At 35.0% G+C, this 72,089-nt stretch overlaps 4 protein-coding genes across 6 annotated transcripts in view; 2 read left to right on the top strand and 2 right to left on the bottom strand.

The window, feature by feature from the left end:
• Nucleotides 1-797, top strand: part of LOC120081428 (protein transport protein SEC23) — a 5,697-nt gene extending 4,900 nt beyond the window's left edge. Inside the window, exon 6 of the mRNA XM_039036279.1 lies at nucleotides 446-797. Within this exon, the coding sequence (XP_038892207.1) occupies nucleotides 446-583 (138 nt within the window). The 3' untranslated portion in view covers nucleotides 584-797. The remainder of the gene's footprint in view (nucleotides 1-445) is intronic.
• A 29,811-nt stretch (nucleotides 798-30,608) lies between these two features.
• Nucleotides 30,609-46,497, top strand: LOC120081307 (protein translocase subunit SecA, chloroplastic). 2 transcript variants are annotated; one of them, XM_039036064.1, is made up of 20 exons: nucleotides 30,610-31,217; nucleotides 31,486-31,558; nucleotides 32,881-33,087; nucleotides 34,063-34,166; nucleotides 34,260-34,439; nucleotides 34,665-34,883; nucleotides 40,810-40,923; nucleotides 41,009-41,122; nucleotides 41,358-41,525; nucleotides 41,880-42,055; nucleotides 42,421-42,487; nucleotides 42,599-42,745; nucleotides 42,911-43,006; nucleotides 43,091-43,159; nucleotides 43,339-43,440; nucleotides 43,525-43,776; nucleotides 43,863-43,930; nucleotides 44,561-44,678; nucleotides 45,336-45,575; nucleotides 46,083-46,497. In XM_039036064.1, the coding sequence occupies exons 1-20, from the start codon at nucleotides 30,810-30,812 to the stop codon at nucleotides 46,236-46,238; spliced, it is 3,078 nt and encodes a 1,025-aa protein (XP_038891992.1). In that variant the 5' UTR covers nucleotides 30,610-30,809; the 3' UTR covers nucleotides 46,239-46,497. The 2 variants fall into 2 exon arrangements, 1 of the variants encoding a protein (XP_038891992.1); XR_005482781.1 differs by lacking the exons at nucleotides 45,336-45,575; nucleotides 46,083-46,497 and having other exon boundaries at nucleotides 30,609-31,217; nucleotides 43,863-44,217; nucleotides 44,561-44,664.
• Nucleotides 46,498-48,546: 2,049 nt separating this feature from the next.
• Nucleotides 48,547-52,354, bottom strand: LOC120081831 (protein S-acyltransferase 18). The gene is made up of 9 exons (XM_039037005.1): nucleotides 52,180-52,354; nucleotides 51,965-52,078; nucleotides 51,314-51,634; nucleotides 50,575-50,643; nucleotides 50,413-50,484; nucleotides 50,204-50,332; nucleotides 49,756-49,836; nucleotides 49,481-49,657; nucleotides 48,547-49,146 (listed from the first exon to the last, which is right to left on the bottom strand). Exons 1-9 carry the CDS (start codon nucleotides 52,219-52,221, stop codon nucleotides 48,628-48,630), a joined length of 1,524 nt encoding a protein of 507 aa, XP_038892933.1. The 5' UTR covers nucleotides 52,222-52,354; the 3' UTR covers nucleotides 48,547-48,627.
• Nucleotides 52,355-56,204: 3,850 nt separating this feature from the next.
• Nucleotides 56,205-66,265, bottom strand: LOC120081282. 2 transcript variants are annotated; one of them, XM_039036019.1, is made up of 12 exons: nucleotides 66,096-66,265; nucleotides 65,045-65,137; nucleotides 64,285-64,419; nucleotides 62,512-63,420; nucleotides 62,193-62,283; nucleotides 62,040-62,113; nucleotides 60,355-61,333; nucleotides 59,969-60,267; nucleotides 58,919-59,025; nucleotides 58,411-58,555; nucleotides 57,552-57,704; nucleotides 56,205-57,441 (listed from the first exon to the last, which is right to left on the bottom strand). In XM_039036019.1, the coding sequence occupies exons 1-12, from the start codon at nucleotides 66,132-66,134 to the stop codon at nucleotides 57,307-57,309; spliced, it is 3,159 nt and encodes a 1,052-aa protein (XP_038891947.1). In that variant the 5' UTR covers nucleotides 66,135-66,265; the 3' UTR covers nucleotides 56,205-57,306. The 2 variants fall into 2 exon arrangements, with proteins under 2 accessions (XP_038891947.1, XP_038891948.1); XM_039036020.1 differs by having other exon boundaries at nucleotides 62,512-63,417.
• Between the last annotated feature and the right edge of the window lie 5,824 nt (nucleotides 66,266-72,089).

The raw sequence follows: 72,089 nt of genomic DNA, 5'->3' as shown, positions 1-72,089 counted from the left end.
GAATTCTGATGATCTGAACTGACTTCTAAAGGTCTCGGTAGAATAACATACTTTCCTCATTGTGAAGGATGGGCCTTCATTGCAATTAAGGCCGGTTTGAAACCATTTTGATTTTTTTTTTTAATTTTAATTTTTGAAAATTAAACCCATCTCCTCACAATTTTTCGTTGTTGAATTCTTAAGCAAATTCCAAAAACAAAAACAAAAACTTGGCTTGATTTTCGAAAACATTGGTAAAAAGTAGATAACAAGCATGAAATTTAGAGGTAAAAATGGTGATAGTATGGTTAATTTAAAAACTAAATGGTTACCAAAGGGTACCTAATGGTAATGGAAGTTTTTTTTTTTTTTTTTTTCCTTTGTTTTCTTTTCACTAGCATGAGAAACTGATGGGTCGTTTGATGATATGCTGATGCTAACAGATTACTAATTTGATTTGTTGTAGGAGGCGAGATTTCCACAACTTAGAACATTGTCCACAGAACAGAGGACAAAGCTGAAAAGTAGTTTTCTTCATTTCGATGATCCCAGTTTTTGTGAATGGATGAGAAGCTTGAAGTTGATCCCACCAGAACCAAGTTAAAGTAGGATTTATTCTCCCTCTCTCTCTCTCTCCTTCCAATCTTTCCTCTCTCTTTTCATACGGGAAAATTTTATACTGACTGAAGAAGTTCTTTCGCATTTGTAATTCTTACGGATGGTTGCAATAAGCTTTGGAGGAACGAAAGATTATTCTATGCGGTTTTGTGCGAGGCAGGTTCTTTAATTTTAGAAATGAAAATACCTTTCTAGCATCAGGGACGTATCGTTTAAGTTCATGATCTCTTTTTCCACTTTAAACAAGTAGTGGAGGTTGGGATCTTACATTCAAACGTTTAGGGGAGGTTGCTAATATGTTTAATGTTTAGTTTGTGTTAAAAGAGTGCTGATATAACATTAATTTTACCTTATCTAATACGCAATCGGTGATTTCACATGGTATTATAACAGGTCATATGGTTTAGCTCTTGCAATTTTATTTCCTATCTAATTAAAATCGATTTTACTTATTAGGTCTTTTACATATTTCAAATTACAAGATAAGGAGTGTTATAGTATTGATATAATATTAAATTTAGTTTTACTCGTCGATTTAAGTTTTTGGTTCAATTGATGATTTAACAACTTGTTAGAAGGTTATATATACAACTTCAAATTCGATTGGTAGAATTGTATCACTATGCAATGCAACATATAATTGCATTTTATGCTCCATATGGCAACGATATTATTTTTAATTTCTTGTAGCAGCTATCTTTGGCTTGGAACGATAGTTTTATTATGACGAAGCAAATTTATAAATGTATTACAATCCTACCTTTTTTAATAGTAAACTTAAAAGACTCGTAAATATCTACAAAAAGAAGTGTATGATTTCTTGGTTGTTATATCTATGGATTTTAGTAATCAAATATTTGATTTATATAAATGATAACTGGTAGAAATGTCAGTTATTATAAATGTGGTGATAATACTTAGAATTTGTGAAAATTTGAGTTTTGCGTCGATTAGCACCTAAATCCTCATTGACCCCAATATTATGATGTGTTGGAAATAAGCAATCGTAATCAAATGTATACGTTGAAGCCAGGCGACTGCAAAGACAAACACATGTGCTGAAAGTTGAGCTATCGCATGGAAGTTGCGGTGATCAAGCGAATGCGGTAATCACTTGGAGATTGCGATCACGGAGTGATAACCTTAAATAGAAGGGTGATCGCAAGATGGGTAGAATGCGTTGATACTTCAGTTGAATCAAGTTTGGACGCATACTTTGGAAGTATCAACAAGATAAGATGATGTGGCACTGCCCATACCGCGAAAAAGGAAGCAGTGTCGGCATTTAAACTCTATAAATAGCCCATTGGACCTTCATTTCAAGACATCCGAACTTCTGCCTCAAGGCAGAGGTTTGCGATCACAGATGAGAGCATGAGCGAGATTTTCAATGAGAATTCTTCATCTCCACAAACTAGACCGAGTGACGACCGGAGCTTTCGCTGGAGATAGAACTCGAGAGAGACATCTCCACCATTCATCCATGGCACCACCAGCAGCCTTGACACAGAGTCTTTCATTTCTCCTCTAACCTCTGTATTGTATTACATTTTAGCTTAAGATATTAAGACATTTTGTAATCAATGCATATCTTGATTCCTTCAATGTCGTCGTCTTCATCATCTTTATCTTTATCATCGTTTACCTTCATCGTTTATTTATCAAAAGCGATCGCATACTTAATCGTGTAGCCTAGAGATAGGACGCATGTAGCAACCCACCGAGAGATGTGCGTTATGTGAGTATAGTGAGTTAATCCTCTTTGCTTGGTGAAAGACTGTAGCAATGCTTGTCAATGGGTTGTTGCAATGCTTATCTATAAGTTAATTGGCCGCGTCTAACTGCCTGAGAAGGTAAGAGATGGAACACACTAAAGCAAAGTATGCATTGTTCCTAGAGATAGACACAAACGACGCAACCATGCGCTATAGAGATATAGTCATGCGGCTGATCATCGAGAGGTGTGCGATGCGTTAGTGTGACGAGCTAGGATTACTCGAGCGATTTAAGATAATAAACATTACTTTGCATTAACAGTTGTTGTGTATCTATCAATTCTTATCGCAAGTCTTCTAATACTCAATCTGTTTAGTTAGGAGTAGGAGTAGCATGTAGCCCATTAAACTTCTTCTTTTTACTTTTATTCATCACCTCAAACACATTGCTTCACAAGCATTATTGAGTGACAAGTCCCTGTTTCGACCTCGGATTACCTGAGAAACTTGTGTTCTCGTTATACTTGGCGCGAACGTAAGAAAACTTGTGATAGGAACGCGTGGTCATTGCATACTAGATTAACGCATACTTTTCATTCCAACGTATGACCTCCAACATATGGACATAAATGCATAGCTTAAGCCATGTATTACACATGATTGCGTGCACCCATAGTTTTCCTCCAACAATAAACTAAGCCTTTTTTATTTATTTAATTTAATACTACCTTTTAACTTACCAAGTTGGCTAGTATTATAAATGCCTTAATTGAAGTTAATAAAATTGTGATTTAATGTAATATTGTTGATTGATTACATAAGTTTTATTTTGATTTCAATCCTACTCTATCAATATAAATGTTCTATCAATCTATTAATGATAAGTTTACATCATTCATATAGACATTTTTCAGTGATAGGCATCTAACGATTTCTTAATAATTACCAATAAATGTTTGCCAATGATATGCATAAAATTTTAATTAAATTATAGTATTTATAAATTATACAATTATTTATTAGAAAATCAATTTACATCCTTAAATTTTTGGAATCGTATAATTTTAACCTCGAAATAATAATTGAATCGATTTAAACTCTGAAATTTCGTAAATGTAATAATTAACATCCTCCTTAAAGCTTAGTTGAAAAAAATATTGTGAAAACATTTACTTATTTCAAATTAAAATTCTAAATTGTTCTAAAGAAAGGAATCCATATTGATCTCTTGTATGTGTTGTGTAATAACCATTTGGAGACACCTCATCTCATGCAAAAATGACAGGTAATGGAAGGGATTTGTCCCCATTTCCTCTCCTATAATGTTGATATTATATGTGATGAAAGGATATGGTGGAGTAACCATGATCCTTAGTTATGGATCATTGGTACTTTGGAGGAGTTGATTTAAAGTGGTGATAATCATGTGACAGATTTGGAAAGCTCGAAATAATGTCATTTTTGAATGATCACGTCGATGTTGATCATATCATCAATTCAATTAAAAAGCATTTTCAAGATGATAGATCGCTATGCATGGGTACTAAAGGAAAATAAGTTATGGGGACCTATGTAGTTCCCTACCCAATTTTCTTCTGTTGGGTAGTATCCTCCTTCAATGAATTTGTGGAAGTTGAACACTGTTGCTACAAAGAGTCCTTATAGCCATGTCAGAGGTATGGGGTTACTTCAAAATCATTTGAATCATGTTTGTTTAACTCACCATACGTTTATTCTTAGATATAATGAGATCAAGGTCTTGGAAACTTCGGGCATTTTGTGACGGCCTTCCTCAATGTTCATTATGTTGTGGTTGAGTCCGACTATCTGGAAGTAGTTAACTTGCTTAATGAGGTTTTGATGGGTCTTACATAACTCTCTTTCTTCATTAATGAGGCGGTGTTCGTTGGGTATGAGATGGTCGATATTTCATTCTCACATATGAGGCGTTATCATAATATATTGGCACATTCTCTTACATCTAAGACGTAGGAAAAACAAATTTCTTCTCTTCTTCAAACTCCTCACTTTGAGTCGTTTATCTTGCTTGTGGCTCAAATGTTGTTTTATAATACTTTGCTTTGATGTTTGTTTCCTAAGAAAGCAGTTATTATAGGTGAATCAATATATATCATTTATTCAGATTATATTCGAAAATTATTTATGCACACTTCTTACACAAGTGTGTAGACTTCTTAAAACATTGAATTAATAAAGTGGACTATGAGGATTTTGATAACTCTCGAAAAAAGCCATTTTTATGTTCTTAATTTCCTTTGATTGTTATGTTTAAATGATTAAATATCTATTCTTGTAGGAATTCGAGTATTTCCTGCATTTTGGAGCTTTGTAGGCGTTCCGAGTTGATTTGGAGCTATTGAAAGTGAAATCGGACACCCGAAGCTTTAAGGATGTGAAATGACCAAAATACCCCTGACGAGAACATTGCAATGCCACCTGTAACACTTAGTTTTATGCTCAAAGGCAAAGATCACTTAAGGCTATAGCGTTGTAGCGCTAACTTAGAGTACCGCGATACCCAAACTTTGATGTAGATTCAATCGAGCGGGCGCGTTGAGCGTAAAGCTTAGTGTCACGACGCTACCTCGATTAATAAGTACTTTTCTTTGATTTATAGGGCTTTTTTATGCAGAAACTGATGGAGGTTGAGGAGAGACCTCAATTTCTTCTTTTTCCTTTATCTTTTTAACATCATTAGGTTAGATTTTATTTTTCTTTTGGGTTGTAAACAATGGATTGGATCTCCTCCTTGCTTTGTCTATGAATCAATGCGATAAATTTTTTATCTCGTTTTCGAGCAAGAATTCTTTGTTAATTTATTGAGTTTTCTGTTTTTGGATTGTATGCATTCTAGATTTATGTTTTCTTTGAATTCGTTTCATTTTGATATGTATGTTCATGTTGTTGACTTTTCACTCGTAAACATGCATTACCTTGCTAATCTATTCGTAACTACGTCACGTTCTCGTCTCGAATGTCTAGCTTAATCACCTAAGTAGTAAATAGCTAATTGTGCATTTGATGGCTATTCCTAGAATGTATGAATTGCTAGGTTCAAATATAAAATTGGTTAATTAATTAGGTTATCCAATTGTTTAATCGACTCAATGGAATCCTAAAACGTAATGTGCATGTTTTTATTTCTATATGGACGCTTACAAACCCAATGGATACTACAAGAAAATACCCCTTTCCCGACGCTTAAAGTCAGGGAAAAATGGTAAAAAAAAACTCCCGATGACAAACTAATCGTCAAGAGTTTGATCGGGATATATCTGTAGGGAGAACATCTCTCGACGTGGTAACATATACCGTTAGGAGTTTGTATAAACTCCCAACGCATGTTCTATGGCATCGGGAGTTTGATGCGTTGGGAGTTCTTCGATCACCCAATGACTAGTAAGTCGTCGGGAGATGTAAGAACTCTTCACGTTTTTTGTCGATAAATTGTCTTTTTATTTTTATTTTGTATTTTTTTTATTTAATCTAAATAACCTAAAATTAAAAAAATATTCACATAAAGAACAAAACAAACAAACAACGTCGATAGTCTTTATTATACAAGAGAAAAGTTGGCAAAATGGTCTACAAAAAAAACATGTCTTGACAAATACATAGAAGAAAGAACTCTCAACATCATCTTTAACACAACATCTCCAACAATATTTCCAACATCATCTCTAAACAGCATCCTACAAAACAAATAAAAACCATAAAGTGAATTCTAAAATCCTACAAAACAAAGAAAATAAACACACTTCCAAGACTATATGTTCTCAATCTTAAACTTCCACAAAGACACAAAAACCACAAGTTGAACTCCAAAAGAATAACTAATCTCAACCCATTCCACACAACATTCAAAATTCATGCTTTCACAATCAAACAAAAGCAATAAGATGAATCCTATAATCCTACAAAACAAATAAAATCAACACACTTTCAAGACTATATATTCTCAACCTAAAACCTCCACAAACACACAAAGATCACAAGTTGAACTCCAAAACAGAGATAACTAATCTCAACCCATCCCACGCAACATTCAAAATTCATAAACTTTCACAAACAAACAAAAAATTCCAAGTTGAAATCCAAAACAAGTATAATTAATCTCAACCCACCCCACACAACATTCAAATTTTAAACATCCACAAACACACAAAAACTCCAGAAAACACATCAAAATCCAGTTGCCTGACTACTATAACTACAGGATAGCAAATAATTCACTCCATACTATTTGCTTCAACATTGTGTATTGAATGAGTTGTATGACTTTCAAAACCTCTAAATACATTAACTGGCTCTCCATGATATATACCCATTCAAAGTATGAGGGAAATATTTCATACGTTAATAGATGTCGTTCCATAACATCTAACTTTTTCCACATTGAATTCATACAATTCTTGTATGGACATCTTATTCGTCCGGAACCATTAACATAAAACTTCGCCACATCTAAAAACTGGGATACTCCTTTTTTATATTCCACCGATAATTTATTTTTAAGTTTGATCCATTCTTTATTCATTCTTAAAAATAAACTTTTTTTTGACTAACTTGTAATCCAAAACAAATGATTAACCTATATTATTTAGATAATGAATAGTACAAAGATCAAATTGACACACTTTAGTAGATGGTGATTCATGGATAAAGAGAATAAGGAATGAAATATCATCACATCATCTTTCCATTCAAGGTAAAATGTAGTCAAACCTTACTTTCTTTGAGCAAAGCTATGTCTTATAAAAAAAATAATAATAAATAAATAAAAAGTTACATTCCTTAGGTTCTAACAATTCTTCCTACCTACATATATCCATCTAAACCGAAAATGTCATTTTCATTAATGGCTAATAAACTTCAATTAATATTTAATTAAATTGACAAAGACCCTTCTGAATTGGAATCATTCCACTCTCAATCTCTCATTTGTATGCGCAAATAAACTATTGAATAATTACTCTATGCCAAAAATTAAAATTACTAAAATTATGGGGTTATGAAAGTCATACTCAACAAGCAAACTAAACAAAACTCATTAATTAACATTGAAACAAATCTCAATAGAAGTCACAAACACCTTATCAACAAAGCTATATGACAATAACTTAGCAAAAGAAATTGGGGGAAGGGTCAAAAGCATGACCATCTTCTAAGAACATCATAATACTTCCAAATTCCTAATTTCAAGAGATAGAGATAGAGATAGAGAGAATACGTTAAAGATAAAGATCATTCAAAAGCCTTTGTATATATACCTCTTTGGTAAATCAAAATCTTTCAATGAATGATAAACTACTACTACATTACCCTCAAAATACCTTTTTTCTTTTTTCTTTTTTTTTTCTTTCTTTTTTCTTTCTTTTTTTTTTCTATGGATCATGGGTCCAAAGTCACTCCCAACTATAAGGTTGAGGTAATATTACAACTTTGAAAGAAAAAACCCCAACCCAACAAGTATGACCCATCCCATTTATTCTTTCCTTTCATTACCCTTTCATCCTACAAACCTATTCACCAAATTCAATTCCAAAAGGAGATTAATGCTAAATTAATTACAAAACTTTGAATGTGAAAATAAATTCATTCATTTATTTACTTATTTTTTATTCTTGCAAAGGAATCAATTCATTTATTACCAAGTTTCTAATACTTATGTCCATAAAATCATAATGAATTATCAAAAGTTAATTGAAAACAATTTCCTAATTATGTAGAATTTATGGTACTAAATATCCATTATGATATGGAACGTAACACCAAGGATATAAAATATAATATATGTTAAAAATTAAAAGGAAAAGGAGGGGAATGATTTAATTCCTAACCTCATATTTTAGGACACTTGAGACCCAAACCGAGCAAGGAATAACTCCGAGACATTGAAAATGAGAAGAATTGTGAAATTTGAGCTTGGAGCGAGATTACTCAAGTGAAAAAATGAAAATTTTGATGAAACAAACACATGCATAACGGAAGAAAAACGGATCTAAAGTACTCTTATTAGGTTAATCACAAAGGATAAACATGCAATTTGAAACAAGAATAAAGGGGAAAAAGAATACAACCTTTGTAGACTTTAAATCTTCTCCAAATCAGCTCCAATCTCCTCACGAACAGTTCGTAAACCACCACAAGAATCTTCCCGACTATTCTCCAGCCTTAGAAAGGATGGTGGGATCTGGTGAGTTACTAATTTAGAGAGGAAAAATGTTAAGTCTTATAGAGAAAATTATTAAGAGATTATCACATAATCTCATCCAATTCCATCATAGCCAAGAGTTCTTAAATTCATTAAACACTCCCTTTTAAAGACCATTACATGCAAAACATGCAACTTAGAGTTTGATAAGAATTTGACACTAAAAAATCCATTAACTCAAAGTGGGATTTAGTGGGACAAGTGTCTTCAAATGAAGACAACACTTGTCATGCAAAAGATGACATTTTCCACTCATAAATGTTGGATCTTTCCACTAACTTGGTCAAAGTTTGACTCTCAAAGTCCAAAGTCAACAAATTTGACTTTTTGACTTCCATTACATTTTTTACCTAGTCAACAATTTGACTTTCAATGCAATTTTGATCAATTCCATTAAATTTCAAAAGTAATTCTAATAATCAATTTTAAAAATTAAATAATATTAAATAATTAATTAATTAATTTAGTTAATTTAATTTAATATTAAATCCAACACTAATCCAAATCAATAGGAATCACTATTTATAATTTTGATATTTAAATCTTATTTAAATATCTCCTATTTTCTCTCTCTTTATGTTTAATTCACAATTAAACATTAGATTAAATATATCGTATATATTTAATGCTTTCTCCAAAAATCGAATTTGAACACTTCAAATTCGTTCGTCACATTGTTCTAAGGTTTAGTCTGATATAAGCTAGTAGAGGGGCCTCAAGGACCTATAGATCATGAGCTCCAACGATCCGAGATTAACTGGTTAAACTCTTTAACCTAATTGACCATCATTTGTTATCTATCGGGTCACTCCACTAAAGCCCAGTAGTTGCACTTCCCTCACTATAGATTTATTTGCGTTCATTTGATTTAACCATAATCAGTAAGTCAACCCTTCATAGGTTGTTCGTAATAACGGCTGGGTCAGATGTTTTTCTACCCCCGAAATTACGTCTTGCTTCTTAAGTTCCACTGATCCTCTAATGAACAGTTGGTTTGTGATTCAATCACTAAACTGGATCCTTTTCAGGCCAATGAGAGGGTGGGGCCCCTTGTTCAAAACTTAGATTCAACACTTAAGAGAACAACCTCTCTACTATCCCTAAAAGCAGGTAGGAGTGAATTTCGTCTTGCACCCTATGTCCCCAGCAATCTACCCGGTCTTACCCCTGAAATGGAAGGCTTATTGAGCCGGCACTGTTGAGCCAACCTCCACCTATGCAAATCTAAGGATAATACCGAATAAATAGGAGTTCATAGTTAGCTTAGGATTAAGGTAAAGTTACCTAGGTCATCGCTTTGAAATAGTCAGTCTTAAATAGTAAACAACGTTATAAAGTAAGAGTGACTTAATTCTTGGTCTGATCTTATGCAAACTCGTTGCATAGGACGCCCCCACTCCTCATTTAAATACATGAACGAATCAGAATCACATTGTTTGTAGCACTTTACAACAAATTGTAACATCTACAGAGTGGGTTGCATCCAATAGTGTTACCAGAATAAGGTACCCACCCTTATTCATATACTATAGACCGTTTTGGCTATTTACTGACTTGATCCACTCTTATGTCTCTACATAAAGTACATGTATTCAAATAATAGCCATGGATCTTTAGTTTATTGGATCTAGACTTTACAAGTGCAATGCACATATTCAACAACATTTTATTGAATAAACATCAATAACATCTTTATTGATAATAGAATATGTTTAACATTACAAACTGCGAGTCATTAGAGTTGCCATTAGGTTGTAATTGAAGAAAGAAGTGAAGAAGATCGAGTAGTAGAAACTATTTTTTCAGCCATTACCCCATACTCGATGGTACTCGATGGCATTTAATCAATGGTATTTTGGTAAATAAGCAATGTACGATGCCATACTCAATGGTACTCGATGACATTTAACCGATGGTATTTTGGTAATTACTTGATGCACGATGTCATACTCAATGGTATTTTGATAAATACTCAATGCACAATGTCATACTCAATGGTACTCGATGGTATTTTGGTAAATACTCGATGCACAATGCATACTTGATGCTCATACTCGATGCACGATGCCATACTCAATGCTTAATGGCATAATCGATGCTCGATGACATACTCGATGCACGACGTCATACTCGATGCTCGATGGCATACTTGAAGCTCATGCTCGATGGCATACTCGATGCTTGATGGTACTCGATGTTTTTTTTTTCCGATTCAGTCTAATTTTGAGCATTGGAGGTTCGGTTTGAGAGGTTTGGGTCTGGTTCAGGGCGATTCGAACGATTCATAAGTGTTTTGGAGCCAGTTTTGGTTATTATTGTAATAATTAAACATTTATTTGCTTGAGAATACCAAAACTAAACCATATCAGTTTGTGTTTAATTATTTATGCATGTGATGTATGTTATAATTATACAAATCTTGTATGTGCATATAGTATGCCATGTTGATTTAAAATCTCACCATAGGAAGCGTGTTACATGCATTGAAAATATGTTATAAGGTGTTATAATATATAGTATGCATGTTTAGGGTTTCAAATGTTTTAATATAAGTGTTATATTAAATCATGAGATATCAGATGTATGTTATGGATGTATACCATGTCTAAAATTTTATAAGTTGTTATAAAATTGGATTAGACTTTAAAATCTATAACAAAGATAAGTTGTATACTCACGTAGGTTAACCACTTGTTTTAATAGTTAAAATTGGTCATTATCTTATAAAACTTGGGTTACAAACTCAACCGGTATATAATCCTGTTAAGGCTAGAAGTATTTAAGTTGATGGTCTACGGAACACCTCCTACCTGGGGATTATAGCCGAATAATTGAGCGTTGTTAACCAGTTTTATGAGCAATATGTGGGAGATGTGAGGTTTTAAAACTGGTTTATCACCTAGACATCATGGGTTAAATCCAAATATAAACGTTATACTTGGATAAACCTCTAGACTTAGGTTGTTTAATTAGCCAGAACATTCCTAAGTAAAGATATACCCAAACAAATGTTAGGACACTTTAATGGGAGTTTAATAGCATATGTGATATGTTATTAGAACACTTTAGTGGGAGATTAATAACATATGTGATATATTATTTTTAGCTCTCACATCCCTAAGTGTTCGCAATCGAGATTCATGTTTCGCTTTGTGTCACCTTGGGAATGACTTCCATTCAGAAAGTGTTTACATAAATCGAGATTATGGTGAATAAGGGAAGTTGTTTACAGTAAAATCAAAAGTGATGTTTTGGTTTTGATTATCACGTCCTAAGAGGTTCACACCATGAGATTCATGCGACACTTCGTGTCACTCTGGGAGTTACCTCCATTCGAAAAGTGTTTACATAAGTCAATATCAAGGTGAATAAGGGGAAGTTGTTCAATGTAAAATCAAATATACGATATATTGATTTTAACTCTCACGTCCCTAGAAAGTTCACACCTTGAGATTCATACGATGCTTCGTGTCACCCTGGGAGTGACCTCTATTTGGAAAGTGTTTGTATAGGTCAAGATCAAGGTGAGTGGGGAAAGTAGTTTATTGTAAGTGGGTGAAGGATATGTGTCATCCTGCGGTCTCTTCCGTTGATTTGAACCATGAGATTCCTATGTTGCACCTGTTAGTTAGCTTTAGGCAGCCCTTGCTAGTCGTTTAACGACAGCTATCTCCTCGAAGAGTTGCAACATAGAATTCAGAACAACTCAAACTTCAGAAATTGATAGAATTTCTTAGGTTATTTTCCAACCTTGACTTTCAAATTCAGTAGCATCGTTGGAGCCGACTTCTGAGGTCTGAAAATGGAAGGTTACACTTATGGAATTACTAAATGTTAGTAAGTTCTTGATTGAAAACGGTAGTTAAATGACTATCGAAATATGTGTTATTCTGGAGATAGTATTTAGTCAAGAATGTCTTGCTTTAGTGAAGGAGTATTTGACTGCCCCTCGGTAGCATTTATTCTGACTCACTATAGTATCGTTGCAAATAAATAATGATTATATGTACATTATTACTTTTTTCTAAAACTTGATTTGGATTTAGTTGCAATTTACTAATAAGAATATGTTTAAAATTTCAGCATGTCGAATTCTTCTAAAATACTTGCTTTCGCTTTGATTAACGATAATAACAATTCAATATGCAAATTACTAGTAAATGATGATTCAAAACAATTTTTAACAGAGGATTTTCCTCTATCTCCCAACTCATCTAAAGTTTTGAACAATATAGATGAGAATGCAAAATTCAAACGACAAAGTAAATGCGATTTACTAGTCATCAAAACATGCATAGTGGAAAACGATAAAAAGACTTGGACAATAGATTCAAGTGCCACTAATTATATCGTATTTTCTCTCAGGAAACAAGCTCCTAGAGACAACTTACAGAAGGCGAAGAGACCTTTAAGGTACTTACAGAAGGCGAAGAGACCTTTAAGGTAGGGATCAGGGAGGTTGTTTCAGCTAAAACAGTGGGAGATATGAAGTTATTTATAGGAGATAAGTACATTTTACTTGAAAATATTCATTACATTCCTTCTATGAAAAGAAATTTAATATCCATTTCATGTTTGCTGGAACAAAATTACAACGTTTCTTTTGAAAATAATGAAGTGTTAATTACTTAATATCTCCACAAAATTAGAAAATAACTTGTACAGTTAAAATCGACCGAGGTAAAAGTTATTTTGAACATAGAGATGTTTAAAACAGCTACGACTCAAAATAAGAAAAAGAAAGTTTCTCCAATGCCTATCTTTGGCACTTGAGACTTGGTCACATAAATCTCAACAGGATTGAGAGATTGGTAGAGAACGATCATCTAAATCAATTAGAAGACAATTTATTACCGCCATGTGAATCTTGTCATAAGGGTAAAATGACTAAAAGATCTTTTTCCAGAAAAGGTCTTAGAGCCAAAGAACCCTTGGAGCCAGTAAATTTAGACCTTTTAGTCCGATGAATGTTAAAGCTAGAAGAGGGTATGAATATTTTATCAGCTTCGTCAATGATTATTCAAGGTATGGCTACATTTACCTAATATATCATAAGTCCGATACACTTGGAAAGTTCAAGGAATATAAGGCAGAGGTTGAGAACCAATTAGGCGAAAAGCTTAAAACATTTCGATCAGATCAAGGTGGTGAGTATATGGACTTGAAATTCTAGGACTTTGATAGAACACAAAATCCAGTCACAATTCACAGCACCTGGCACACCTCAACAAAATGATATGACAGAAAGGAGAAATAGAACCTTGCTAGACATGGTTCGTTCTGTAATGAGTTATGCCCAGTTGCAAAATTCTTTTTGGGGACACGCAGTTGAGACTGCGATGTATATATTGAACATGGTTCCCTAAAAAGAGTTTTTGAAACACCTTACGAGCTATGGAGAGAACGTAAAGGTAGTTTATATCACTTCAGAATCTAGGGATGCCCGGCACATGTGTTAGTAACAAATCCTAAGAAGTTGGAACGTCGTTCAAAGGTATGCCTATTTATAGGTTACCCTAAAGAGACAAAAGGTGGTTTCTTTTATGATCCTCAAGAAGATAAGGTATTGGTATCAACAGATGCAACTTTCCTAGAGGAATACCACATCAAGAATCACCAACCTCGTAGTAGGCTAGTAATAGATGAAATGACCAGAGAAACCATAAATGCATTGACAAGAGTTATTGATGAAACTGGTACTCTACATCCTTCTCAGCCTGACCGGTACATGGGTTTAACTGAAACTCAAGTCATCATACCCGATGATGGCTTAGAGGATCTATTAACTTTCAAACAAGCAATGGAAGATGTGAATAAAGAATAATGGGTTAAAGCCATGGATCTTGAAATGGAGTCATGTACTTCAATTCAGTCTGGGATCTTGTAGATCAACCAGAAGGAGTAAAATCCATCGATTGTAAGTGGATCTATAAGAGGAAATGATACCAAGCTGGAAAGGTACAGATCTTAAAAGCTAGACTTGTGGCAAAAGGATATACCCAAAGAGAGGGGGGTAAACTATGAAGAAATCTTCTCTCTAGTTTCCATGATAAAGTATATCATAATACTCTTATCCATGGCTGTATTTTATGATTATGAAATCTTGCAAATGGATGTCAAGACAACCTTCCTAAATGGCTATCTTGAGGAGAGTATCTATATATCTCAACTAGAAGGGTTTATTGAACGGGGTCAATAGCAAAAGGTTTGCAAGCTCAATCAATCCATTTATGGATTGAAACAAACATCTCGATCATAGAATATAAGATTTAACAATGTGATCAAATTTTATGGCTTTGACCAAAATATTGACAAACCTTGTGTTTACAAGAAAATCGTTAACAAAACTGTCACTTTTCTGGTTTTGTATGCTGATGATATTCTACTCATAGGAAATGAAGTAGAACTTCTAGCTGACGTCAAGAAATGACTTGCTATGCAATTCCAAATTAAAGATTTGGGTGAAGCATAGTATGTTCTTGGGATCCAAATAGTTTGGAACTGAAAGAACAGAACTTTAGCGTTATCTCAGACATCTTATATAGATAAGATGTTGTCTAGATATAAAATGAAAAAATCCAAGAAAGGAATGTTGCCTTTCATACATGAAATTCATTTGTCTAAGGAACAAAGTCCTAAGACACCTCAAGAGGTTGAGGTTATGAAACGAATTCCATATACATCAGCAGTAGGGAGCTTAATGTATGCAATGTTGTGTGCTCGTCTCGACATATGCTATACAGTTAGAATTGTCAACAGATTTTAGTCCAATCCTAGATATGATCATTGGACTGTCGTTAAAAACATCCTCAAGTAACTTCAGGGTCAGTATTCACTATCAATGGAGAAGCAGTAGTGTGGAGAAGTATCAAGCAAAATTGTATTGTTGAATCCACAATGGAAGTTGAGTATGTAGCTACAAGTGAAACAGCAAAAGAAGCAGTATGGCTTAGAAAGTTCCTAAATGATTTGGAAGTAGTTCCAAATATGCACCTGTCGGTCACCCTATATTGTGATAACAGTGGAGTAGTTGTAAACTCAAAGAAACCTAGAAGTCATAAATGTGGAAAACACATTGAACGAAAGTACCATATCATCAGGAAGATTGTACATAGAGAAGACATGATTGTCACGCAGATAATCTCACAAAACAACTTAGCTGATCCATTTACAAAAGCCCTCTCGGCTAAAGTGTTCGAGGGTCACCTAATGGGACTAGGACTACGAGATACTTAGTACTAGGTAAGTGGGAGAAATAATGGGTATCTGATGCCCTAGTTTATTGTATTTATTCTTTTTGTTTTCTCTCATTTAACTCAACATTGTATATATTTATCCACTGGAATTTTAGTCCAAGTGGGAGTTTGTCGGGTTATATTTCCTAAAACTCGCAGTTTGTAGGGTTAAACATTTTTCTATTATCAATAACGATGTTATTCAACAGTTCCTCAATAAAGTTGTTATTGAATTTGTAAATCACACTTGTAAAGACTAAATCCAATAAACTAAGATCCATGGTTATTATATGAATACTTGAATTTTATGTGGAGACATAAACGTGGATCAAGTTCGAGTAAATAGTCAAAATAATCTATAGTATACAAATAAGGTTGGGTGTCTTATTCTGGTAACACTATCGAATGCGGCACACTCTGTAGTTGTTACAATTTGTTGTAAGGTTCTACAAACGAAGTGATCCCGATGTTGGGGTTGATGCTCTAAAGTCTCATGTCCTGTAGTTTGTAAACAGTTTATACGAACGCTTGTGATGTATAATATATGATATTTTACTTCATTTCTTTATTTTGCTCAATTGTTTGTTTTATTTGCTTTACCACAAGCCAATAAACTTAAAATTCTTGGTTATCTGTATGTAACTTAAGCATGTATATGTTGACATACAAGTGGATCATGTCTTAAGTGATAACCAAAATGGTATGTAGTATATGGATATAGGAGGAAAACCTTATCCTGGTAACGCTACGGATGTGGCCCGCTTTGTGGAATGGTCATAAGTGTTGTGACTTGTCACACATGGTCTGATCCTAATCATTCGTGTAGGGGACATACGAGCGAGGGCGTCCTATACAAAGAGTTTGTATAAGACCTGACCACCAAGTGTTCACGTCTCGTTATATAACACCGTTTATGATAGAGACTTCACTTCACTAGGATGGTCGTAGGTAACGTGACCTCAATCCTGAGTGAGTTGAGAACTCCTGCTATTGAGGGCGGTCCTTTGATTAGCATGGGTGCGAGTGGCCAGGTCACCGACTCAAACCTACCACTTTGGGGATTCGTCTGATTTGGGAGCTGGGAACTCGTCTACACAAGATGGAATTCAGTTCTTCCCCGAAACAGGGGCAAGTAGATAAATAGCTTCCTTAAGGGCTAATTCTAAGGCTTGAATGATGTGGTGCCACATACCTTCTCTTGGCCCGAGAGGCTTCACGCATAGTTGGACTATGTTGTATTGTTCATTAGAGGAATCAGTGGTACTTAAGGAGTGAGATGTAACTACAGGGGCAAAACAGTAAATTGGCCCAACTGTTCTTATGAGCATCTGTGAAGGTTCATCATACTCATAATTGGTTATATCTGATGGACACAGAAATATATTTATGGTAAGAAGAATTTAGATGTTGGTCTTTAGTAGAATGCCTGGCAGTTAACAGATGGTGGATCTCGTGGCTAAAGAGTTTAGTCAGCTATTCACGTACCGATAGAGCTTTGAGCTACAGGTCCATAAGGTCCCCTTGGTAGCTTGTATAAAGTCGATAATCAGTTTTTGGGTCAGTTTGAAATGTTCAAATTGATAAGAGGGAGTTCGATTATATATGATATAATTGAACTGGTTAATTATATATGATATAATTGACTAAATGTATGAAAAACATTATTTTGGAGGAAATTCGATATAAATATGATTTATATTCAAGTAGAGGAGAAATTATTATAGTAGATAATATGATATCAAACTATAGGTCAAGAATATAATATTATTATATTTATTTATTAATTAATTAGGCGGTTATGAGATAATTGGCCGAGAATTTCTCCCTAAATCGTGTAAAAGTGGGGAAATTGAATTCGGTTCTTGTAACTGAAGAATAAAATGAAAATTGGTTTCATTTTGTAAAAGACACAGAAATTTGCCTCACGGTGTGGAAACTTCACGATCACTTAACGTTGAGAGCCTATACGATAGCGCCCATCGCCTAAATGATCGCACACCCGCGCACCAAACGATCGCATGCAATTTCTAAACGATCGCTCACCTTCTCTAAACGATCGCTTAGCAGGCCAAGTTGATCTAAACGATCGCTTACTATTTACTAGACGATCACTTAGTAAAACTTACACAATTGTGTACATTTCCCTAAACAACAAGCACCTGACTATACGATAGTCATCTACTATCTCCCATTTGTTTTTCGTTCTACACGATCATCTTTTCCTCCTCCCTCAACCAATTCCATCAAAGTCCACTCTTTGGATTCTCACTTCGAGAATACCAAGGGCTTCGAGTGGTGGTGTCGTCCCCAATTACTATTTGTTCTTGCGCTGTCGTTCGTATAGATGATCGTGGTGTAATTAGGTGACTGATTGCTGGACGATAAGAACCGTAGAGGAGTCACTTCCGCTGGATTGAGTTCGAGTGAAGATTATCTTCAACTGGTACGCTTACTCAATATGTTTTATTTTAATTGTTAAACCATGCCTATAATTAGTGTTACAATGCATATCTGTTTGTTAGAATGTGTGTGTGGTAATTCAGTCACAATGAAATCGAAAAAATCCAAACCCTCTCCTAGATACTCTTGTTTAAGAGTTTTTTCACCTGATTCGTTCATGTATTGACATGAGGAGTAGGGGTGTCCTATGCAATGAGTTTGCATAAGATCGGACCATGAAATAAGTTACTCCTACTTTATAACGTTGTTTACTATTTAAGGCTGACTATTTCGCTTAAATGACCTAGGTAACTCGATCTTAATCCTGAGCTAACTATGAACTTCTGTTTATTCGGGATTATCCTTAGATTTGCATAGGTGAAGGTTGGCTCAACAGTGCCGACTCAATAAGTCCCATTTCAAGGGTAAGACCGGGTAGATATCTGGGGACATAGAGTGCAAGATGGAATTCATGCCTACCCGATTTAGGGATAGGAGGAATGTTATTCTCTTAAGTGTTGAATCTAGGTCTTGAACAAGGGACCCCACCCTCTCATTGACCTGAGAGGGATCCAGTTTAGTAATTGAATCACAAACCAAATGTTCATTAGAGGATCAGTGGAACTTAAGAAGCAAGACGTAATTTCGGGAGTAAAACAGCATTTGACCCAGTTGTTATTACGAACAACCTGTGAAGGGTCGACTTATTGATTATGATTAAATCAAGTGGACACAAATAAATCTACAGTGAGGAGAGTGAAACTATCGAGCTATAGTGGTGTGACTCGATAGCTAACGAATATTGATTAATTCGATCGTTAAAGAGTTTTAGCCAATTAATCTCAAATCGTTGGAGCTCATGATCTGTAGGTCCATAAGGTTCCTCTACTAGCTCGTAAAACATGAACATCTTGAATTAGTAAATTGAGTGATTTTTGGAATGACATCAATTTGAAGTGTTCAAGTTGAATTTCAATTTGAAATGTTCAAATCTAATTTAGGGTTTAAATTTGAATAGTTCAAATTCAAATTAGGGTTCGTATAATTATATTTGATATAAGTAATTAACATTTAATTTATTGAAATTAGACGAAATTGGAGAGTATATAATATTTAAATATTGATTCAAATATTAATTACATGAATAGGATTCATATTTAAAATTAGGTGTATGATTAATTAATATTTGATATTAAATTACTATTTAATTAATTAAAAATAAAAATTAATTTTCTTTTTTATTTCAATTTCAGAAATTGAAATATTAGTTTTGATTTTAATTAATTGTAAATTAATTAAAATCAAAGATTGAAAATGGAAATTGGAATTTTGAACTTGGTAGTGGATTTTTCCATTTTTTTAGTGAAGTAAGGAGGTATTTCTCCTAAATTAACACACCTTGCCCATTAATTCCATGCATTTTGAAGTGACATCAGCCGGTCTCTTGAGTGCTTGTATGAAAGGGAATGATAAAACTCTTCAATTTTGAGATTGAAGAGAGTATACTACTGAAAACTAGTTTCTGCATAAATGTTTTTTTTCCTCTCTTCAAACCCACACCAAAACCTTCACAAATTCATCCTAATTGTGAGTTCCACCACTCAAATTCAAGGCTAAGAATAGTAGAGAAGATCTCTTGGTGGTCCACAACTTCAATTGGAGAAGATTGTAGCCCAAATTTGTGTTGAAGAGGATCTTCAAAAGTATGTGTTGAAACTCTCTTAATACCCTATGAACATACTTATTTTGATGTCAAAATTAAGGAATTAGAATGCTTAATGATTTTGTTTTCTTCCGCTGCATGTTTCTGTATTTCAACACTTCAGACTTACCAATCCTTAATGAAAAATAAAGAGAGGGAAGCAAATGTTGTTTTCCAAAGGAAATTTCAAAAGGGTTCAGCATCTGGTTTAAAACCCTCTGAAAAGAAGTCTGAACTTTCAAAGGATAAGAGTATCCAGATGAAAAAGAAGATAAAAGGGAAGAAAAAACTCCTGCTACTAAGAGCAAGACGAATGTTGCAAAAGATAAATGTTTCCATTATAACGTCGACGGCCATTGGAAACACAATTACCCTAAATATCTTGCAGAAAAGAAAGCCGAGAAAGCAAATTAAGGTAAATCTGATTTACTTGTAATATAAACATGTTTAGTGAAAAGTTTTCTCTTAGCCTAGATACTAGATTCAGGTGTCACTAATTATATTTGCACTTTCATTTAGGAAACTAGTTCCTGGAAGTAGCTATCAGAAAATGAAATGACTTTCAAGGTGGGAACGAGTGAAGTCATTTCAGCAGAAGCAGTGGGAGAGATCAAGTTACGTTTTAGAGATTTCTACATTTTACTAGAAAATGTATATTTTGTACCTAAAATAAAAATGAACTTATTCTCTATATCCTGTTTGCTGGAACATATGTATAACGTAACTTTTGATATAAATGAAGTGTTCATTAGTTCAAAAGGTGTTCAAATATGTTCTGCTAAACTTGAAAATAACTTGTATGTGTTAAAACCAACTAAGACAAAAATTATTTTAAATATAGAGATGTTTAAAATAACAGAAACTCAAAATAAGAAACAAAAGTTTTCTCCCAACACCTATCTTTGACACTTAAGACTTGGTCACATAAATCTCAACAGGATTGAGAGATTAGTAAAGAGTGGACATCTAAACCAGTTAGAAGACAAATCTTTGCCTCCATGTGAATTATGTCTTGAGGGAAAAATAACTAAAAGATCTTTTTCAGGAAAAGGTCTTAGAGCCAAAGAACATCTAGAACTTTATACATTCAGATCTTTGTGGTCTGATGAATGTTAAAGCCCAAGGAGGATCTGAATATTTCATCAATTTTATTGATGATTATTCCAGATATGACTATGTTTACCTAATGCATTATAAGTCTAAGACTCTTGAAAAATTCAAAGAGTATAAGATTGAGGTTGAGAACCTATTAGGTAAAATGATTAAAACACTTCGATCAGATCGTGCTGCTGAGTATATGGATTTCAATTCCATAACTATTTAGTTGAACATGGAATTCAATCTCAACTCACAGTGCCTAGTACACCACCCCAGAATGGTGTAGCAGAAAGGAGAAATCAAACCTTATTAAATATGATTCGTTAAATGATGAGTTATGCCCAGTTACCTCAATCCTTTTAGGGGTATGTAATGTAAGTTGTTGTGTATATTTTGAGCATGGTTTCCTCAAAAAGTGTTTCAGAAACACTGTATGAGTTATAAAGAGGACGTAAAAGTAGTTTACATCACTTCATAATTTAGGGATACCAAACATACGTGTTGGTGCAAAACCCTAAGAAATTGGAACAACGATAAAACATATGCCTATTTATAGGATACTCTAAAGAAACAAAAGGTGGTCTATTTTATGATCCTTAAGAAGATAAAGTATTTGTATCGAAAAATGCTACATTCTTAAAGGATGATCACATAAGAAATCATCAACCTCGCAGTAAACTAGTATTAGATGAGATGTCCAAATAATGTATAGATAAATCAACAAAAGTTGTTGATTAAGTTGGTCCTTCAACAAAAGTTGTTGATCCATCACATCCTTCTCATGAATTGAGAATGCCTCAACGTAGTGGGAGGATTGTTCAACAGCCTGACCGCTCTATGGGTTTAACGGAAACTCAAGTCATCATACCTGATAATGGTTTAGATGATCCATTGACCTTTAAACGGGCAATGGAAGATGTAGATAGGGATCAATGGATAAAATCCATGAACCCAAAAATGGAGTCGATGTACTTCAATTCTATCTGAGAACTTGTAGATCAACCAGATGGGGAAAAATCTATTGGTTGCAAGTGGATCTACAAGATAAAACAAGATCAAACTGGTAAGGTGCAAATTTATAAAGCCAGACTCGTTGCAAAAGGTTTTACTTAAAGAGAGGAGGTAGACTATGAAGAAACATTCTCTTCTATTGCCATGATTAAATCTATTATAATAATTTTAACCATTGTTGCTTTATATAATTATGAAATATGGCAAATAGATGTCAAGAAAGCCTTTTTGAATGGTCATCTTGACTAAAGTATTTATATGTCTCAACCATAAGGGTTTATTGAACAGGGTCGGGAGCAAAAAGTTTGCAAGCTTAATAGATCCATTTATGGATTAAACAAACATCTCGATCCTGGAATATAAAATTTGATACTGTGATAAAATCTTATGGCTTTGAATAGAATGTTGATGAACCTTTTGTTTACAAGAATATAGTCAACAAGATTGTAGCGTTCTTGGTACTTTATGTCGATGATATCCTGCTCATTGGGAATGAGACAAGATTCCTTGTTGACGTAAAAAGATGGCTAGCATCACAATTTCAAATGAAAAAATTGGGAGATGCACAATATGTTTTTGGAATCCAAATTGTTCGAAATCGCAAGAATAGAACGCTAGCACTATCTCAAGCATCTTATATTGACAAAATGTTGTCAAGGTATAATATGTAAAATTTCAAAAAGGGTATGCTACCTTTTAGACATGGAATTCATTTGTCTAAGGAAGCTAAGACACCTCAAGAAGTTGAGGAAATGAAAAGAATTCCTTATGCATCAGCAGTCGGGAGCTTGATGTACGCTATATTATGTACACGTCCCGACATATCTTTGCAGTTAGAATAGTTAGCAGGTTTCAGTGTAACCCTAGACATAGTCATTGGATTGCTGTTAAGAACATCCTCAAGTATCTTCGGAGAACGAGGGATTATATGATCATGTATGGACCTAAGAATTTGATCCTTACAAGATACACTAATTCTAATTTTTAGACTAATATAGATTCTAGGAAATCTACTTCAGGATCAGTATTCACTCTAAACGGAGGAATTATAGTGTGAAGAAGCATCAAACAGAGTTGTATTGCTGACTCTACTATGAAAGTTGAATATGTAGCTACATGTGAAGTAGCTAAGGAAGCAGTATGGCTCAGAAAATTCTTGATGGATTTGGAAGTGGTTCTAAACATACATCTTCCGATCACCCTGTATTGCAATAGCAGTAGAGCAATTGCCAATTCAAAGGAACCTATGAGCCATAAACACGGAAAACACATCGAACGAAAGTACCATCTCATTAGGGAGATAGTACATAGAAGAGACAAAATAATCACGAAAATAGCCTCTAAGGATAATCTTGCTGATCCATTTACGAAGGCCCTCACAGCTAAAGTATTCGAAGGTCACTTGGTAGTACTGGGACTACGAGCTTCATAAATATAGGGCAAGTGGGAGAATGTCAAGGGTATATAAATGCCTAGTTTATTATATTTTCTCTTTTTTTTTCTCAACATCGTATATTTGTATATATTTATATCCCATTGGAGTTTTAGTTAAAGTGGGAGATTGTTGGGAATGTCCTAAAACTCATAGTTCATAATATATAAAACATATTCTATATTTTGGCTACAGTATGAATATTTTAACTTTATGTAGAGACATAAAAGAGGATCAAATTATAGTATATAACCTAAAAGATCTATAAGTATATGGATGAGATTGGTACCTCATCTTGGGGACACTATAGATACAGTGGAGGCATCCTATGCAAAAGACGTTTACATAAGACCGAACCACAAAAAAGTTACTTTTCTTTATAACGATTGTTTACTGTTAAATCTGACTATTTCAATTCGATGACCTAAGGTAACTCGATCTTAATCCTGAGCTAACTATGAACTCCTATTTATTCAGGATTATCCTTTGATCTTCATAGGTAAGAGTAGTTCAACAACATTACTCAATAACCTCCCATTTTGGGAATAAAACTGGATAGATAATTGAGGACATAGTCTTGCAAGATGGAATTCACTCCTACCCATTTTAGGGTTAGCAGATAGGTTGTTCTCTTACATATTGATCCCTAGTTTTGAAAAAAGGGGCACCGCCCTCTCATGATAGAAAGGAACATGGTTTATTAGTTGGACTATAAATAAATTGTTCAATAAAGGATCAGTGGTGACATAAGGAGTAAGATGTATTTACAGGAGTAAAACGATAATTTTGACCTAACTATAAATACGAATGACCTGTGAAGGATCGACTTACTGATCATGGTTAAATCGAGTAGACAGAAATATATCTAAAGTGGGGAGAGTACGACTATTGAGCTATAATGGTATGTCTCGGTAGTTAACGAATATTGATTCATTTGGATTAAAGAGTTTAACCAATTAATCTCAAATCGTTGGAGTTCATGATCTGTAGGTCCATAAGGTCCCTCTACTAGCTCGTAAAAGATTAAACCTTGGATTAAAAATAATTGAGCGAATTTGACATGTTCAAATTCAAAATTAGGGTTTTGGAATTTAAAATGTTTAAATTCAATTTTAGGGTTTTGATAATTATATTCGATATAATTAACATTTAAATTTATTGAAATTAAACGTATTTGGAGAGTTTAAAATGTTTAAATAATGATTTAAATATTGATTACACGAATAGGTTTCATGTTTGAATTAGGTGTACTATTAATTTAATATTTGATATTAAATTATTATTTAATTAATTAAATTTGTTTAATTAATTTCAATTTTAAAAAGAAAATTCAATTTTATGAAAAATTTAAATTATATTTAATTTAATTTTAAATTAAATGTAATAATTAATTTGAAACTGAAATTTTGAGTTTTAGTGGAATTATCCAAGATTGAGAATTGTTAGCAAATTTTTCCACAATTCAACACCTAGGCCACTTAACTAATGCAATTTGATGTGTCAAGTTGCTAAAAGACTGAGTGCTTGCATGAATGAAGTGATTAAAAGCTTCCCTTTTTCAGAATTCAGTGGAGGTGATAACTGGTAGAAATACAAGTTATTGTAGCCTCTTATATAGAATTATGAGGGCTGACAAGTAGAATATGCAGTGATTATAATAAGAATTCATGTGAAATCTCCGCTGACCCAATATTATGCGTTATTTTACGTCGAAATGTCTATTTTTGTAGCTTTCATAGGAATCGATCGCATTCAATGAATCCAAGACCATTGCAAATGTGATCACGTACGTTCATCGCATGGATGTTGCGGCTAAAGAGTAATAACCATGATAGAAGGATGATCACAAGGTTGGTGGAATGCGACGGTACTTCGACAAAAACAAGCATGAATGCATACCTTGGAGTACCGAAAAGATAATGTTGACATTTCATCTACCCCTCCGTTAGTGGTAGAGGTTCAGAGTTGGACCATCACGCCGTTAGTGGCAGAGATTCAGAGCAGGACCATTAATGCTATATTAGCGATTGAGCTCTATAAATAGAGTCTTAGAGCCCAAATTCAAAGCATCCGAGCTTCTACCATAAGACATATCCTTGTGATCACAGATTAGAGCATAAGAAGACATTATTTGAGAGTTTTTCATTCCTTCACCCATTCCGAGTGATAATCAAAGCTTTGCCGGAGATAGATCTCGAGAAAGACTACTTCACTGCCCTTTTGTGGCACCACTGGTAGCCTTGACACACATCTAATGGAAGCAAGAGATTGCCTACATCTAGCCCTTCATCTCTCTTCTATCTCTATATTGTATTACATTTTGGCTTAAGACATTAATACATCTGTCTCTTATACACATCTAGATGTGTATAAGAGACAGACACAGATCTGATGGAAGCAAGACATTGCCCATCTGACCCTCCATCTCTCTTCTATCTCTATATTGTATTACATTTTGGCTTAAGACATTAATACATTTTGTAATCAATGCATCTCTTTATTTCCTTCGACTCCATCTTCATTAACTTCTTCTTTATCATCCCTTACTTTCATTGCAACAAACTAAGTAAGATTGCGAGAGTATCACATACTCAATCATACAGCATAGACATATGAAATATGTAGCAAACTACCGAGAGGTGTGCGTTGCGCAAGTATAATGAGTAAATCCTCTTTGCTTAGTGTGAGGCTGTAGCAACGCTTGTCTATGAGCTGATCAACGGCGATTAACTGCCTGAGAGGGTAAGTAGTGGAACTTACTAAGCAAAGTAAGCAGTGTTCCTAGAGATAGGAATAATCTTATGTTCAACCATGCTTTATGTGATCATCTTGTCTTATGAGTGCATCATTCACCCTTTGGACATACTTGAGAGAGTAGTCTAAAGATAGAATCTAGACTTGAGAGAGTCAGATTAGAATCGTATAAGCAAGAAGTAGAAACTTAGACTAAGTTCAATTGCTATTTACACATCGCATGCGCCCTAGAAATAGGATGTGGTAGTATGCGGTCACCTTGTCTTATGTGTGTTAGATCGCATAAGCAAGAATAGAGACTTAGACATAAGCTCTATTGACATTTTCGCATATGCATCACATGCGTATATTTGTGTATAGCATGATCGCATAACTTGTGCTGGCTGAGGTTACCCTTGCAATCAAGCTTAATGATGCGGTGAAGTTATCCCCTCCACTATTTTATCTATTTTTCCATGCATCTTATTACGCGTTAACAGTTGTCGCATCTCTATCAACTCTCATAGTCATACTTCCATTGCTTAATCTGTTTAGTTAGGAGTAGGAGTAGTGCATAGTCCTTTAATTTCATTATTCTTTTATTCATCGTCGTAAACACATTACTGAAGGATCTCATATCGAGGGTTCCATGAGCATGTTCAGATCGTTCCAATTTCATAGTGATCGAAATACAAAAGATATACATTCAACACAAACAGTTATGCACATTATTCTAATTATCGGCATGCTCAGAACACAGTAAATAACAGGGAAAGGGTTCATACCAGTTGAAGACTCTCTTCATACTTCTAAACCCAATGCAACGGAAACCCTCCAACAGATCTACCAACACCCGATGGATATGTCAACTGCAACAACACGATTAATACGAACACGAACACTGCAGCGGGGACGACACCACCACTAGTGAAACTCGGGTATCCTCGGAGTGAAAACCCAAAGAGTGGGCTTTGGTGAGTTTGATAAAGGACGGAGGATAACGATTCGTGTAGACGATAAGCAAGTGGGAGAAAGAATTGTGCTATCGTATAGCGGAAGTGCTTATCATATAGAAGAGCTACACGATCGTGTATGAAAAGCTGAACGATCGTTTAGGAAAAACGTATACGATCGTTTTGAGAAATCGTGAGGTAGATAATCGTTTAGATGGAAGAGCTTCTATCGTATAGGCTCTCGCAATCATTTTCATGAATTCTTTTGGGCGCTCGAAAATAATGAATGCACTCTTTGAAAAATGAAAACCCTTTTCATTTTTATCCTGTCGGTTACCATAACCAGCGCTACCCACTACCCACGTCCAAACGTGGATGAATTGGTTAATTATCATATAATTAATTAATATAATCATATTATATTTATATCCTATAGTTTGATATCACATATCTACTATAGTATTTTCTCTTCTACTTGATATAAATCATATTTATATCTAATTTTCTCCAAATTAATGTATCTCATATATTTAGCCAATTATATTATATATAATTAACCAGTCCAATTATATCATATATAATTGAACTTCCTCTTGTCAATTTGAACGTTTCAAATTAACCCAAACACTGGTTTTCGACTTTATCCAAGCTACCCAGGGGACCTAATGGACCTGTGACTCGAAGCTCCAACGGTACATGAATAACTGACTAAACTCTTTAGCCACGAGATCCACCATCCGTTAACTGTCAGTGATTCCACTAAAGACCAACAGCTGAACTCTTCTTACCATAGATATATTTATGTGTCCATTGGATATAACCAATCATGAGTACGGTGACCCTTCACAAATCTCGTAAGTACAGTTGGGCCAATTTACCCTTTTGCCCCTATAGTTACATCTCACTCCTTAAGTACCACTGATTCCTCTAATGAACAATACAACATAGTCCAACTATGTGTGAACACCTCTCAGGCCAAGAGAAGGTGTGTGGTGCCACATCGTTCAAGCCCTGGAATCAACCCTTAAGGGAGCCATCTACCCCTACCTCGGGGAAGGAATGAATTCATCTTGTGTAGCTAAGTTCTCAGCTCCCAAATCAGACGAATCCTCAAAATGGTAGGTTTGAATCGGTGACCTGGCCACTTGCACCCATACAAATCAAAGGACCGCCCTCAATGGCAGAAGTTCCCAACTCACTCAGGATTGAGGTCATGTTACCTATAGTCATCCTAGTGAAGTGAAGTCTCTGTCATGAATGATGTTATATAACGAGACATTAACACTTTGTGGCCAGGTCTTATACAAACTATTTGTATAGGATGCCCCCGCTCGCATGTCCCCAACACGAATGATCAGGATCAGACCATCTATGATAAGTCACAATACGTGTGACCATTCCACAAAGCAGCCCGCGCCCGTAGCGTTACCAAGATAAGGTTTCCCTCCTATGTCCATATACTGTAGACCATTTTGGTTATCACTCAATACATGATCCACTTGTATGTCACCATATACATGCTTGAGTCACATACAGATAACCAGGAATTTTATGTTTATTGGTTTGTGGTAAAGCAAATAAAACAATTAATCGAGCAAAATACAAGATGTGAAGTAAATATCATATATTAACAAAAAAAAGTGTTTGTACATACTATTTACAAACTACAGGACACGAGACTTTAGGGTATCAACCCCAACAATTACTTCGCAGCATTTAGTTACAAGTCCTTGAGTTCGACCTTGGATCACCCCGAGAAACTTGCGATCTCGTTATACTTGGCGAGAGAGCAAGAAAACTTATGGCAGGAACGCATGGTCATCACATATTCTTAAACGCATATTGCATATTTCTTAGTCCAACGTATGACCATCGACGCATGGAGAACGAACGCATATCATAAGATGCATGAAAATTTACTCTTCATTTTACACGTATCAAGAAGCAATTAGAATTTTAGAGAAAATTCTGCATAAAATTATTTTCCTCTCAAACCCTCTTCTTCCAATTCTCTCTCAATTCAGAGTTTCACCACTCAAATCCAAGGCTGAGAATAGTAGAGAATATTCTTTTGGTAGTCTACTAAAGATTTGAAGGTCAAATTCGTGGGGATTTGCAAGGAACAAGAGAAATTCTAAAAAAATTGTAATTTTTAAAACCCTCTTTGTATTTTTTTTTGTTTTTATAGCATGCTTGTCACTTAAATTAAGTGTAATTAGAGTGTTCAACAATTCTATTAGCTTTCATTTTATGCATGTTTACTCTATCACTATCGTAATCTTCGGGAGTTCCTACACAACTATCGACAAATTATTTAATTTGTGGGGAGTTTGACCCGTCCAAATTAGCCTTCTGTTCCCATCTCTCGACGGGCATGATGAGGCGTCGGGAGTTTGGTTGAACTCTCAACGCCTGCTTTTGGCGCGTTGGGAGTTCTTACCAACTGTCGACAAGTCACATACCACATTGAGGGTTATTGAGCAGTCCCAACGGTACCCTTATGTAATCAAGAGAGATTCTCTTTCTCGACGATGTATTTCCCAATAGTTGTTTTAGGCGTCGAGAGGGTCTCTTTTTCTTGTAGTGGGAATTTAAAGGCATGTAATTTAATTAGGGAATGACTTTCCAACCTTAATTAATAATTAGGATGCTTTCTTGGTTCAATCCTAGCTAGTTATCTGCCTTTGTAGAAGCTAGCATGTATGTGTTAAGCGAGTTGTTGTGCACGCATAAAATCGAATGCATGTCTAGTTAACATAATTTAATGATTGAAATTGCATAGAGTCTCTCTTGCTCTCGAAACTAGTTAAATCCTACCCTAGTTTTACATTTACCCTTGCATTTTATTTTTCTTACACTTCACTATCACTATCTATACACAACCCTCCATTTACCGCTATAACTAGCTAATTAGCTTAACAAAACAAAATTAGCGCTTCCTTTTGGATTGACTCGTGCTTGCCACTGTTGCTACATCCTTGTAGTAGTAGCCGTCGAGTTTAGGATAATTTAAATTTTGTTTAATTAGTGATCTTTTGAGAGCGACACCAAATCCCACTCTCAAATGTATTCATGGTTCATTTTCAAGAAAAGTCTAAATTGAGAATCTAAATTAATTCATACATGAAAATTTAGAAGTTTAATTGATAAAATTATAACTCTTTCGATTTTATCCAAACAAAAATATAATAGATAATATAAATTCAAACACTTACAAAAATTCAAAGTGTAATTCGATTTAAAATTATTGTTTGACAAAACGAGCACAACTCAACAAACATACAAATTGTATTGGCGGAAATTTGTGGTTCAAATCTCAATCCTTATTATATGTATATGACCTCCTAAAACTGGAAAAAAAAAACAAAAAAATTTTAAAACAAAATTCTGTGGCAGTGGCGTAGTGGTCTGTGTTAACGCCACCTGTCCTCAATATTTGGTTGCCTTATCCATAGTCAATGCCAGATGGACTGCGCTTCGGTTTAGCGTCTCCGGCGAAATGCTTAGCTTCATTTCTACTCTCGTCGTTGCCTTTTCACCTTCATAACTTCTTTCCCGCTTTTTCTCCTCTGCATTTCTGTTCATCCAATCTCCCATCCATCTTTCTCTGATCATTGTGTGATTCGGAAAATCAAGAACAGAAGAAGAGAACAACCAGTATGGCAACGCCGCTTTGTGATTCACCAATGGTGAAGCACTGCCACCCTTCCCTTTCATCTCAATCTTGCAAGTTTCTCCTCTCTTTTGATGCATTCTCTCTGAAATCCCATCTTCGCTCCGCATTTATCCATAAATCTGCCTTCCAATTCCGATCCAGAACTTCTAATTTGGCGTATTCTACAAAACGGAATGCGCTCCCTGTAGCTTCGCTTGGAGGTTTTTTAGGCGGAATTTTTAGAGGAACTGACACTGGTGAGTCCACTAGACAGCAATATGCTTCAACTGTTGCCGTTATCAATGGATTAGAAGCGCAAATGTCTGCGTTATCGGACTCGCAACTAAGGGACAAGACGTCTACGCTGAAAGAGCGAGCGCAAACGGGCGAGTCACTGGATTCTCTTTTGCCGGTAAGAATCGTAAGCCAATACTCCTTTAATTAACTATTTTTATGTTTATATCTTAACTTCTTCATGTTTGTAATACTACTTCAGAGTCGTTTCAGTAGCGTAGTCATGCGGAATGTTCCGACGATAACCGTCGCTTTAGTAGATTGTATTTGATACTGAAATTTAAATGCCTGTCAAACTCATGCGGAAAGTTCATTTTCGGTCATACTTTGTTCTGAATGCTCTATTGCGAAGTTCTAAGTTTCTAACCGTGTAGTTTTTGCTGCAGGAAGCATTTGCTGTTGTGAGAGAGGCTTCGAAGAGGGTATTGGGGCTCCGGCCGTTTGATGTTCAACTGATAGGTAAATTATCTACGCTACATTTTCTCTGTTGCCTTTTCTCTATATGAATAGTTCTCTGTCATCTGTTATGAATTAGCTTTATTTAGCAGTTTTCTACTGCGTCTGCAAGTTCGTGATGAGAGTTATTTACTGCGAATTCTTCAGTGATTTCTCTTTATAATGTACAACGTTCCTTATCAGGAAAAAAAAACGGAAATACAGAAATAGGAATACAATGCCTAATGTTTTGATGGAAGACAAGATCATACTATTATTGGATGATGGAACATAAAAACGGATGGGAGATGAGGGCATCTAACTCCATGAGGGTTACACAAACCACTGGTTGACATCTATAAATAAATAATCATGTATCCAAGAAGTAAGAAGGAAAAAGAACTCCTTGAAGCCTCAAATTTAATGTACCAGTAATGGTTTTTGGTGTATATGTTATGTAAGGAACTTGGAAGCTTTAGAATTTTACTGATTGTTTGATACTCTTTTTCGATTTTTGAGGAGGACACATTGGGAGGTTAAAATCTCCAAGTAAAACATTGTTGGTTGCTCATATCAGGATTAACACCATTTGCTCTTATCAGGATTGACACCATTTATTCTGTCTTGGACTTCAGTAGTGTGTTCATCATAAACATGCAGGAGAGGATTTAGATGGTATGCTATAGAGATGTTAGTTTATTGAAGTAGTTTAGGGAAGATTCTTATTTCTTGGAGATATTCAGAGTGAGGTTGGCTTTGAGTAGGCCCTGTAACATGATGTTGGAGGAGGTGCTCTTATATTCACCGTTCTAGGATAGAAGAAAGGCTTTTCCCTAGTTGTTTGTTTTGGCTTTTATGTGGAATATAAAGTTATAGAGATTGAGAATCTTTAAGGGTGTAGGGGCGCCTAAGAGGAGATGTAGAAGGGCATTTGTTCACTTCAATTCTCCCTTTGGGTGTTTACGGCTCATTAATTTTGTAATATCTTTTGTTTTTATTCTTGAAAACTGGACCTCTTTTTATAATTTTTTGTTGGCTTCCTTTAGTTTGGGTTTTGTTTTTATCATAGCCCGTTATCGTAATCTCATTCTTATGAAAGTTTGGTTTTTTGTTAAGAAATAGTATTGGAATGTCAGTTTTATTTTTTAATCAATATTTCGGTAAACTAGTTACTACATTTTTACTTTGGAAATACTGTATACAAATAAAGGAAGGTTTGCTTGATCCATTCCTTCTTACATATCTAAATTTCAACTGCATATCGAATTCTTGATACCGAAGCATTATTATGAACAGTGCACTTATTAAGGTACAAACGTTTTAGTTTCTTAGTTCTTTTCTTGCAGGTGGCATGGTTCTTCATAAGGGAGAAATAGCAGAGATGAGAACTGGAGAAGGAAAGACCTTAGTTGCTATTTTACCAGCTTATTTGAATGCTTTAACTGGAAAAGGAGTTCATGTTGTTACTGTTAATGATTATCTGGCCAGGCGAGACTGTGAGTGGGTTGGTCAAGTCCCTCGTTTTCTTGGACTGAAGGTTGGCCTCATTCAACGTATGCCTCATTCCTTTTTGAATCTCCAAAAACCAAATTACATTTTTCACTAAGTAGTTGGACGAACATTCTCACTTCTGATTCCTATGCAGGTTCTATGTTTTTAAATTTGTAAGTACTGGTCTCCTGGCTATTTGTTTAATGATACCTGGAAGTTCAGAATCCAGTTTTTTTCATTACCATTCTTTACTCCACGTTAGATATCCCATCAGCTATGGCAATAACAAATATTTTAAAGTACATCTAGACCTTGAGAACAATTATTTTATTAAGAACTTGTTTGGTAGGCAATAGGAAATTCAGAAGATGTATTATAATTTAAACAATTGTTTTAAATTTGTTTGATGCTATATTTATAAACCGTAAAACTGATTGTAGTTACCCACTAAATATTAAGTTGAATATGAACTTTTATTAACCCAGTTTTTAACATGGCTTTTGTTAATTTTTTTTGTACAACTATTATTTTGTAATATTATATAATTTATAGTACATTACATAATACATATTTTAATTTAAAAAAAATTAATTGTGTTTATAATATGAAATACTATATTTCTAAATGTTTTTATCCTTTTATAATATAATTTTGCATATCAAAATTTTAAATGCAAAATCTGAATACACTAAAAACATAAAAACATAAAAATTAAGTATTTTATATTATTCTTAAAACGATATTGTACAATACAAATTAAGTACTTGCTCAAATGAAATCGTTATTATTCTTAAATCATCATTGTACATTGTTGTGAATATACATTACATGACATAAGTGGTTTATGCTAGTTTCTTAAGAACCAATGTTTTACTGTCTTTTTTCCATATTGAGGCGTGGAGCTATTTTCCCTTTTCTCTCGCACTTTCTGGTTCCATCTGCCACTCCATAAATTTTAAAATTCTATCTATATTTGTTTGGACTCACTTAGTGTTTCATTGCCCTGTCATTTAACCCCTCACCAAAATTTTGTACAGAGAATATGACAAGTGAAGAAAGAAGGGAGAATTACCTAAGTGATATTACCTATGTCACTAATAGCGAGCTTGGTTTTGATTACTTGAGGGACAATCTTGCCACGGAAAGTAATCCTTGACTTATTTGCTTGCTTTGAGTTGCATTTTATTTGGTCTGTTCCGATCAAATCACCTAAATGCATCTGTAACATGTGCAGAGTGTCGAAGAGCTTGTCTTAAGAGATTTCAATTACTGTGTGATTGATGAGGTTGATTCTATCCTCATTGATGAAGCAAGAACCCCGCTCATTATATCTGGCCCCGCAGAAAAACCTAGTGATAGATATTATAAAGCTGCAAAGCTGGCTTCTGCTTTTGAACGTGATATACATTACACTGTAAGATTACCAATTATGTTTCTTAAGAAGATAGCTTATTAAAAATAATTGTTCTTACTTAGTGTGTGGCTTAGCTATGGTAATTGATCAGATTTGTCTACATGTGATTTTAAGAAGATAGCTTATTTCCCTCACAGAGTGAAGATTTGCTTGCTTTGTCAAGTGATAAAAAGTAGGGACAAACAAGAATATAAAATTGTAATAGTTGTGCTGTAATTGTTGCAGGTGGATGAGAAACAGAAGACTGTGCTGCTGACAGAACAAGGTTATGAAGATGCTGAGGAAATTCTGGATGTTAAAGACTTGTATGATCCTCGAGAACAATGGGCATCATACGTTCTTAATGCAATAAAAGCTAAAGAACTATTTCTAAGAGACGTCAATTACATAATTCGTGGTAAAGAGGTCCTAATTGTAGATGAGTTCACTGGTAGAGTGATGCAGGTAATTTTTCTGAATTCATCTGTATCCTCAGGAATACATTATATTTGATTGTACCCATGCATGGTTTGGCTTTTCATTTTCTCTCTTTATCTGAGAATTAAAACATACACGCTAGAAAAGTGATCTCATCTCATGAGTAGGTCATCTGCTTCGGTGTTGTTTTATGGCATATTCTTATATGACCAGTTCTATTTTATAAAAGTTTCAGCTACCTATTTGTATGAAATAACTGGAATGAAATGAGCTACAAATTGTTAATTGTAAGTTAGAGGACCATCCTACAGGGTTACGTACGTTTCAACTAAATATTAGAATAGTGATTCTTTCATCTTTTCGTGCCTTTTCTGTTTGGTTTTAGCTTATATTTTTGTATGTCCTCTTTTGTACTGTACCTCCATTCCTTTTGATATTTGCCCATATTTTTATTTTAACGATATTGAAAGAAGAAGACGACATAATATTTACGTGGAAAACCCTAGAACAGAGAGAAAAACCACGATAGAATAGTACTTTTTATTATTCTTTTCTTATCAAAATACAAGAGAGGGCATAGGTATAAATAGATCTGTAGGAAACCCTAATATAGCCTAGGGCAAAGTAAAAATTCTAAAATACCCTTAGGGTTAATACATAACGGCCCTCTATTTTCAACACTCCTCACTCCCCCTCAAGTTATGCCGTAGATATCAATAAGACCCAACTTGCTAACACAAGAATCAAAGCTTTACCCGAGTAACACTTTGGTGAGAATATTAGCAACCTGTTGACGAGAAGGAATGTAAGGGATACAAATATTGCCACTGTCCAGTCTTTTTTTGACGAAGTGTCTATCGATTTCCACGTGTTTTGTTCTATCATGTTGAATCGGATTGTTGACTATGCTTATCGTTGCTTTATTATCACAATAGAGCTTCAGGAAGATCACTGTCTTAATGGAGATCAGACAAAACTTTCTTTAACCAGATTTCTTTACATATTCCCAGACTCATGGCTCTGTATTCTGCTTCAGCACTGCTTCTAGTTCTAGCAACCAGACCTTGCTTCTTACTTCTCCAAGTAACAAGATTATCCCACACAAAAGTACAATACCCAGATGTCGATCTTCTGTCTATAACAAAACCTGCCCAATCAAAGTTGGTGTACGCCTCAATACATCGTCTGCTGGTTTTCCCCAGACCCTTACCTGGAGTAGTTTTCAAATACCTCGGGATTCGATTTATAGCCTTCATATGTTCTTCGTAAGGTGCCTACATAAACTGACTAACTATACTGACAGCGTAGGATATATCTGGTATAGTATGGGATAAGCAAATCAATTTCTCACTAGACGTTGGTTTCTCTCTTTATTGACAGGAACTTTGTTAATAGAATCACCCAGCTTAGCATTGAATTCTATTGGAGTATCAATAGGTTTACATCCAGTCATACCTGTTTCTTTCAATAAATCAAGTGTATATTTCCGTTGAGAAAGAGAAATCTCCTCTCTTGATTTTGCCACTTCCATTCCTAGAAAATACCTTAATCTCCCAAGGTCTTTAATCTCAAACTCCTCAAGCATTTTCCTTCTTGATAATCTCAGCAGCATCATCCCCTTACAGAACAATATCGTCTATTACACAATAAGAACAACAATCTTCCTTGATATTGACCTTTTTGTGAACAAGGTGTGATCAGAGTGCCCCTGCCCCTGAGTAAAACCTTGGGACTTAACAAAGGTAGTGAACCTGTCAAACCAAGCTCTCAGAGACTGTTTCAAACCATATAGAGACTTCCTGAGTTTACATACCTGATGGTCAAATTGGGCTTCAAAACTAGGAGGATGGCTCATATAAACCTCTTCCTCTAATTCACCATTTAGAAATGCATTCTTCAAATCGAGTTGATGGAGAGACCAGTCTTTGTTAACTTCCACTGAAAGGAGAACTCGAATTGTATTTAGCTTCGCTATAGGAGAAAAAATCTCTGAGTAGTCTATTCCAAAAGTCTGAGTAAACCCTTTCGCAACCAATTTGGCCTCGTACCTGTCAAGAGTTCCATTAGACTTATACTTTATGGTGAACACCCACTTGCATCCAACTGTCTTATGCTCTTTAGGAAGAGCAACATGATCCCATGTATTGTTCTTTTCAAGAGCTCTCATCTCTTCCATGACGACAGCCTTCCATTCAGGAACCTCCATTACTACATGTATATTGTTTGGTATCATTACAGTAAAATAGAGAGTACCCAGACTCGTAGTGAGAGCTCTGAACTCGGGAGATAAATTATAGTAAGATAGAAAGCTATGCATGGGATATTTGGTGCAAGACCTATTACCCTTTCTCAACGCAATGGGTAGATCCAAAGAGGCATCATAACTCTCTATTTTGTCAGATCCCTCATCAGTAAGAGGATAATGGTCACACTCAGTTCCCTGCGGTAGAGTCTCATCCTCTGGTGCTTCTTCCAAAGACTCATCCCTACTTGCAACTTTGTCATTTCCTAGAGTTATCACATCAATTTTGTCACTCCCAACCACATCCACATCACACATATCACCCTCGATACAAGCATCAGTGTTACCAGAAGTTGTCATTCTCACCCACATCACATATATCTCCCTCAACATAGACATCAATATTACCAGAAATAGGAGTACCTTGAGTTGGTGCTGGTTTCAATTCATGGACTGTAGTCGGAGAAGCAACCAGTGGCACTATTTCCTTTTTGATATTTTTCCTGTAGTACGTTATCCAAGGAACCTGTTTAGTAGGTAGGACAGTATCGTTTGTACCAAATATGGGTTCAGGAAGCAAGTCCGTAGGAATTGAAGATGTGGACCAATTAGTTATCTGGGCTTGATGGTGACAAGCAGAATAGTAGACCTCCTCCAGTATGTGAACATTGCAAGAAGCCCTGGCATTAAGGATTAGTGCTGGAAGCTACATGGTCGTCCTCCGGATAGTAGACGTCGTCATTTTAACGATAAGTCAAGTTCTGGCCGAGCACTTGTGAGTGATTCGACAAATGATGCTTCTCAGTCTCAATCTCAGGTGAATAACTAGAATGACTCTGGTATTGTCAGAGTCAGTGCTATTGCCCAGTCAGGTACATTTCAATCCTTCAGCCTTCTTAGTGTTAATGGTAAAAAACCGTGGATTCTTGATTCAGGAGGTACAAATCATTTGACTAGCTCGCATGATCAATTCCTTTCATATTATCCGAGTGCTGACAATGAGAGAATCCGGATTGTCGATGGGTCCTTTGCTCCTGTTGCGGGAAAGGGTCATCTCTCTCCTTTTGAGGGTTTGACCTTACAAGATGTGTTACATGTCTCGAAAATTTCATGCAACTTACCATCTATCAGTAAGATTACTAGAGATTTGGATTATCAAGTTGTATTCTCACCCGATACTGTTTCCTTTCAGAACTTGAGTTCGGGGACGACGATTGGCACTGCCCGACACGATAGGGGGTTCTATTTCCTTAATGTTGATGCTTCCTTTAGGAATTGTTATAGGACTAGTTTAGTATCTTCTTGTTTTCCAACTTCTTAAAAGGATTAAATGTTATGGCATTTTCATCTTGGTCACCCAAGTTTTCAATATATGAAATATTTATTTCCTCATTTATTCCATAATGTTGATGTCTCTTCCTTGCCTTGTGATGTCTGTATTCGTGTTAAACAACATCGGGTCTCTTTTTTATCCCAACCTTACAAACCATCTCAACCTTTTACTCTTATCCATAGTGATGTTTGGGGTCCGTCAAACATCACTACTTCTTCTGGGGAACGTTGGTTCATGACCTTTATCGATGATCACACTCGTCTTACTTGAGTGTTCCTCTTTGCTGATAAAGTGGAAGTATCATCGATATTCCAACAATTTTATACGACTATAGAGACTCAGTTTAACACTAAAATTGTCATCCTTCGCAGTGCACGGTCATAAGTTCTTTAACACCACCTTCCATGATTTTTTGGCTTCTAAAGGAATTGTACATCTTATCAATCGATGCCTTGCCGTGTTCTCCAATTTCAAACTCCTCTTGAGTGCTTCAAAAAGTCATACCCTACCACACGTCTTATTCCCGATGTCCCTCTTCGAGTGTTTGAGTGCATTGCCTTTGTCCATACTCATGGTCCTAACTGCACTAAATTTACCCCTCGTGCTAAAAAATGTGTCTTTGTCGGGTATCTTCTTCACCAACGAGGGTATAAGTGTTACCATCCATCCTCACGAAAATATCTTGTTTCCATGGATGCAACATTTCTTGAGGATAAACCTTTCTTTTCCGTTAGATCCTCCTCCAAACGAACCTCAGAGCAAACTACCATGAGGGAAGGTATTGGTCTTTGTCCCAGTATTTGACTGTGCACAGTATCAAACTTGAAATTCAAACCAGCAAGAAAGTCATAAACACGTAACGTGTACAATCGTTCCATCGTTCCTTGTTTGCACTCATGGACCTGTTTACGCAACGTGTACAATCGTTATGCATTCTGCCTCTTAAAATAACTTTTGTACTGCATCCCAAATATCTCGAGTAGTTGCAGCATAAAGTAAGGGTTTTCCTATCTATGGTTTCATACTGTTAACTAATAACGAATGAAATAAAGAGTCTTCTCCTTTCCAAATGCGCTCATGTGGATCTCCTGGTCTAGGTCTTGGTATCTCACCAGTTAAATATCCAAACTTGTGACGCCCCTCGAGGGCCATCTTGATGGATTGAAACCAGGAAAAATAGTTATGGCCATTCAGTTTCTCTCCTGTAATGAAACTTGCAGAAGTTCCCATAGATCCAGACATAACATTTGTTATAAGCAAAGTAGGAAAGACGGTTACTGAATTTTCTGAATACATCAGTAGATCTAAGGATAAATCGGAATTTGCGGAATTTGGTTGGAGATTTTTAGTTGGCCCAAGAGCTGCCCCAAGAGCGACAATTTGTTGTGGAGACTAGCCAATTGTTGTTGGACCACCATTGGAGATAAGCCCATCGAACCTGAAGCACCATTGCTGCCCGAGAAGGCTGGTTGCTGTCCACTGTGAGAAAATGAGGACTCCCGTTTCAAATGTACACTTACGATCGGGTAAAGATGGCTGCTGTCCATCGTGGGGATCGTCGGTGCTGCTAATGACACCAGCTCTCGGGTAAAGAGCCATCAACGGAAGTGTGACGCTCGACATGGGCTGGCGCTGTTGGGTGATGCTGACGCTCGGGTAGTGCAACGCCGGCATAAATCCAGCAGTCGGGTGGCTTCCGGCATGGGCTGGGTTTGGTAGACTGGCGATTGGCAGAAGCCCACTTGGGCTTGGGATCTGGTAAGTTTCTGGCAGCTGCAGGTGGCCGGGATGTCGGCTGGCCGAGAAGGAGAGGCAGTGTCATTTAGAGGTAATGATCGATGGCTGCTTGCACGGCGGCGGTATGGGCTGCATCGACAGTGGTGGCAGCTGCTTCTGTTGGTGAAGATTGAGAGACCACAGGCTGATTTTCGTCAACAATGGCTAGGGTTTCATCACCATGCTCTAATACCATATCGGAAGAAGAAGAAGACACAATATTTACGTAGAAAACCCTAGAACAGGGAGAAAAAACCACAATAGAAGAGTACTTTTTATTATTCTTTTCTTATCAAAATACAAGAGAGGGCATAGGTATAAATAGATCTATAGGAAACCCTAATACAGTCTAGGGTAAAGTAAAAATGCTAAAGTATAGATACCCTAATACAGTCTAGGGTAAAGTAAAAATGCTAAAATACCATTAGGATTAATACATAACAGCCCTCTATTTTCGACAGATACCATAAAGTGTAAATATTGTAATGTTAACATATATGTCAACTGCTGCATTCAATCATTCATATTACAATATATGTACGTGTACGTCATACTTATTTGTACAGTACAATTTGATGATGGAATTATATTTAACTGTCCAGGGCAGAAGATGGAGTGATGGACTTCATCAAGCAGTCGAAGCAAAAGAAGGTTTACCAATTCAAAATGAAACTGTTACCCTAGCTTCAATAAGTTATCAAAACTTCTTCCTCCAGGTAGATTCCAGGACAATTTTTCTTCTGTAAACTCGATAAGATTTTTCTCGCTTTCCTTGATGCTTCTTCTTTGCACTGTTTGCAGTTCCCAAAGCTGTGTGGAATGACTGGCACTGCAGCAACGGAAAGCACTGAATTTGAGAGTATATATAAGCTCAAAGTCACAATTGTACCTACAAACAAGCCTATGATAAGAAAGGTATTGATAAGCCTGCTCTTCATAAATAGATAATTGTGAGACCTTTGATTGTCATGTGCTTTACATGTGTGCACATGCTAATATGCAGAAAGGCTACGGTTTAACCTTAGTTTCTTTAGAAGTGTTAAGCTAAGTTTCACCCAACTCTGTGGTCCTCACCATACATATGCTCATTTCTTTTTCTTTTTCTTTCTTTCTTTCTTTTCTTTTTTCTTTTTCTTTTTTATTTTATCAGGATGAGTCGGACGTAGTTTTCAGGGCAACAACAGGAAAGTGGCGAGCTGTTGTGGTAGAGATTTCTAGAATGTATAAGACTGGTCGCCCTGTGCTTGTTGGCACAACTAGTGTTGAGCAGAGTGATGCTCTCTCTGAACAGTTGCAAGAAGCTGGAATTCCACATGAGGTCAAGTCTTTCAACAAATAGGCTATTATATGAAATGGGAAGAACTTTATGTTAAGAGGGTTTGAACATAGAACCTCCTACTCTATTACCATTTTAAATTCCACTAAATTCAGAAACTTACTGCAGATTTAATCTCTTAATTAGTATTCTCAACATTGTGTTAAGAACTTGTAAATTTGGTAGAATATGAACGTTGAGCAAGTTTTTACACAATCAATAAACTGGGTGCTAGGCCTCAACTGCAATGCCAAGAGTTCGTTGTTTTTCCTTCCGAAGCTACCATTTGGCTTTGGAAACACCTCAATTACTTTTCAAGGTCTTTATGACTGATTTAGTGCACTTTAATTTCTGAAGGTTCTCAATGCAAAGCCAGAGAATGTTGAGAGAGAAGCAGAAATTGTTGCTCAGAGTGGTCGCCTAGGTGCAGTGACCATTGCTACAAACATGGCTGGACGGGGCACTGATATAATTTTGGGTGGAAATGCCGAATTTATGGCAAGACTGAAGTTACGTGAGCTGCTTATGCCAAGGTATCACCTTCATCTTGTTATGGATTGATATTCCCCTTGTTGAACCTCTTTTGTCCTCAAAGTAATTGCATGGTAAGAAATCAGGAAGATATACACAAACAAGAGAGGACATGTGTATGTGTGCATGTAAGAGAGAGAGAGAGAGAGAGAGAGAGAGATGTATGTTGCACTAGAAGGTCAGACTCTTTGTTTTTGAATGTCAAATAAGCTGCACATGCTCAGACTACACGTCCTTGGTTTTTGGCTTATATTCTATAAGTGCAGTGGGGCCAGGGACGGATGGACGTGTAGAAAACAACAACAATGGGTGGAAGTTAAAGCATAATAGGTCAAGCCTTACAATTTGTGGGAATATTTTATTGCAGACTTGTCAAACTAACTAATGGAGCTTTTGTATCTGTGAAGAAGCCTCCTCCTAAGAAAACATGGAAGGTGCTGTAACGATTTTTATTCTTTGATTTGTACTTTTTTTGTCAATATTTTTACTTGGTTTGTATCTTCTGTTGTATGGTATCCCAGTTGATCTATTTTATTATACATTAGGTGAACGAAAGTTTATTTCCATGTGATCTTTCAAGTGAGAATGCCAAATTGGCTGAAGAAGCCGTACAGTTTGCTGTGAAGACTTGGGGTCAGAAATCACTAACTGAGCTTGAAGCAGAAGAGCGTCTATCTTATTCTTGTGAGAAGGTATATTCTTTAAAACCTGTATTCTTTTCCATCGACAGCTGCAGAATTCTTAGGATTTTATATACTTTTTTTGGCGATTAAGTGAAGCACTTGTTATCATTCCGCCATGACACAACTATAGGTTCTTTTTCTTTGGTGTTCTTTTCTTTTCTTATGAACTTGTAGGGCCCTGCTCAAGATGATGTCATAGCTAAGTTGCGGAATGCATTTTTAGAAATTGTCAAAGAATACAAGGTTTATACTGAGGAAGAAAGGAAGAAGGTCAGTTTTTCCCCTCAAAGAGGAGGAAAATCTATTGCCCGTTTCTTGGTGTTGGTTGTATCTCTTATGTTCTCATCCTTGCAGGTTGTGCTAGCAGGTGGACTCCATGTTGTAGGGACAGAACGACATGAATCCCGACGAATTGATAATCAGGTTGAATTTATGTATTGATGTTGCTGGGATGTAATCCTGTAATAAACAAAGTTTAGACATTTATTTATTTTCTTACTGTGATTTTTCCATTGTCACAATTACTTTATGCTTGTAAAAGATTGTGTATTATTCCTATGGATCTTGAGATGAAATTGGCTTCTCAATATGTATCATTGCAGCTGCGAGGTCGAAGTGGTCGACAAGGGGATCCTGGAAGTTCACGTTTCTTCTTAAGTCTTGAAGATAACATCTTTAGGATATTTGGTGGAGACCGAATTCAGGTTATAATTTATATTTAGCTTAGGTCTTATACTTCAGATTCTGATCCATGATTGTTGATATAGTATTTTTATTTGCATTTGTAGGGTTTAATGAGAGCTTTTAGAGTAGAAGATCTTCCTATTGAATCCCAGATGTTAACAAAAGCACTTGATGAAGCCCAAAGAAAAGTGGAGAACTACTTTTTTGATATCCGGAAGCAGTTGTTTGAGTATGATGAAGTCTTAAACAGCCAAAGAGATCGTGTATACACTGAGAGAAGGCGAGCACTCGAATCAGACAATTTACAATCACTTATTATTGAATATGCTGAGCTAACAATGGATGACATATTAGAAGTGAGTCATATGAACTTTCTTTCATTTCACCGATGCCTGATTTAGTTCAAATATATCAGATGCCTCATTGATTTTAAAAACTACAGGCAAATATTGGTTCTGATACTCCAACTGAAAACTGGGATCTTGAGAAGCTCATAGCAAAAGTTCAACAGTAAGGGCCGGATTCCCATTTATTGTTTATCATCAGCTTTGCGGTTAGGTGGCTAAAAAGGCATGAAGCATAATAGTGATTAAATCTTATGAAGTTTAATTTTCCTGTGCATCAACTTGTTAAATCTACCGCTTGAAATGCTGTAAGTATTCAAACATATAAAAGAAGGGGTAAGAGAGGCCTTTCTGCACAATGTGGGATGGGCCAGGCTGCTGGAGCTTGTTAGCAAGTCGTCAGGTGGGTTCCATCAAGAAGGCTTTTTGAGGATTTGTACGTGCCTGAGAAAGGTAGGTTGTTTGTAGCAATCAGGTTGCTGAAGGGCCGAGCTCGGTAGTGTGGGTTTGTTACCTCTAGCAGAGGGGCACACTAAAATTCAAAATCAGGTTGCTGAAGGTGGAGAGTCCGGTTCTCTTAAATGACCGGGTTATGTAATCTTTCCTTTCGTCCTGTCTAATGTCGTGGTTGATCTCTGTTATTGTTGGTTGAGATTAAAAGAACAGTATATTTCCTTGGATTAGAGTGATGTGTTGTTAAATTCGTATTTTGTAGGTGATACCTTACAAATTCTTTCTGATAGATATTCACATAACCTGATCTTGGTTTCCTTGACTCACATTTCGCTTTGTTTAGGTATTGCTATCTGTTGGACGATTTGACCCCAGAGTTATTAAAGAGTAAATATCCAACGTATGAGAGTTTGCAGAATTATCTTCGTCTACGTGGGCGTGAAGCATACTTACAGAAAAGGGTTTGTACTTGGATAATATATGTGTGTATATATATTATATCTATGTGTATCTCCATCTGATTCTTGCATGTGGTCCACCCCTGACCCGCCTACATTTAGTTTGTTTTGAAGTGCCTTATTTTCATTTTAAGCTCATGCCCTCCTTGATGGCGCTCATCTCTTCATTGTTCAAATTCTTCTTTATCTTTATCTTTATCTTCTTCAACATGACCTTATGAAATTAAAAGTACTGTCTTGTGTGTTGAAGAACAAATTGAAATGATTAGTTATTTTAACCTAACAGCTTAAATTTCTGGGAGTAGTGGTGATTTATCCGTGTTAGCGTATTTGGAGAATTTTGATGTCTGTTTTCTTCCTTGTTGAGCTTGTTCTTAAGTTGTTTTGTTCCCCCCCACTTCTCCCTCAGGAGTTTGTATCCTGAACAATTATTCATTTCCATATGTTCAAAGAAAAAGTTCTGTTAAGAAAATATATGCAAGGTACTCTTACCTAATTATTTTCTCATTTTATTAATAATTAGGATACTGGTGCTCGTGAATGAAAATTAATCTGAATTCACAGGATGCTAAAGCATTATTTTAAAATATTAAATTTCTCCTAGTCTAACAAATTAAAATTTCAAGTTCATTGATATTGTAATACTGTTCCTATTTTCAGGATATTGTAGAGAAGGAAGCGCCGGGACTAATGAAGGAAGCTGAGAGGTTCTTGATCTTGAGCAATATTGACCGATTATGGAAAGAACACCTGCAAGCACTTAAGTTTGTGCAACAAGCTGTAGGTTTACGTGGATATGCACAGCGCGATCCACTTATAGAGTACAAACTTGAGGGCTATAACCTCTTCTTGGATATGATGGCACAGATAAGGAGAAATGTCATTTATTCTATATATCAGGTATATATCCTATTCTGGAAGGACTCTGCTTTTTTTCTTTTAGAAAATTGCAAACTGAAGTATGGGGTAATTGCAATTCCACCCTCACTTTCGATTACAAAAATTGAGTCTTCAAACTTATACAGATGTTAAATCTGGACCTTCAAATCTACCGTTATTCTAGATATTGGATCCTAAATGATGAAAGCTGAACCTCAAACTTATCTCATTGTTACATATTTGAGAGTCTAGTTTTAACACTTATTTAAGTTTGAGAACTCAATTTTTACCATTGAAAGATTAAGGGTATAATTGTAACTACCATCATACTTTAGGATGGTTTTTTTTTCAATTTGTCCTTTTTTCTTTTAAGATATGTGGGATGAGAAGTAAACCTCTGACTTCGAGCTTGATATCCTAAGGACTATGTCAATTGAGCTATGTATGCTTGTACACTCTTTGATCCTCTCTCTTTTCAGCACTTTCCTATATTTTTATTACAAATTTTCTTTACTCGTCATTCGGCAGTTCAAACCGGTGCTTGTAAAGAAGGATCGGGATGCTGGAAGGAAGGAGAAGTCGGAAGAAGTTGTAGCCAATGGTAGAGGCACAGATAATAATAATTCAGGTCCAGTTGCTGCTGAATCGTCTTCTTCAGCTACCAGCCCCAAAACAACTGCATAAATACTGCAGTTTCCCTTCTTGTGCTTCAGAACTTATATCGGCATAAATTCTGAGTATAGGAGGATTCTTTTGAAGCCTTGCTTGCATGAGCATTTAATTCAAGGTAGTTGGGTACGTTTGCATGAACGTGGGGGTTTGTAGATTTGAATTTTTGTTCATGTCCTTGTATGGTGAATCCAAGATATGTAAAATATAATTTTGTAGAAATTTTGGTCTAATAAGAAATGAAAAATACTTGCAATCTTTCTTTCTTTTTACATCTCATGACGTTGTCCAATCATTGTTTGCCACATGATTAATTCTTCTAACATCATTTTCAAAATATTTTAAATCTTTTTCTTGTGTGATGAAAATGAGATGTACAAAGATGGTATAGATCCAAGTATTTCTTGAGAAATTGGCTTAATTGGTGCATTTAGTAATCAGTATGTGTGTAAAGAAAAATACTAGTTGGTTGGGTTGCATCTATCTTGGGAAGATTTTTAATATTCTCCGAGTACCATCCTCCTTCCACATTATATAATAGTCTTCATAAACGTCAATAGACTCCACATTATTCATAGAGTCTAGCACAAAAAAAAAATAGCTACATTTCGGTTGTTGCATTTTCAAAAAGCCTACGATTTAGTTTCTTTGCAAAAATGTCTAATCCTTCATTTTAGTAGAATTTGTTGGATTAGTTGTGATAATAATATCTGCAACTAAGATTGTACTATTTTTTAGTTGCTTCAATCCTTATTAAAAGTGAGAACTAACAAACAAAATCTTATCACATGTAAAATAAGAACAAATATAAAATTTTAATTAAATCAAACAAAATCAAATACGACAATCCTCACCTAATACAATCTCAAATTCAAAATTATTAATTTTCCTTCACTAATCCTCAAATTCATAGACAAATATATGCATGTTATATATATGTACTGGGAAAAATGATGCTAGTATTACTCAGTATATATAGACATCTTATAGGACCTATAACGTGCATAAAAATAGATACATGCATTTATATAAATACATCTAAGTACAATTAACAAAATAAATACCAACTATCTAAGGGTAAATAAATAGTTGAAAATTGTTACCCTCTAACTATTCCCAATCTCACAAACAACTTATAGGATTGACTGAGGGGTAAATAAATATCTGAAAAAACTTGTCTTGTGGATGAATTTCATGATGCATATATGCATAAATATAATGGGTTACATTATAAATAACATGGAGTATATATGAATTTATAATAATTATTCAATAAAAGTGGGATTACAATGGTGTATACAAACGACTTGACTTATATGGGATTACAATGGTATACATACAAGGTTTTTAGTAATGGTTGCATGCAAGAATTAAAACTAGACTGTCTCAATGGTTTCGTAGAGCGCATTCCTCCTTTTGGAATTCAAAAACCACCTTACCATCCAATCTCAAACCTTAAAAGAAAAACTCATCAAACCCTTTAATTTGTTTCCCTGATTACGATTGCAATCGAAATGTAGAACTTCTAATAGAGTTTGTTAACAATGTTGTACATTAGAGATGATGAAGATGCACAACACCATGCCTGAAAATTTGCATAAGTTCTGTTTACTTGGTTTGATAGAAGGCACAATTGAGATAGGACCAAAGACAAGCAAAGATAGAAACTTCACCAACGGATATTATATTTTTCTCTCATTCCTTCACCATGATCTACCTTCTTTGTTTCTATTTTTATTGCTGTAATAAGAAGACGAACATATAGTAAACAAAAAAAATTAAAATGAGGAATCCCAACCTAAATATAGACAATAAAAAAATAATATATACAAATATCTACAATTTTGCGTTGGTTTTAGATTATAGAGGATATATATTATTCTAATCATCCTCAAAATCCCTTATTTTTAACAGAAACAATCATGGTAAATCTGTAAATAACTAGATGTATAAGGTATAACTAGAAAAAGAAATATTCACCCTCCCCTAAAAATCTGGTAGGCATTTTTGCAATGTTATTGACAATCTAAGCATATCTGAACCTTGGGTACTTTAGGAAGGCATTTCTTATAATTTTCCATTCTTAAAAGTGTACTGACTTGGCACATGACAAATAGGAGTACGGAAAATTTGTAACGGGTTCTTCTTATATCATCAATCGCAGCTGATGGTAATCTTTTTCACTTATCTTTATGTAGCTCATAAGTTGAATTGTTATTTATCAGTTGTGTAATAAAATTTAGGGTTGCATGGGCTAAGGTGCAGCCATATTACCTGTGTTGTGTAAATAAATTGTCACATGTTAATATTATAGTAATGATGATGCCGAGAAAGATTTCTTTGGGAAGAAGAATTCAAGAATAGTTACACAACTTACAACTACTCCCCACATACAGAAAGAACATTATCTTGGGGAGGCTACACTCTCTTCCTTCTTAATGATGGAGCATAAAACCTGTCTTGAAATGTAGGTCTCAAGCTCTTTGGAAACTTGTGTCAACTTCAGGTCAAAATTGCTTCTGTATTTGTTGTGTTTAGGGGACATGGATACCGAAGTGACCGAGGTCGTGTTCAGTGAGCCAGAGAAGCGCTTCCTCGGGCTCGAAAAACTTCCAGGAGAACCAGTAGGTACCTTTCCCTTACCATTCCCTATGCTCCTCCTCCTTCCATCTATATCATCACAATTACTAGTACTTGTAACATTATTTGTAAGTAAGCCAGATTTTGTTTCTAGTGGCAAAGGCTTCAGGTAGTTGTGTTTGGATCTCTCAAGTTTTTCCTTGGCTTTCTCAGCTGCTGCAAGAGCCTTATCTCTGCTTAAAGTTATCAGTTTCCATGGATTGATACTGATACGAAGGCCTTGTTTTCTGGTGGATGGAGTCTCAGGATCTGCATCTATTTTTATGGACAACTTTTTTGAGTCCTGAACGTACAACACAAGAGATTAAGGCATCTCATTTATCGACTATCAAAAGACGGCAGTCTGTAGCTAGGAAAATTTCTACAACTACGATAGTTCCATTCATTATTTGTCACAAAAGTAGTATTGAATTATGCAGTACCTATGAGATAAATTAATAATAAATTAATGCTTAAAATATCATTTATTTAGGTTCTTAAGTTTGTTCAATTTTAGTCATTTTACTTGATTGTCCAATTTTAGTCCATTTATTTTCAGAGTATAGGAATTAAAATGTTATTTTAACCTAAATTAATATACCGACGTGCCAATTATGAATAGGTACTACCACAATTACCTCTGCGACTTGTCCTCCTTGGCACTTGACAAAACGTGACACCAAACTCGGCTTTCTCTCGGGCGAATCGAAATTGTCGTCGGAAGAGAAATCGGAGTAGTCTTCATCGAATGACTCTTCAATAATGGATTGGCTCTCCTCTTTCATGGCCAGTATGTAGTCATATGTTCTCATTCCCTGAAACCAGTGGTTAAATAAATATATTGAAGAACAGACTGATCCTTGAACGCTATAATCAATCAAGAGAGTGGAAAAAGAAAATCATAAAAATGCACCTTTTGTATGAGCACTATGTGAAAGAAAAATAGTTGTCCAAGTGCTGCTGAACCATAAGCAGTCATCAACACAAGCAAGACCTGTCGTGCCATTTGAGGAATTCGATTAATTTGTGTTAAACCAACCAAGAATATACTTTTGATAATTCAATATAGTATGAAAATTGAGTTTAAAAATGTGAAAATCAAACATTGAATTGATTTTGAGTGATCAAGGACATATATGTAAGTCGAAACATGTTTCAAAATCAATTTTAATAGCATGAAAACATTAAATTAATGTTGAATCAATAAAAACGTGTTTTAGAACACTTGTGATCATGACGAAGTAATTTTAACCATTTTAAGATCATTCCCAAACATGCACTAAATGTGTTTTCCAGTGATTTTAAACGACGACAAAAAGTGATTTCAATTATTTCAAAATCATTCCTCAATACGGACTTACTGTAATTGTAGCAAGTGCTTCTCTCGGAAAGTCTACATGTAGCCTTCTTCGCAGCTCCATTTCCATTCCCATCTTGTCTACAAAACACCTTACGAATACGACAATGGCCATTCCTCCTTCGATAGCTAGCTGTATCCACCCGAATTTGTTTTGTTAAGCAGATGTTGATAGAACCATAGTTTGACAATACTCAAAGTAAGGAAACTAACCATCAACAATACGGATATCATCAGAAGAAAGAACGTGGTATAGTTCTTTTTCCCAACACAGTTGTTTAGCCACTGGAAACAATTAAAAACAACAGGGGAATCAAGAAAGGCATCGGTTGAGACATGAAATTGAATGTGATATGTGAGATACTTATATATTACCCTGCAATGGTGATCAAATCCTTCGACGCAACGGTTGCAGGTTCGACAGTGCTTGCTGTGTCTTTGCACCTGCATTGCATGGAGGGATCGATAAGAGTTATAGCCAGTATTTTTTAAAGCTCAAGACGCAATAAAACACAATTGTCTATTAAGGCTTAAGTATAAGGCGCAGAAAGAAAATACAGTTTTTTTTTCCTTTTTTTGTGAGGTGTACTGCATAAAAAAATCTAAGAAAAAACAAATTTTGCATTTAAGCTTAGTAAATTTGATTTTTCATAATCAATAAAGAAGGAAAAACTAAACTAATGTTATTTTAAAAAGTAATAATAAAAAGAAAGACCTTGAGGCTTCACAAAAGGCGTGTGCCTTATTCTGCGAGCCTCACCAAGGCATGCGCCCGATAGGACCTTTTAAAACATTGGTCATAACCAGCTGTTAACATGGTTACTCTTCTCACTACCCTCAGTTATCTAATATAACATCAGAGCCCATAAATCTAAACGGGCATTCAGTCAAAACAAAAGTTGGACTCAAAGAATGGAGAACTCAAAGAAGCATCATTTGGAGGGAGTATATGTTAACATGGTCTGCTCTTCTGGTTGTTAATGAGTTTTGAGATATAACCTCATGTTATCTAATACCAAGCTTAGATTAGATTGGGTGGGGGCAGTGATACTAATAATAATACTTGTTCATCGGTGGAATCAAACGTTACATTACAGTACATTGCATTACGTACCTCGAAATTACAGAGAGAGCAAAATGTAAAATCATCCTGATTATGATCAGGAGTGATCACATCCTCCTTCATTAAAAGAGGAAAAGGAACCAAAGGCTCCATTTGAGGGCCACTCATCCATGGATCCAAATACTTCCTCCGAATGAATGTTTTCAGAATCTTTCTTTCTACATTCCTAAATCGCCTCGAAACGATTTGCTCCAACATGAATCCAAAATTCAGTTTTGGTTTCGATTTAATCTTTTTCCTTTTTCGGAGGCTGGTTTTGTCAGTTGGGTCAATAGCAGTGCACCTTATGAACAGAAACATAACTGAGAGAACCTGAATAGAAAGACCAAAGGGAAAACAGTAAAGATCCAACGAGTAGTGAAAGAGAGTATTATGAGAAAAATGTAAAGAAACTGCAGAGAATCAACACAGAGATCTATGTGGAGCTACGTCCACGGAAGGGGGCATGGAACAGTTTTAGTGTTAGGGATAATAACTCAGATTACAGATCAAGATACTCCTCTAAACCCTAAGGCTATATTTTCACAAACTATTAATGAGACCCACTTGGTCTTGGAAGAACCATATATCAGATTCAAAACATTTCAAAAGAGAGAGATGAAAAAGAAAAGAAATATATGAAAGGTTGGGCATTATTATTACCAGAAAGGAAAAGAGAGTGGTGAGTGTAGTTTCGGCGATTCTGTTTCCAAGGAAAAGCCCCAAGAAAGTGTAGAAGGAGACTACTAGAAAGCTGAAAATGGCGATACCCACAATCTGAAAGGAAAATAAGGAAATGACTTTTTGTAATGCATATGTAAATAAGTTGAATTGAGAAAGGAAATGCAGTTGGGAAAATAAGAAATTAGGGCAAAAACCTGTAAAGGATGGAGAGGGCGTTGCCAGCCATGGCGTCTCATGATGTTTGTTTCAACTTTGAACAATGAAATGGGCGAGAGAGGAAGGTGGAGTTCACAAAACAACGGAAGCAGACTCCAACGGTCGAATAATCTCGTGTCCAAATTTGAATTTGAATGCCGCTTTCTTTTGCTGTAAAGTGTGAACGATTTTTTTTTTTTTTTTTTGAGAATACGGTAAACGATGTAATAGTTAAATAAATTAAACTAATAATAATAATAATTCTTTCAAAATAATAATTATAATAATAATAATGTGAATTGAGAAATTTTGGACTCCTCACCAACCATCACATCAGTTTTCTTAAATGAATAATAACATGACATATTTTTTAAATTGAACTGTATCTCATTTCTTTCTTCTCCTTTTTGCTAGTTTTTGGACTATTTTAAGTTTGTAATTACCTTAGATGATGTCTAATCTTGGTTGCATTGTTACAACGATTCATTGAGGCTAGTTTTCTAACTTAAAGTCCGATGTAAAATTTATGAAGATTGAACTGTAGTGAAATATATTTGAATTCTCGCATCTTTAATCTTTGTGCTTATTCCTTAGTTTGTGTTTGTGAATTGATTGGCGTTCCAGTCATAAATGAATGTTTAATAGTTAGAAATCGTTGCATAATGTGTAATAATAATGTTTCGATTGCCAAGTAGCAAAAATCGACTCATGAGTGTGTATTGACTATTCTAAAATTTGTACTTGTATGACCAATTTAAGATTAAAGAGAAATCGATTAATTACATTCAGTTATCCAAATGATTAATTGTCACAATAGAAGCATAATGCAAATGTTTAGCCCAGGAAGACAACATTTAGTTTAATCAGTAGTTACGGCACTTGCACAGCATTTCCATAAAACATACTTTTGTTTTTAGAAAGCAAGCCAAGAACCAAAATGTTTTTTTTTTTTTTTTTTAAGTTTTTATGATTCTCTTAAATGAATATAAGCTACACATAATGTAACGACCCGACCCCCTAGGACTTAAGTTAGGCCGTTACTAAATACATGTATACATGGAACTCAAAATGATACTCGTTATGGTGAAATAAATGCTAATTAAATAAGGTAAGTTCAAAAGACTTTCATTAATTTCAAATATTAAAACAAAGTAGGGTACCCATAATTCATTAAAGGATAATAAATAAGTCTGAAAAACGATTCTAAAAAATAAGTTTTAAACATCAAAACTAAAAGTTAAGAGAAACATGAAAAGAACTCTAAATTTCATGATGCAGAAGAGTAAAAACTAGTCCCAGTGGCTCGATCATGAATTCCATTTGTTCATCGCTAGTGCATCTCTACCCTTATCTGAAACAACAACATGAGAAAGAATGAGTATAAAATACTCAGTAAGTAACTCCACTATTGGGGTCAGGCTGGACATTTATGTCCTCTAGATACCCACCTCTGGTGAAACATATAACTGCTCGAGTCCTAATGGGACACATATGCAGATGAAATAAGGAGACTGAGTCCTATCCCACTGTAGTTAAGTATGCCCGTAGTTAAGTATGCCCACTACTTCTGGTGAATCCCGAAGGAGACAAACTTGTGAGTCCCGAAGGAAACACAAACTGGTGAATCCCGAAGGAAACACAAAATCTAATGGGCATCTAACTAATTAGTAAGGATATTTGACAGTCTCAACATCATAATCATCACTGTACGAATCTATGACATACATATAAACCTCAACATCATGGCTCTACAACATACACATATACCTCAACTTCATGGTTCTACAACATACATGTATACCTCAACATCATCAGATCAAATACAACCATGGAAGCACATACCATCTCATACTAACATTCAAATATCTATGTGCATAAATAAATAATTCAGATCTCGTAACAGAACATACTTTAATCATATTATACTATCAATCTTTCATGCTGTCATTCTGTCATAACTAGCATACATCTAATGTCTGGCCGTGGGCAGTTCCAGTAGTAAGATTATTTACCTTGATATTAGGTCGAACCGAAAAGCAATTGAATCTTTATGAAATTCTTGGATCCTTAATCAAGCCTAAACATAAACCAAGCTTTAAAATTAATAATTAAGGCCAAATTCCAAACACCCAAATATTACAAAATATTTCCAGATAACCTTACCTAAGGTGTGGTCCAATTCGAATTCATCCTCCAAACCTCCAATTTTAAGTCCAAATAATTAGCAAACCAAACTCTTCTTCATCTTGAATCAACCTCCTAATCATAATTTGAAATTAGGCTTACATGATTAAAGCTTGAATCAAATACATACTTCACTACCAATGTCTCAAATAAATTATCCATATGTAACTTCGTCAAAAAAATCACTTCCAAATGATTTTACCAAAATTTCTCAACAACCAAAATTAATCCACAGGAGGGTAATCAAAGCATAAAACTTATCAAAACTCACTAAAACAAACTCCAACTTCATTGAACAACACCTCAATACCTTCACAAACTTGAATCCAAAGTTGTAACACAATGGGTATCAACCAATTGATGCCAAAAGTAAATGAGTATTCAAGAATAAACCGAAAACAAACCCAAACGGCAGAAATCTTACCCAAATCGATAGATCTAGTGACGGCAAAAGCGAACGACGCTTGAGCAGTGGTGGACGGAGATCATGAAGAAGAAACTGACGCGGCGGCTTTGGGCGACGTCGGACGGGCTCATGAACGTGAGGAAGAAAAGAGGGTGGGGTTTGACTTTTTATTAAAAAAAACAATAATAATAATAATAAAACAAAAAAAGAAACAAATATAATTACATTTAATTCCTTTCCGTTTCAAAAGAAAATTAGTTCTTGCCATTAATTTTCAATTTCAATTTCAAATTAAATAATTTCACGCCAACAATTAAATTCCTGCACATATACTTAAAGTCCAAAATTCCAAAAAAGTCCTCCAACTAATAACAATTACTGAAATTCTAAATAATAAAGTTACTAAAATTATATTATTACTAAAAAAAATGTGCAGGGTGTTACACATAATGTATCGGTACATCCAGGATTTCGTTTGCTCAATCTGCAGTGAAATTAGCAAAGCTTATATTCTGACTACAGAACCACGCTTACATTCAAAATGTTGATTGTAGTTGCATCTTGGTGTGAGAAAAAAAAATTTAAAAAGAAGTTTGAATTACTTGTTTAGTTCTTGGATTTTGAGGTAGGTCTATTTTATCTTTGAACTTTTAAAATAATATATTTAGTCTTTAAATTTTGATATTTTTAGAATTTACAGATCAAGGTTTGAGGTTCTATCAGATATAATTTTAGTTAATATCTAATAGATCAATTAATTTGTTAAAATTTCAAAATTGTCAAAAATTTATTAGATAGAAAATTGAAAATTCACGTCTTTATTAGACATAATTGAAAATTTAGGTACATATTAGACATGAGACATTTTTGAAGATTCAAGATCAAATATACAATATACACAAATTAAGGTTTAGGATTCAACCTGTAATTTAACCTAAATAAGACTAAGAAAATATCCTATTACATCTTTTTTAAGGAAACATCTGAAATTATTATGTTAAGAATTAAAGAGTCGGTTATTAAATACTATTCCAAAAATTAATTTTGGCATATAATATATATTAACAACAAAGAGATATTGTTCAATTCTCCTACCCTTTTGGTATTAAAAAAAGTTAAATTTTGGCATGAATGCCTTTTTAAAATTAGGGTTTTCAAGATACTCATGATTCTTCAAACGAACTGCGTTTCTGTTCTTCTTTAGATTTGATTTGGTTTGAGATTTTGTGGATCGAATACTTCAATAAACCAAATAAAGTGGGTTTTACTATTTGGTCAGAATTCTAATTTATATATTTCTCCAGTAGTTTGAGGCTTAACCACAAATTTTTACAGGAATTACTTTTGACCATTCAACTCAATAAAAAGATGTACTGTACCAAAATTTCCATTCCATCCAGGAAATAGTAAATGAAATATTGAGTGCAGCAATCGAAAACCCAAATACGTGGATGAAATTTGTGGGTAAAACGAATGTAATTGAGTTTAAAATATAGTTCCCTCTAGAGAAGTTTGCATATGGAATTTTAGACCTTGCAAATAAACTATGTTTATTGGAGTAATTCTTCAATTGCCCACAGGTGAGCCCAAGCTCAAGAGATATTCGGAAGAGGTATGGGGAAATGCATGTCCCAAAAGAGAAAAGTTAGAGTTTAGAGTTTCATACCGGCCAACCAAGTTAGTGAGTATATATATTGATTAAGAAATAATGGAGTTGTGCTCAGTCTGGCACCCTACAACCTTGAGGGCTACAATTACAACCACCTTGAGGAATTAAGTAGCGGGAATAATCCTCCAAGAATCAAGATTGTGAATCTTTTATTAGAATAATAATATGTTTCATACATGAGAGGAAGTCCTATTACTAGTGGGGTCAAAAGGGAATTAACATAGAATATTGTCTGATTACCCAATCAACCCCTATTTTTCTTATATCAACTATCTTGACATCATCAGAGTTGTCAAAAGGAGAATATTATAAATAGCCTCATTCGACGACCCTTTAAGAGGAGTAAGAAATATCCCAAGGAGACATCCAACCTTACTATTGTGTGTTTAGCTGAACTATATGATGCACTTAGGCATCAAAGTGTGGTAGACTCAGTACTACACCAGTGTAGGAAACTCTTACACAGGGCAACTCAAAAATCAAGACCATACTAGATATAGCAGGTCAAGGATGATCCCTTGAGAGGCCCACAATGACGAACACTTGCGAATTTCTTGCACCAACAATCTATATTGTAGAAGAGTCTCGTATGATAACTTGAAAATTTTTCTAGCACTCGATGTTACTAGATCTCTAGAATGACTAACAATGAATGGAAGTAATACTCGTATGGGCTCTCATTTAGACCCAAGTTATCAGATATTAACATCGACTATTTTAGTTAACTTCATCTATTTATATGCTCAATATGAATGGTTATCACATGACGGAACAAACTACAATACATCTTTTTGAGAAAAATACACACTTCTAGAACTAGTGCTAATATAACATATTTACCTCATAAATAAACTCTGAAACGGCAACTTATAATTCCACGCCAGTTTCTTTGAAAGCTGGAATATTTACCATTTTTGTAGTTCGTATAGAAGAGGGCCGATTGTTTTCTGCCAAAGGAAGTAGCTCTCCCAAGTGTAAGCTCTTTATGACCCATTTTATAGACTGTAAAAAGCCAGAGAGCAAGAGAACGATTTATTTCTCCGAATTGTGGATTGCTTTATCTTCGAATTATTCAACCAATACACGATTATGAAGAGCAAGCAAGTAGTTACCATCAATGGTATCCCTTGTTCCAAGGCACATTGCTTCAAGTGACGGGATGCCTTGCGCTCGTCTTCGACTACGATGACTCCAAATGAAATCTTCTCCCTATTTAGGCTCTTTACTAACCACTGTAGGGTCTTGAATACCTGTCCACCTCCATGCTGGGTGAACCAAAAAGTAGAAAAATACTGAATTGATCAGGTCTAAGTAGTAGAAACTACAAAACATTGTCTGGAGCGGTTGTTTCAATAATAAAATGACATGATATTAAGATTCAGTCCTTCATCACTTTGATTTTTGAAAATAATATGGTACTAAAATATGAATGAAAATTAGTACAGAAGAAGAAAACCAACTGAATGCAGCATATATATAGACACACACACACATATACTATCCTTCTGTAATTTACTTGTGGTTTCTTTATTATGACTAATAGAGGGCTTTTTTAAAGCTCTCCTCCGTACATGCATAGCTTTTTGAATAACTCTTATTTTTTATACCATCATTTTTTCTTTTTGAATTTAATAATTGTGAGAATGAGAGATTGAACCATCGACCTTTGAGATGGTAATTGGTTTCTTCATCACTCATAAAGAAATTTTTTTGGATCTCACTATAGGTGTCACAATTAGTCTTTTCAAAGATACTAAAACAGCAAATTTGAAGGTATGATCAAAGAGTACCTCTATGATAATTTTTAAAAGAAGTTCCAAAAATGAAGGAAATTTTGTTACCTCTCATGTCATTATTATGGATAAAGTCATGTATAACCAGTAAAGTTGATGAGCTCGGTTGAATAAATAGATAGCGAGAAAGATAAAACGGACTTGGCTTCACAAATGGGTAAATGGAGGCAAGCCTTACCTTTAATACAGTTGTCAATTTGGTGCAGAAACCTTGTTTCCCATGAAGCATGACTCCAACATTCTCAAATATATATCTTCGATTACGGTGTCTAACTGATCTTCCAATTTGAGTACAATCAGCTTGATTTGATATGATCATGTATCTTAACGGGGGGAAAAAAATCAAATAAGCCACCGACAAAGAAATATCAGAAGTACAAAAGTTCATCCAAGAACAACTACGTAAATAATAATAATTTATAATTGGATTAAAAATGTTTCAGAGCTAGCGGCGCAATGGCATTCCACAAGAAATACATGGACATATTAAGTAAACGGCATGGACGAAGGCATCTTTATTCTTTGAAAAACACCAGACTGAAAGGTTTGGTGACATTAAACATCTTTAATACTCGTAGATGGTATTTTCTTACATGAGTAATTGTATTTGATTCAATAGATAGTAGAAAATATAATATTCTATTCTTCTCAAAAATCCAAGTGAAACACGTGTAAGAATAACTTACTTCCACGGTGGTAACATGGAACAAGCAGCAATGGAATCTGTAAGCCAACTGACATTGACTATAAGGGCATTCACCGCACATCCATACAAGAATTTTGTTGTTTGGAGCTAAAACAAACAAGTTAATCAAATCAATAAAGTTGATAAATTTATAAGAATAACTATAATTTTAAAAAAAAATTAAAAAAGTTTTTTTTTAAAAATCTCAGCATCAAATGGTAATGGAATGTTCATGTTGGTTATTAAATAACATTAGAGTCTAATTGGATAATTGTAATAAAAAGAAATAACAACAACATAAGGAAACTGCCTCAAGCGTCTGTTAAAAAGTCAATTTCTTGCTCATCTTACTGAAATCAAGTGTACAAATGTTCCGGGAGAAGTTTTTAGAGCCTTAACAGAGGAACTGACTAGACAACAGGAAGGACAGAAGTTGGAAAATCCAGACTTTTTTTTATGGGAAGCATGAACCAACATAAGAAGGGCCAACAAAAACATCCCAAAAGGAATACAGGACCTCACCAACAGGCCTATAGACTGGTTTGGCGACGCCTTAGTTTTAGAATTTGATTGCAAAGAGATTTTCCCTTTAAAATTTTTATTTGGCAATTAGGAACTCTGATAAGGTGAAATTGCAAAAAAGACGTCTCTAGCTAGACCCGTGTGGCTTACACTTTATAAGAAAGCAAAGGAAAATCGAGGTTGTCCTTTCTTTCACTAAAGATGGAGCTCCAAGTGTTGGAGACTTTTACTAGAGAGTTTTCCACTAATCATCGATTTTTCATAGAGCAGCAAAGGAAAATCTAAGGCAGATGGAATGTGACCATGAATTTAAGAAAGCAAAGTTACTTCAAAAGAACAAGAAAATTCAAAAAATGGAATCAGAATTCTTCATCAAAATCAAAAGTAGATATACCAAAACCACTGAATAACACAATTATAGGCAAGGATTTTTTTTATAGGAATATCACAATTATAGGCAAGTAGGAGGGGAAAATATATGAACAGAACCTTTTTAAGTAAAGAATGATATTACATGCAGGGAACCAACCTTCTTTGAAGAGAGAATAACAGGAGGCCCCTTACAGTTTGATTTTGAAATCTTTTGCCCCCTTGAACTTGGACTAGGAATGTCGGGAAGAACTATACCTCCATTATCACATACTAATCCATCAATATCCTTTTCTTTACGACTAGAAAATCCCGTTACCAAGAACTGTATACCTTGAAATATTAATTTCTTCCTGCTCCTATAGTAGCGACTCTTGAGATGACCTTTACCATCATGGTGACGAGATACTAAACATTGATTAGAAAACTTCTGCCTTTTACCAGTTCTGAGAGTAGAATCTGCATTCAAACCAAAAGGGAAATTTTTTTAAAAAAAAAATACACAGTAAATCATGTAAATAACACCAACAATATTCCAACTCTTACAATTTTTTGGAGGATGTACTTTTTGAAAGTCCAAGTTTGCTTGAGGCTGATCATTAGCTTCTAAGAAATGGACTCTCTTCTGCACCAACATACATGGTTCAAGGGGAGTCTTATTTTTAAGTTGCATCTTCACGACGTTTTTGACCTTTTGGGGATCAGACACCGTACCCTGTAGATGATCTTTCTTGATAGAGGATTTCTTCATTATAGATTTCGATAGCTGCAGACTCTCATTTAAGATATCACGGATTTTCCTTTTCTTCACTGAATGAACAAGGAACTCGCTCCCATCACCTGCAACTTCATCACTCTTTCTTTTCAGTTCTGTTATTTCCTCAACCAAATTGTGGTCAGCATCGGTTTGGCTGTCCTCCACAATATCCATTTCTCTAGATTCAGTAGGCTCAGAGGGTAAAGTCTCCATAAAATTTGTTTTAGAAGAAAGTCTTGTACAACCCAGATGAGAATCTGATGATAGCAGGCTCATATTGCCATGTAGTTGATGTGCATAATTGTTGTCCAGTCCCCCTTCCACATCAACATGAGTGGGCAAAATTGTGCTGTAATTTTTAAGTGAAGTTAGCTGCCTTCGAATTGAAGGCCTAGAACCTTCAACATCCACAAAGGTGCCTGAGCATTCTTTCGTACAATCTTTTCCTTCATTCAGATTCTGTCCAGCACAATCAGTGTCCAATGAAATGCTGCACGGAACAAAAGAACAAAGAGGATCGACCGAGGATAGGCTACATTTCACGACTTCTTCAGTTACCAGCAAACCGTTGTCACATTTTTCGTCCAAATGACCAAAATGTACACTTGACTGTGAAGCAACTTGAAACTTGGATTCACATCTTTGCACATAAGAGTTCTCATCTGGAGCTATATCAGCAGATTCAGAAAGAAAGCTCGTCTCATTAACAAACATCGAAGGAATGGTTTTTCCATCAACATTTTGTCTCAATTGCTCAGAAATGAGTTCCTTACAAAATGGAAATGGAAGGGGAAAGACACAATAAGAGTTAACAATTAGATGAGAAAAAAAATGATTAAACTAAGAAAAAGGAAATGAATGGGAAGGAGACCAGAATAGTGACAATTAAAATGAAATACTTGATTTGGTTATGCATCAAAAGTGGAAATGAAACTTGACCTAATTAAAGTGAAAGTGAAAAGAACAAGTTTTGGGGTAAGAGAGTGACATCAATGAAAAATGTAAATGCAACCCTCCACGATGAGAAGGGATTTATAGCAATAGGAGTAGATAAAAATTACCAACACCTCCGTTATATCATTGGTGAGAAGATTAAGCTTTATGTCATAAATAAATAAGCATGCGGATCAAAACCGTTCTGACTAGGCACTTTTGAGTAACCATTTTCACATATTGAACCTAGACTAAAGTTTCTAAAATATATCCTAGTACACTCAATAAATCAATATATCATATGGTTATCATTATTTTTTCTAATAACAAATGTGGATGTGTTCTTCAATTGCAAATTTGCAATTGAATCTAGAACACTTGGAAATAAATAATAAAAAATCCACCAAACAAAGCTTGTTGATCTTGAATACTGAGTTATCTCCTTTGTTTAACACTATCAAAGTCAATATTTTAACATAATAGTTTAAACTCTAATGTATGAACCAGCATGATAGGTTGTAAATAAGAGCAGAGAACACACCTTAACTGACCAACCACCCAACCAACGACTCTGAAATCTCTCGGGAGTTAAGAAAGCAACTTGTTCATCATTTTCTGGAAATGGGAAGAAAACTGTTTAGTACTTAAGCCTGAACATTCTCACACATAAAAAATACAGATCATAGTGACTCACTTGTTGACACTTTATTGCACTCATGTAGGCTGGAGTATTCTTTGGCATCGTTTGTACACAAATTTGTATTAACTGTAGACGACACAATTTTCTGCAGTCATGATATCATATTGCTGTTACTAATAGCTTAAAGAGAACTTAGTGCTATTTGTTATGCTAACGTTCTATATTTATCTGACAATTGACAAATAGTGAAGAAATCCTAATACACCTTTTTTAAGTGGATGGAGGAAGTGGAAGGTCTTTGCTAAGTCTCATTCAAAATATTTTGGGAAGCAGCATTGGGAAAATCTCAAGATGGTGACTTTTGGACTTTTACCTGTTTCACAACAAACTCGTCTGATCCATTTTGAGCTGGGTGTTGCGACATTGAGTTATATTTACAATAGTTTGGACTAGTTGAACCTAACTCATCATCATCAGAAAGTTGATGTTGAACGTTACAACTCAGATCTTCCAAAGGCAAGCCCACAGGTTTTGTCACAACAAGATTCTCTTCGAACTGTTTCAGGGTTAATCCATTCCCCAAAATGTCTGGTTGACGTGTCATATCTACAGAATTACATTGACTGCCATGTGTGAATTCATTGTTATTTACAGGCGTATCTTGAACATCAAAACATGTGGTTTTGCAACGATCACTATTCAAAATACTGCAAGGTAGTCCTACATCATCAAATGCATCTCTCATTATGAAATCATCCAGATCTGAAAGAGAATTGGTCAAGTCCACTTCCTCGTCTACGCTTTCATAGGCACTTTCCAGCACCTCAATGCGAGCCTTTTTTACCTGGATGGAAACTTCGAGGACAGCTTCAACTGATAACGCTTCTGAATCTAGCTCAGCCTGCAATAAGTCGTGTATAACCAGTGCTTCAGATGCCACAACAGAGAGCTCAATTGCATCGTTAGCTTCAGCATTTTTAAGCCAGCCAACATCCAATTTTTCTCCCTGCCGGATTTCACAATCTTCAGTATTGTTCAGAGATTGACAGTCAACATTGTCCAACAAATCTTTGTTGCTAGAATGAGGTGGCAAATCTGTGTCACCAGCATTAATGCCCTTTCGGAAAGGAATATTTTCCCTGGGATCAAGTGATGCTTCAAACAAACTGATCGACTGAACTTTATTATATTCAGGCAATTGGTGAGATCCATCCAAATGTTGAGTTGAAGTACACTCCGAACCACCATATGATGAAAGATGTAAATGAAAATGAAGTGCCTGCTTTTGTTGTGAAAAAATCAATGAGAAAAACATGGCACCTTATTACTTGTGTATTCATTTAGAAAAAGTAATACAGCTGCAGAAATGTCCATATTTTAAATCTATGGAGTCTTCAAAATAACATTAGGAAACATATTAAACGCAACATTTACTAGTTTTCAGTTTTTTAGTTAATATTTAATTCAAGATCGCAAATATTGTGTTCATTTCTATAGATGAAGGGAATGCCTTGCCTGACAACATATTGATGATTTTCTTAAAGAGAAAATTAACATGTTGGTGAATTTAAATGCACGTGTATATTACTAATAAATAATGTTATTTGGAGTTTCAGCCCTTTCTTGATTCTTGGAATGGCGTGGAAATCTTATAGCTTATACTCAATTAAATTAAGTTCATTAATTTTTCTTCTTTTGCCAATTTCCATCACCAGTCAAAATTCTTTAAAGTCTTTTTTCTGTTGGTGTTGGGTTTACAATTCATCTCCCTTGATTTTCCTTTTTTCAATTCATTTCTAAAATGAACTGTTATGTTTCATGTCAAAAAAACAGGAGTCAGTCCAACGATTTATACCATGTCTGCACATTCCTAAGATTCTCATGCATACTAGTTGGTCTTTTCACTAAATACATACATTCCTTGAAGTTAGTAATAAACTAATCCATTTTCCTTAAGTTTCAATTTCAATGTCTAATTATTTTTTATTTATAACCGTGGCACTCTGCCTGTCTGCCGGAGCTGTTTATGCAGAGAATGTTTGCTTTCTGCTAAATTTCGTGTATTCAACCATCTAGCTTCAAAGAAGCCTAATTTTGAAATCCACATAAAAGAAACCCAAATCCGTAAAGTGGGCTACAAACTTACATTATTAGATGATGCAGCTACACTTTCGGATATGTTGTCCTGTCCAGATAGAAATAAATGAAATCTGTTGCATCCACTGTCTTTTGGATAGAGATTTGCACCTTCAAGTTTATTGATGATTCCGTACCCAACCTCCTGCAATAAATGGGAAGAGAGGCATCAAAACAGTTACGAACCATGTAGTCGGAAATGCAACTTGTAGCAGTGCTAACCCTGAAATGGTCTAACATCATGCAATGCTATATTCAATACCTATTCTCTTTTAAACCAATACTGAATTCCCACGTTAACCACAGAAAATCACGTTCTTTACATGATATGAAATTCAAAACAAAAAGAACTGCATTTTCAATTTATAAAATAAGTTTCTGACAACACCAGCAGAAAACATAAACCACCAGAATGTATCACATCTAAATTAAAAAGATTTATGGAATTGAACCACAGAGGTTGTGAGCACTTTTGCTATATTTTTTTTAGCTCAACAATGTGGGAGCAGGGATTTGAATATTTGACTTTTAGTACAGATGTACAGTGCCTTAACCGGTTGGTATTGGATTATGAAACAAAACCAAAGGCATCTCTAGATTATGTTAATATGTTTTCCAAATTCTCTTCCATTCCCGGGCACTAAGCCGCTACTGGAGCTAATATTTACTCATTCAATTAGAAAAGCTACAAAGAAAATCCTTAGTTTTAAACAAGAATTGTGTAATAAAGAAGACCATGGTAAATGTAAATACCAGAGATGGATGTCAACCTTGATTGCTGATTCGTAATCACATTCTATTACTTGCTCACTGGATGGCGTTGTATGATTATCCTGAAGCCAGCAAGGAAGCCAAGCTAAATCCTGAAATTAGTACATATTGAAAAATCAAATAAAGTTAGGATGCCTATTAGTCGCTATAATGCCAAGTATAAGACTGATGAAAAAATTCAATCTATCTGATCGAGAGAGTACCATAAAAGTATGGCTTAAAATACTGCAAATATTTCTATCAGAAACGGAGCTGATCAGACAAATGAATTTCAAAACCATGCATAAAGCATCTAAAAGAATGAATTCCATATAAATCATAAGACTGTATATTGTATAGAGACCAGATAAAAGCAAAAGAAGTTCTCGTAGGGCCGCTTGCCAAACATCCCTAGTCCTGATGAGCTCCATACATTGTTCAAGTCCACTATAGGTCAATACGAATTACAGTGAAATTGGAATTATTAGACCTTGACGAAGCTAAAGTTATTGGACATGAACAGAAATCACAAGAGGTTTCTGCTTTTGAGTATTTATAATAATTGGCAACAAAGAAAAAACAAACATACAAGTAATTGGTAAGCACCAAGGAGTAGTGGAAGCATAATTATGATTATTTTTCCTCCGTAGCAATAGCTACATCGAGATCTCAAATAAAAAGTGAATCGATAATTGAATTTGCATTATTCTCCCTCCAAGTCGAATTACGAAATTTATGAGAGATATCGCACATACTCCTGGAGAATCATACAAATTTCTCAAATTCTTGTCCCGATTTGTTCTCAAATCAACGCAACTCAATTCATTTATCGGTCAAAGTAATTATAACGAACACGAAATCGAAAACGTCTTCCGGCATCCGCGATCGAAATCTCAACATATTTTCCGTAAGCAGCGTAACAAAAAATCAATCACAGCTAACTCCGTGCTTCATCTTCTAGTTTCTCGGTTATCCAGAAAACAAACGAAATGGCAACGAAAGTAAACATACGAGAAGATTATCGGTATAATCGATGAATAGTTGATTTTTAGGAGAAATGTGAAATTTTACCTCTGAGAATTGAGGAAGACGAAGCTCTAGAGTTTCCATCTGTAAGTTGAAGGAAAAATCAATGTTCAAGTCGCTTACTCCTCCATGGAAATCGATATTGACTGCATCGCTGAGAGAGCGGCGGAGTAGAGAGAGAGACTAGAGAGAGAGATTTGGCGCCATAATGAACTTCGAAGTGGCGGGTATTTGTATCTTGAGTCTTAATTAAAGAGTTACTTTATACTTTTTTTCTAAATCGTAAGAAATACTTTTTGTTTCAAAAATAATTCTTTCCTTTTCTTCAAATATCAATTTATACCCATAAACATCGGAATTGTATCAATTTAAATCATAAACTAATAATTATGTATAGATTTAAACCCTAAATTTTAAAAATTATATCAATTTAAAGTTCAAACTAATAATTATCTTTTATAAATATATCAATTTAAACTATAAATTTTCTTGGACTGCTTTTAAATATAGAAAAATGAACTAAAATATTTACAAAATATAGCAAAAGTTTATAACTATCAATGATAGACGTTGATAGACTTCTATCGGTGTCTATCAATGTCACTGATAGACACTGATAGGTCAGTTCTAAAATTTTGTTATATCTTGTAAATATTTTCAACAGTTTTACCATTTGAAATAATTTCTCAATTTTCTTAAGTGTATGAATTTACACTTTCCTTCGTATTTAGTTTGAAGAATATCATGCAAAATATTTAATTTTTTCAATTAAACTTATGAAAGTTTGAGGTTTAATTGATAAAATTACAAGTCTAATACTATGTTTATCCAACTAAAAAATAATAAATGGTTTAAATTAGTACACTTATAAAAATTCAAGGTTTAAATTAGTAAAATTATTAGTTTATGGTCTAAATTAATACAACCTCAAAGTTTAGGAGTATAAATTTATATTTTTCCTACCTTTCTATGTAGTGTGTGTGTGTGTATATATATATATATATACTTTTGAAAAATAGTTGCCAAATATTTGAGTAACATTCTTTTATAAAAATGTTTAAATAAAAATGACTTTTTTAAAAACATTTTTTCAAGTTAATCCAAATAGAAGTTGAGTATGAATTGGAGTTTGGGAGGCAGAAGAAAATTGTCGAATACATCTATTAGATGGAGAATTTGGATTAATGTTTATGTAATTTATTTGTGTAAGTGAACTTGGCCATTTGTTAACCTTATCATATATCAATTTTTTTGTATCATATAAATGATTGATAATGTGACCTTTGTTACATATTTTTTGTGTCAACCATATAACATGACCATTAATAGGGTCATTACAATTATATTTTAAGAACTTAGACTATAAATTTGATTGCTTTATTCCGATTAATCTAATATAATTTTGTCCAAATTAACTGGAAATGTGTACAAATTTATAAATAATTGAAAGAAATGAAATTCATGATCCATATGTAAACTAATCTTATTTTCCAAAACTCCTATCAATGCATGTGTATTTAAAAAGAAAACATTAAAACAAAGTGCAACACATAGTTTATTAAAAAATATATATAGGTAAAATTGTTGAATAAAAAAAGTTTAAAAAAAACAATCACTATAAAACAATTTATTCATGTCATAAAAAAACATTACCAGATACACCCGACATATGAACTCAACTCAATACTCCAAACACCCTAAACACAAACATATGAAGTTCATACATCATATCTCATCTCAACACCCCAAATTAGGAGTGAGCATCAGTCAGTCGAAGTCGGTTTTTCGATCAAACCGCCACCAAACCAACTATGGTTGGTTTAGTAAATGTTTAAACCGATTTCGACCGTCTAGGAGTAAAAATCGATCAGTCGGTTTGGTCAATTTTATTCTTTAATTCTTCTGAAATTTTTCCAAACCGACACCAATCAACCCCTCTCCTTCTCCACCAATCGACTTCAATTTGATTGGTCGACTCGATTTTTCGGTTTATCGTTCTCACTCCTACCCCAAACAGCCCCATATGATGTGTTTGGCCCACCAACATGTTAAACGACTCAACTTTAATGGGGTGTTTGGCTCACCAAACATGAGTTGAGTTGAGTTGCTAAAAATTATCAACTTAATGTTTGGCCCACCAACTTTAAATGTTGGTGGAGTTGAGTTGGTTATTTTTACCAACTCACTAACTCACCTCAACTCTCCCACCCTCCAATATTTTCAATGATTAGATTTGTCGGCTACCGTTGGCAGCTACCGCTGCCACAATTTGACAACCAATTATGATGACCACTTTCACACTTCTAGCTCTGGCGATCAACTCCAAACTCCTCCGACAACGACTTCGACAAAAACTCCCTTCGATGATCAACTCCGATGACAACTAGAGATGTCCATGGGGTGGGGCGAGACACGAGAAAGTCTTCCCTATCCCCGTGAAGTTCTCTGTCGAGATCGAGGCATCCATTCCCCGCGGGAAAAAATTCCTTATTCGTATTTTTTTAATTTATTCATTTTGTAAACTTGTAATTTTATTCTCAACCTTATAAAATTTTATATATTAATTGGTCGTTTTCGATACATCTTTTATCAAATATAAACCGTATCAAATTTCTTAATAAAACAATAATATTTTGTATGCAAATATATAATCAAACTAATTAATTCCATAAATAAAATTAAAATTTAAATATTACGAGTTTAAGCCTTCAACTTAAATATTACAATGTTTATGGTATTAACAGAAATAAAATCTTAAAAATTAATATTAATATATGTATGTAGAAGTATAAAACATTGAGATGAAAATTAGAAAGAAAAAAAATGCATTTTAAAACAAACTAGATAAATTTTTAATAAATTAACTGTAAACTCACGATGGAGTTTATAAACCCACATAATCATAGAATGTGTGAGTTATATATGTCACAAAATGTTTGAGTTTATATATATTAAGAAAATATACATATAATATAAAATATAATTTTTCCATTGGGGTGGGTGGGGCCGAAATGGGAAAATGTATTCCCCCTTTCCCCGTCTCAATTTAGTCATTCAGAGGAAAAATTTCTCCCCGCCCCCTCCTTCATTTCCCATCTAATTGGAGATTTCCCACCTTTTTTGGAGCGAGTCTTCTTGGGGTAAATGGACATCCTTAATGACTGTTGGGGTTGATACCTTAAAGTCTCATGTCCTGTAGTTTGTAAACAGATTGTACGAACACTTGTGATGTATAATATATGATATTTACTTCACTTCTTGATTTTGCTCATCTGAAAGTTTTATCTACTTTACCATAAACCTATAAACTAAAATCTATAGTTATCTTTATGTAACTTAAGCATGTATGTGGTGACATACAAGTGGATCATGTCTTAAGTGATAACCAAAATGGTCTGTAGTATATGGATATAAGAGGGAAACCTTATCCTGGTAACGCTACGGATGTGGCCCGCTTTGTGGAATAGTTACAAGTGTTGTGACTTGTCACAGATGGTTTGATCCTGATTATTCGTGTAAGGGACATGCGAGCAGGGGCATCCTATACAAAGAGTTTGTCTAAGACCTGACCATGAAGTGTTAACGTCTCGTTATATAACGTCGTTCATGATAGAGACTTCACTTCACTAGAATGACCATAGGTAACATGACCTCAATTCTGAGTGAGTTGGGAACTTCTGCTATTGAGGGCGGTCCTTTGATTTGCATGGGTTCGAGTGGCTAGGCCGCCGACTCAAACCTACCACTTTGGGGATTCGTCTGATTTGGGAGATGGGAACTCAGCTACACAAGATGGAATTCACTCCTTCCCCGAAGCAGGGGTAAGTAGATAGATAGCTCCCTTAAGGGCTGATTCCAAGGCTTGAACGATGTGGCGCCACACACTTTCTCATGGCCCGAGAGGTGTTCACACATAGTTGGACTATGTTATATTGTTCATTAGATGGATCAGTGGTACTTAAGGAGTAAGATATAACTATAGGGACAAAACGGTAAATTGACCCAACTGTACTTACGAGCATCTGTGAAAGGTCATCGTACTAATGATTGGTTATATCCGATGGACACATAAATATATATGTGGTAAGAAGAGTTCAGTTGTTGGTTTTTAGTGAAATGTCTGGCAGTTAACGAATGGTAGATCTCGTGGCTAAAGAGTTTAGTAAGCTATTCACATATCGTTGGAGCTTCGAGCCATAGGTTCATAAGGTCCCTTTGGTAACTTGGATAAAAGTTAAGAATCAGTTTTTGGGTCTGTTTGAAATGTTCAAATTGACAAGAGGGAGTTCGATTATATATGATATGATCGAACTGGTTAATTATATATGATATGATTGACTAAATGTATGAGATACATTATTTCGGAGGAAATTATATATAAATACGATTTATATCAAGCAGAGGAGAAAACACTATAGTTGATATATGATATCAAACTATAGGTTAAGAATATAATATGATTATATTCATTATTTTATTAATTAGGCGGTTATGAGATAATTGGCCGAAGTTTTCTCCGTTTTCGTGCGATAGTGGGAAGTTGAATTCAGTTCTAGTAACTAAAGAATCAAATGAAAATAGTTTTCATCTTGCAAAAGACACGCAAAATCGCACACGATGTGAAAGTCTTACATTGCTTAGTGTTGAGAGCCTATACGATAGCGCCCGCCTACTAAACGACCGCACATCTGCATTTATTAAACAATCGCCCGCGATTTCTTAAACGATCACTTACCTATACTAGACGATCGCTTAACGTTCTCAGCGTAACTAAACGATCACTTACTTTTGATAGACAACCACTTAGAATTTACTACACAGTCGTGTACCCCGAGCTAGACGATCAAGTACCCGACTATACGATAGTCATCCCTTTCTCCCACTTGCTTGTTCGTAGTACACAATCACCTTTCCTCCTCCCATCTATCAATTCTATCAAAGTCCACCCTTTGGATTCTCACTTCGAGAATACTGAGGACTTCGAGTGGTGGTGTCGTCCCCATTGCCTTGTGCTCATGCGCTGTTGTTTGTGTAGACGACTGTGGTGTTGCTGGGCGATTGCTTGTTGGACGAGAAAGAGTGAGAGAAGTTCGTTCACGCTGAGACCGAGATTTCTGAAGAAAATCTTCAACTGGTAAGTCTTCGATCTCTTGTATTTTATCTTTTAAAAGTATGCCAGTAATTAGTGTTTACGATGCGTATCTGTATGTTTGAATGTATATGTGTAAATCCTGTCACAGTGAATTGGAAAGATCCGCTTCCGCTCATAGGTACTCTTATATTAGAGTTCCTTCAATTGGTATCAGAGACAGGTTGTCTAATATTCAAATTTCATTGCTGCAAAGAATTGCATATACATTCTCGGTGGTTGCAACATATCTACACTCTGTTTTATTAGTTAATTCGTTTGTGGATGTGTGGATTAATGGATTTTTCTAGGATGAAACCTCGATTTGATTAATTCTTTTACATTTTCAGTTAATTGTAAAGGTCCCTGCATTTTTTGGCATAATTAATTGCTTATCGAGTCTGTAATTTCAAAGTTAGTTTGAGTTTTGAGTCGTTCGTGAAGAAGTTTGGAGCAAGGGTTGCTGTTCTTCGAGGAAGAAGACGACCAAGCGTTGGTCGGGTCGTGTAGATGATGGGGTAGGTGAATTATTATGGATCCATTCCCCCAAGGAACCGGACATGATAATTTTTCTTGTCAAGATGAATATTCTATGATCTATTTTGTTGATGCGATCGCTAAATATTGGATGCTCGGGTGTCGTTTAATGCGCACACACACTAGACGATCATGTAGCTCAGCAAGCCTTATCGCTTAGTTACTGACTATACGATCATAGAGTAGTCAAATGGTAAATTGTTTACCTTTTCACATGTTAAGCGATCGTCTAAACGATCAGGCTTTGCAGCCTCGTTGTCGTCTAAGTGGTCGTTTAGCTTTTTGCGTTATCGTCTAGTGTGCGCTAAGTGATCATTTACCTGGGGGCGTTTACTAAACGATGGAGCTTCACCCGGTGGTTCAAGACCCGGTTC

This window comes from Benincasa hispida, chromosome 7 (genome assembly GCF_009727055.1).
Source record: "Benincasa hispida cultivar B227 chromosome 7, ASM972705v1, whole genome shotgun sequence".
Lineage (NCBI taxonomy): Eukaryota > Viridiplantae > Streptophyta > Magnoliopsida > Cucurbitales > Cucurbitaceae > Benincasa > Benincasa hispida.
The sequence above is the reverse complement of the archived record's forward strand: the minus strand, read 5'-3'. Positions and strand labels throughout refer to the sequence as shown.

Bases quoted from the DNA above. Each gene is read 5' to 3' on its own strand.
- LOC120081307 (XM_039036064.1), top strand. From the start codon at position 30,810: ATGGCAACGCCGCTTTGTGATTCACCAATGGTGAAGCACTGCCACCCT. The intron at 42,056-42,420 runs GTATCACCTTCA...ATTTTATTGCAG, and splicing joins CGTGAGCTGCTTATGCCAAG to ACTTGTCAAACTAACTAATG. The intron at 43,160-43,338 runs GTTGAATTTATG...GTATCATTGCAG, and splicing joins CCCGACGAATTGATAATCAG to CTGCGAGGTCGAAGTGGTCG.
- LOC120081831 (XM_039037005.1), bottom strand. From the start codon at position 52,221: ATGAGACGCCATGGCTGGCAACGCCCTCTCCATCCTTTACAG. The intron at 51,635-51,964 runs GTAATAATAATG...CTTTCTATTCAG, and splicing joins CCACTCTCTTTTCCTTTCTG to GTTCTCTCAGTTATGTTTCT. The intron at 50,333-50,412 runs GTTAGTTTCCTT...GGGTGGATACAG, and splicing joins TGATATCCGTATTGTTGATG to CTAGCTATCGAAGGAGGAAT.
- LOC120081282 (XM_039036019.1), bottom strand. From the start codon at position 66,134: ATGGAAACTCTAGAGCTTCGTCTTCCTCAATTCTCAGAG. The intron at 62,114-62,192 runs GTGAGTCACTAT...TCCCATTTCCAG, and splicing joins GTGCAATAAAGTGTCAACAA to AAAATGATGAACAAGTTGCT. The intron at 61,334-62,039 runs GTGTGTTCTCTG...CCATTTTGTAAG, and splicing joins TGGGTGGTTGGTCAGTTAAG to GAACTCATTTCTGAGCAATT.